Below are 72,089 nucleotides of genomic sequence, written 5' to 3' on the forward strand. Positions count from 1 at the left end.
TTCAGCTGACTTTAAAACAATCTTTTAATGAAATCATAGTATCGCTGATCATAATCCTTCAAAATATCCAGTTGAATTCTAATTTTCAATCATTCCTTCATCGGTGTACCTATGGCATCATTGGCAACCAGAACGCTCACCACCTTCCCCCTCATTCATATCCATCACATTCATTCTCATCACCATCCCATCACATTCATTCTCATCACCATCCCATCACATACATTCTATCCACATTACATCACATCATATCTCATTCATCCCATCCACATTACATCACATCCACATCATGTCTCATTCATACACATCTCATCTCATTCATCCACATCATGTCTCATTCATACACATCTCATCTCATTCATCCACATCCATCCAATGGTTCACATGTACGACTACCCACATCTATCCATACATTTATATCTATCACTTCACATCCACATATATTCATGTCACATCACATCACATCACGTTCTCCTCATCCATTCTTTCGCATACACATCCACATCCATTCTTTCACATACACATCCACATCCATTCTTTCCTAGACACGTCCACATCCATTTACATCACATTCTTTCACATACACATCCATGTACTTCCCATCTCACCCTTTCACATATCACATTCTCATCTCATCATTCACATCCACATCCATTTTCATTACATCACATCTTATCACATCCTATTTACATCTTATAACATCCTATTTACATCTTATCACATCCCATTCACATCTTATCACATCCATTCCACATCCTATTCCCATTTAGTAGTTTTTACTACTTTGATACCGATAATGGGACTTTTTCTAAATTTCTGCCAATTGCTTGGCCTAGATAAAGGTTCTTTTTCTCGACGACTATTTCCATATTCCTTCTCAATTCCTCAATTGAATTATATTCAATATTCCTCTTGAATAAAAGAATTTATGGGCTTTACAAAAATCAATTCCACCCATATTTCTATTTTTGATGAATAATCATAAATTGAATTATACTAAACATTCCTCTTCTTCCCATTTAATTTCTTGGATCTCAAATACCATGGGAATTCCTCTTTTTACATTTAATTAATTGCATTCCAATGTCATGGAAATTCCTCTTTTATCATCAAATATTTCTCATAAAATAAACTCAAATAAAATACCCATTAATTCAATATGCTAGGTATTTCTCTTTTCCCATTTGAATGATTGAATTCCAAATGTCATAGGAATTTCTCTTTTATCATTTAAATATTTCTCATACATAAAATAAATTTATCTAAAATTCATCTTTGAATTTAAATAAAATATCCATTAATTTCAATATGCTAGGAATTTCTCTTTTCCCATCTAAATGATTGAATTCCAAATGTCATAGGAATTCCTCTTTTATCATTTAAATATTACTCATACATAAAATAAATTTATCTAAAATTCATCTTTGAATTTAAATAAAATATCCATTAATTCCAATATGCTAGGAATTTCTCTTTTCCCATCTAAATGATTGAATTCCAAATGTCGTAGGAATTGCTCTTTTATCATTTAAATATTTCTCATACATAAAATAAATTTATCTAAAATTCATCTTTGAATTTAAATAAAATATCCATTAATTCCAATATGCTAGGAATTTCTCTTTTTCCATCTAAATGATTGAATTCCAAATGTCATAGGAATTGCTCTTTTATCATTGAAATATTTCTCATACATAAAATAAATTTATCTAAAATTTATCTTTGAATTTAAATAAAATATCCATTAATTCCAATATGCTGGGAATTTCTCTTTTTCCATCTAAATGATTGAATTCCAAATGTCATAGAAATTTCTCTTTTATCATTTAAATATAATTACCATAATTTTCTCTTTTCTTAATTATTTAATTACACATAAACTTAAAAATTAGTTTTTCATTGAATGTGACAAAAATCATTCTTTTAGCCTAGGATATTCAATCCTACAATATGGTAGGAAGTCCTCTTTTCACGTTATGCATAAGAATGAATTATGCATCAATTTCTTAAAAATTTTGCCATAGCTCGGCTGGTATTACTAGCAATTTTTAATTTTTATGATGAAAAGAATAAGACATAGTAAAGTAATTATGATAGTATAACTATCTTTTAGCCTTAAATTCAATTTATGGATTTATCTCTTAATATTACCATATTTTTCAAGCATATAAGTATAAAAACCATTTTCTTAAACCTCTAGCTTCACAAGCCTAGAGGTTGATTTGTAAATAGAGAATTCCTCCATGAGAAGCATTAATTGAATAGAGAATTGGTCATAGGAATGACCATTCTTTGGGGGAGAGAGAGATATAAACATAAAAGCATTCTTATCTAAGAATAAATATAAACTTTATGTGATTTATCACTAAAATTCATTAGAGAGCTTCATTTGCATTAAAGAACCATTCAATTGAATACTTCTCAAGCTTGAGAGGGGTTGAGAAGTGAAAAACATTTAGAAGAGCAAGAAAAAGACCATAAAATCACATTTTACCTCTTGTTTTGCTTGATTCTTTAGTCATTGGAGAGGCCCCCAACCAATCAATTGGTTAGTATGTTGAGGAAGGCTCCAAAGAAGGTTGGAGAGAGAGAGAGAGAGAGAGAGAGAGAGAGAGAGAGAGAGAGAGAGAGAGAAGCTCCAATCTCTCCAAATTGTAGAGGATTTTTAGAGGATAATAGAAAATATCATTATTTTAGTATAATATTGGCATGGTATAGTTCACATATATTTTTACAAAGGGATAAGGATCTATTTATAGGTGAGGGAGGCCTCTAACCAAGTCCAACTAGGTTCTAGAATTTTTCAGGTTCAGTTTGGCTGAATTTGGACAAGATTTGGACCTAGTTTGGCTCCCTTTTGATTTGGTTTGATCTAGGAGAGAGGAGTGATAAAAATATCACAATATTTTTGAGTTAAAAACTCCACCACATGTGTGAAATAGGCGCCTCCTTGAAGTGCCCCCTTCTCCTTACCAAGGTGTCAAAAATGTATCATTATACCCAAAATATCTCATTTTTTTAGTAATATTCATAGTTTTTTTACTAATAAACCTTGTACTCAATCAACACGTCATGTTATGTGGACATTTACTCATTTTTGGATATTTTTCTTTTATAAATTGGATTTATCTCCTCCCCACACTTGGATTGATCCTAATGGCCCACAGGAACCTTAATTAGACCATAATCTAGAAATTTCTGAAAATCTAGACCCTTAGGCTAAGGTCCTTTATACCTATTTTCAATTAATTCCAATTGCACATTGGAAAGTTCTTTTTGAATTCTTGTTTCAGGGAAAACCATTTTAGACACTAGGAGGGTTTTTATATCCAAAAATATCTCAATTTTGGATTACCTCCCTCTAGACATTTTCTCTCTCCAGGCAGCCAAAACAGGCCAAAACAGGATCTTTCTTTCATTTCAAAGAGGGGAATAATTATAAGATCATAAGGGGAGGTTCTTACACCTGTACACCTCAAAGTTGGAGGGAGGAATCTTACATCCTACCCCAGTTAAAAAACGCGAGATGTCCTCATCTCTCGCAGCCTGTGATGAAGGACAACTCTTTGCCTTAAGATCCAACTAATTCGGGGGTTCCTTATAGTCTGGTCAACCCAACAGAATCCTGGAATAAAGATCCCTTCATATACAACTCATTATCAGATTCGTTTAGAACATATCATTCATATCCTTAACATAATAATGAATCTACTTCGTGGGGAAACACTGTAACATGTGTAAACAAATCCTCATATCTTGTATAAAAGGAGTTAGTAAAATTGTTCTCACTGCTACAAACAGTGAAACAATCATGCTTTCAAATGGATTATATGTGTCAAGGATCAAGAAGAACTTGTTATCTGTCTCTGCCATTCTTAAGGTTGTCTTAATGGTTCAATTTGAGGATGATAGATGTATTGTTCGTGAATTTAGTGAGACAACAAGATAATTTTTGCTTCTGGTACTTTGTCTCATGGCCTTTACAGGCTAGATGCATATGAAAATCAAAGGCATGTTATATGTACAGTTTCTACCACCAAGGAAATGAATGATGGTAAGTTTTTGCTTGCACGCTTTGGTCACTTGAACTTTCACAGTTTGTTGCATTTGCATAAACATGACATGGTGTCTGAGCCGCCACATCTTGAAGCCCCTGTCAAACATGTTTATGAATGAGGACTCTATTCTTGGGAAAATCCAGCATGCATCATTTCCCAAAGATGGTTCAGTAAGAGCTGTCCAAAAATTGCAACTTATACACATCAATGTATGTGGTCCAATGAGGACACCATCTATTGGGGGCTACCTCTATCTGTCACATTCATTGATGACTATTCCAGACATACCTGGGTATATCCATTGAAATAGAAATCATAGGTTTTTATTTGCTTTAGGCACTTCAATGTTATGGTTCAAAATGCTTCTACATGTGACATTGGTAGCGAGGGGGAGAGTACACCAATGTATTATGCCCTATACACCTCAGCAAAACAGTGTAGCTAAATGTAAAAACAGGTTTCTCATGGAGATGGCATGTTGTATGGTCAAAAGTCAAGAGTTACCTTATGGTTTCTGGCTAGAAGCAGTTATGTGTACAACATATGTTTTGAATAGGTGTCCTACAAAGGCTTTGCATACAATTACGCCTTTTGAAACTTGGAATGGCAGAAAGCCCTCTGTGGCTCACTTATGTATTTTTTGTTCTCACTTATGTATTTTTTATTGTCTTTCTTATGCACTTGTGTGCCTGAGAGCAACTTTGCAACAAGCTTGATGAGAGGGCTGTTAAATGTATTTTTATAGGATACAGCGCGAAAAGTAAGGGTTATCGTCTCTATCATCCTTCAAGTGGATTCTTGTGAGTAGAGATGTTGTATTTGTGGAATATGCAATTCAGCCCTTGCTTTCATGTAAAAAATAGCAAAATGTATGTTCGCAAGACATATTCAACACTCTCCTTCCATTATTTAATGTAGGACACATTAATATAGGGCATTTGGGTAATCCAAGGAATGCTGAAAATCAGCATGTTTTTTAGTCCACACAGGTTACAAATCAGCACGTTTTTCAGTCCATATATCAACCTATTGATGAGGCAAATGTGGATGATGCAGTTGATGAGGAAACAAGGAAAATTGTGGAGTCAAAACGTATGCCGAAATGGCTGTGTGCAAACATTACGTGACAGTAAAGTGGCCACTCCTTTGCCTAGCAGAACACATGCAAGTTCTCATCGTGCATCTCATGTTGATGGCATTATTATCATGCAGAGGAAATACATAGATATATTGTTGAAGAGGTTCAATCTTGAAGACTATAGACCTGTGGTGGCTACACCTATGGAGCCAGGTTTATGACTAAGTCTTGAAGATGCAAATGACCCTTTTGATGCTGGCTTGTATCAACAAGAAGCTATTAGATGCCTTATCTTTTTGTGTAATACCAGGCTTCACATTCAGTATGTGGTCTCAATATTGAGCTGAAATATGCATAGCCAGGAACAAAGCATTGGCAATCTATCAAACGGGTGTTCTGTTACCTAAAGGGCACTAAGCACTTTGGGTTATTTTATCCCAAGGGGAGTAAATCACAGCTGCATGCATTTACAGACTCAGACTGATGGGTGTTATGACACAAGAGTGTCCACGAGTGGTTTTTACTTTTGCCTTTGGTGATTCATGTATATCATGGCATATTAAAATACGAATAAAAGTATTATCATGCTCAAATAAAAAGAAAAACTTCTCAAGGGTATCTCACATTTTCTTCACATGCATTTAGTAAGAGACTTTTCAAGCTAGTTTCCCTAGATCTCTTACTTTATTGTTGGCACCCTTTAAAGATATTTCTTGATAGAAAATCAAGGTGACATTTTTTTTAAGTGCTCTCTAAACATGTGGCTACCCGATCAATAAGAATAAATGCATGATCATGGGAGAGACCTCCAGATTGTAGATAGAGTACCTTGAAGCATCAAGGTAAACCCAAACAACAAAGAGAGGAAGCAACCACATAATTCCTAGATTTTTTTTAAGTTTCCCTATATCTCTTACTTTATTGGCACCCTTTAAAGATATTTCTTGATAGAAAATCAAGGTGAAATTTTTTTTAAGTACTCTCTAAACATTTGGTTAACCTATCAATATGAATAAATGCATGATCATGTGACAGACCTCCAAATTGTAGATAGAGTGGCTTGAAGCATCAAGGTAAACCCAAACAACAAAGAAAGGAAGCAACCACGTGCTCTCATGCAGACAAATGTTGGTGAGACCACAAACTCAAGCAAAGATGGTTAGAGATAAAAAGGAGATGATTCCTTCAACTAATGAGGTGAAGAGACCATGTATAAGTGCAATCTCAAATAAGCATATATTAGTCACATGTTTAGTTTGAGACAAATTTCTAAAATCAACCAATCAAAGGATATAAATTTTGACCAAAAGGTCTTTAATTCATGAAAACGAGGATGTAACATGAGTTTCTTGGTAGGACAAAATAAACCTTAACACTATTTTTGTAACAAGATATAAAACTACTATGGAACACTTCTATGTCATTTTAAGTCCTTACCTTTGAAGATTTTTCCCAAGTTATCTTTGTTGATAAGTTTAGAAATGCTATCTTTGCACATTATTTCTTGTGACTTGAACTTCATCACAAAAATACAATATGATTAGATTTGACTCTTAGAAAGAGAAATATGAAAACTCTACATCCTGCCTTTTTAGTAACAAAAAGAAGGCCCTAAAGAGACCAAAAACAAGCTTGACGTGAATTGAAGACCCACTTCATATTATTTTTTAGCCCTTGGATCAAAATCAACCCACTTCATATTATTTTTTAGCCCTTGGATCAAAATCAACCTTACATTAGCCGAGGACTCTCATTTACCCTAAAATTTGAAGGATTTGGTGATGTGGTGAGTTGCACAATCCCAACTTTCTCCTTGCATTGTTGTTTTGATGGTAAAATAGTGACCTCCATCTCAAGACTTTTTCTAATTACTAATATTTGTGTTCCAATTTCTATTTGCATAAACGGGTTCTTCTGTTTTTATTGAAGGTTGCAATTTTTTCAAAGTCTTAGCCTACCAAAATGTGAAGGTCCAAGTGGTGAATCTTGGATGGACCTACGCGAAACGAGAGCATGGAAGTTCGTGGGAAATGATATGCAATACATGTATGATTATGGACTTTATCCACTTAATGAAAACTTTAGCTTAGTTTCAAAGAGATGTAAAGGTTCACAAGATCTGTGGAATAGAGTTGCAACCACACCTAAACACACACAAAGCATCCATTGTTGCCTCTAATCCCATGTGAATCAAAGGTGATTGGATTGCAATGTAGTTTAGTTTTTGTAGTGTTCAAAATATTTCTATGTAGGACAACTTGTAGTGGACATGACCTTGGTATTTCTTAAAGTTTGGAGAGGACCTTATTTACATTGTACTAACTTTTGCACCATACCACATACATCATCCCTCTAGTTTTCATTTCATATCATCATTGTAATTGTGTTTTCACTTTTACTTTGAAATAAGCCATTTATATACATGGAGGACATTTCTCTAGTTGGACGACCATTTAATGCGTTATGAATCTTTCCATTGACAACATGTTGCGTCTTTTTATTTAAAATTTATCATGTGCACGAAATTGTAAATTTAGAAGGTTTTAATCTTTGACTAAGCCTTTTTAAAAAACTTTTTATTCCTTCAATAAATTTCATAAAGCTCCAAGTACACCTACTTTTGTTATCCATGACTTTGGGGGAAAAAAACTGTATAAAAGCAAAAACTTGTCACGCACAAGAAGTTGGTTTTCATAGCAAACATACGTGGCACAATACCTTCTCATTTGTTGTGATGTCTTATTGGGCCCTTTTTTCATGCCATTATCTTACACAAACCCTTTTAATCATGTATATTACACAAATTGCATTAAAGAAAAGCTCACACTGCCCTTAATACATTTTTATAAAGAAAACTTTGATATCACTTAAAAGACATTGTTCCAAGCATTTCATATTCATTCAATGCACTAGTGTTTTTTTTTTCACAATCCTAATTTTTGTTACCTTGGGCATAAGGCATACATACGAAAGAGAAGCTATCAAGCATTCTTGTCAGCTAAGGAGCATTCTTGTCAGCTAAGGAACATGAGTGAAGTAGAATATGTCAAGCTTAGGCTTTCCTTAACAAATTTCAATGTATATCAGTGCTCCACACGTGATATCCACTCTATTTCTGGTTCGGTACTTCACATGTGGGTAGCTTCAAGTTAAGGAGACGGTTTCAGGGAAAGATCCATGGGATATTCGAACAAGCAGATGGAAAGGTCCAGTGAAAAGTAGACACCAATACCCGGTGCTAAACTGTGATCCTTCTGTCACTTCCAACGTGCTTTTGCTCACAAATCAGTCAGCCAACCCTACCATACATAAACATGTTGGTGTGGTAAAGTGATGTAAATTTCTACTAGTATGTGCATACAAGTTCCCTTGACTACTTATGTTAGTAACCCCAAACCTAGCACATTGTGTTTAGCTTGGATGGTGACTTTGCCACCATGAGTTGATCCAGTAATAAATATGATCCAGTTCCACAGGAGATGAAAGAGGAGGCACACAACACGGTGACGCTTGCTATGTTGCACTTAGAACACTGATAGGTCTCCGAGGTTGCCACTAACAGCTGAACTGACTAATTGTATGCCTTGCAAAAAGAACTGTATTTGCATTGCTTATGCCAGGACCAACATGGTACATTCATAGAGCTCTCGAGCTGTAACTGTATAAACAATGGTTTGTCCTCTGTGGTTGAGAACACTACCACCCAGAAAAGTCCTTGAACTGGACTCCCGACACGGTCATTTTTCTCTTCTTCTTATCGCTCTCTTCCAGAGATACTTCCGAACCTGGCACTGGTTCATTTCCCGACACGGTCATTTTAGAGCTTCGGAGATATTTGCCCACTCCATTACCACTTGCGGTCAAGTTCAAGTCTGAGACAGGATTACTGTACCACGTGCCAACCTTCTCCTGCAGCATTGGAGCAAGCAACTGATAAACACAATCTTCTAAGAATCCCAGATAAGGAAGCTAAAGACATCACCCCTCGGAATTTCAAGGGCACTCACATTGCTCTCATCAATCTCCTCCACCTGTGATTTCTTCTCTTCCTCCTCATCAGGCTCCGTATACGGGTTTCCAAAGACTGATACCCGCAGAATTTTCATTTCTTGCTGCCAAAAACAAAACAGCTTTCGTTACTCAACTGATGTATTCAACGTTAAAAGCTTTCATGGCAAAAAGAGCGTATTTCTAGAAGAAGCTTTGGACACATACCAATGGCCGGTCATCATCATCTACGGGAACCTTATCCATGACTGAAAGGGCATCAAGGCCACCCACCACTCGACCGAATACTGTGTGTTTGTAGTTTAAATGGGGTGCCGATTTATAGAGTATGAAAAATTGAGAGCCATTGCTGTGCGGCCCACTATTGGCCATGCTAACTACACCACGTCCTGTATGTAAGAGCTTCGAATTAAACTCATCCTTGAAAGGCTTTCCCCATATAGACTCTCCACCTTTCCCAGTCCCAGTGGGATCACCACCTTGAATCATGAAGTTTCTGTTCGCATCAAATGAAAACATAAACAAGTGAGGTTGGTATCACACAACCTTTTTATTTGAGATGAATCTTCTTTGTTTGACTCTTATATCTAGGAAAACCAAACACAAGAAGATCTGAGGTAACGCTGTCCCTAATAGCATGGATTGGCTATAGATACAGTCATACTAATGGAACGATCAAGTGGTACGGGTCAGCCAGCCCTTAGGTGGGGACTGTCGTGAACATCCAATTAGTCTCGTGCATTAAGTTATGAAATCCTGGGGTTAAAAGTCTCAGTTGCAGCACTAGAAGTAGCTGGGGCAGTGTGGAAAAGTGGGAGCTGTTTATGTGCAAGTTCAAGTACCAACCCACGTGGCCAAAGCACATGATAATAAGATGGGGGTCACCACACAGTCCCCGCCTCTATGTAATGACAAATAAGGGTTGGATGGATCCTTACCACTTGATCATTTCATTGTACGATTAGGCTTTGGGCCAATATCCAAAAAACAAAAGGGCACGCAAATATTCGGAACCATCAAACATAGCAGCAACTGTCTGAAGGGAAAGGTTTTGCAAAAACCTGATATTTCGGTGAAAAATGACGCCGTCATAGTAGCCCCGTTCGCATAGAGTTAAGAAATTCTCGCAAGTTCGGGGTGTTATGTCACAATGCAGTTCCAAGTTCAGGTCGCCATGGGTGGTATGAAGGCGAACGTAACCCTTCTTTTTTGGATTTTTCTCTACTTGTACGTACTCATAGTCATTCGTGGTCACTGGATCATAGATTGTAGAAGTAAATGACCTGGATGCTTTCCCAGAAGTATACTGGCTTCTGACCTGGCAAAAACCAACCACAAACCCCATCCACCATCCAATCAAACAATCAAAGGCCATGCACTTGTGGCATGATGTCATTTGAGCAAAAGAGAAGCCCGAGATCAACAAAACAAACCATTTTAGCATTCACGGGTGTCAATTGTCCTGCAAAATGGGCAGCCACACGAGCTGCTGTCTTTTCCTGTGAAGCCACTTTCGCAGCAGCTGCACTCCTCCCATAAACAGAAGCCGAAGCTGCATCGACAATACTGGGTGCCAAAGAGACCTTGACATCCTTAGCCTTGGTTTCATTTTCATCTGATAACTTTTCTCTTGCCTTCTCAAGCACAGCCAAAGCCGCCGCCCTCTCACGTTGTGCTTTTCCGCCACCACCCCCAAGCTTGGCGGTCTCCTTCGCCTTTTCGGTACCAAGCTCCCGCAGCATAGCTCTAGTATCCCCAGATAGATTCATGTTGTAAGCTGGGTCCTCCTTCAGTCTCTTCATCTCTGTTTGCAATATGTTAAACAGCATGAGCTTTACTTTCTCCATTAAAATGCACCTAAAACAAACAGTTTTGAAGTGTTTGGTTGCATAATAGCAAGAGGGTATTAAAGCTCAAACCTTCGTCATCAACCTTCAAATCCTGTTTGACATGTTCAAACTCTGTTAAGATATTCGTGTTGACCGAGTTGGGATCCTACAATAAATAAGACCACATGTAAGGGCTATGTCAAAGAAGGAAACTCAAAGCATTAAAAAACCAAAAAAGACCCAAATTCACCTTCTGCTAAATCACAATGAAGAGTGAATTACTGATCCTCCAATACCAGACCTGAATGGTGATAATATCATCTCTGCTAAACGGCTCATCAGTCAGCAAGTCCTTCCAATTCTTGGGTTTGACATTGAGCTCCCTTATTGCCTGCAGCAAGTATAAGGACAATGCCAGCCGGACAAAACAGTCAACTCAAAAATGGCATAGAAATTTGATGAAAAAACAAGGCAGCAAAGAAATAAGGGCATTAGAATTATAAACCACAGTGATCACGCAACTAAAACCTCATACATGTCCTCTTGCACTACATACCTCGTAGCTCCCTACTTGAAGAGAACCATTTGATAAAAAAACAAACCTCATGGGAAAAGACATTGCCCGTTGTTTTTAAAGCCACGATATGAGTGTACTCTGTGAAAACTTTGTGCAAAACCGGACACTGAAATTCACCTACATTGAGTCAAAGCAAACACAAATCCGTCAATGGCTTCCATATAATGGTCAATAGCCTCCTCCTCCTCCTCCTATATACATTGGTTTGTGAATTATATAAGTTCCAAGGACAAATTATCACAATTTGTGACACCTCACACGTGTTTCTAACATAGCTACAGATGCAGAGATGCTGTAGTTTACAAGCATAGTAATTCTCTGCACGTACACACACACACACACACACACACAAAAAAAAACACCAACCCACTCATTGCACAATGCCAGAGTGCGCACCATTTCATTTCAGGCTTTTTATTATGTCACCTGATAAGATATGATAATATTTTTGGCTAGCGTACACAACTTTTTTTTTCTGGGAAAGAGATCCTTCTATTAGTTACCAAGAAAAAGCTTTAGTGGCTAAGTACAATCTCGGCTCCACATAGGAAAGCGAGAGTCAACGCTATCTCAAACAATGGGACGAGGGGGGAACAACACACAGGTGGTCTATAGTGCCAAGTGGGCTCACCACCACTGTCAATGAGAAAGGGACCATGACACCAAATCCTCGAGAAGGCCTTGTTGCGCGGCGCTTCCGCATGTGGTAAGTGTTAGTCGTACAATGAAGAAGCAAAACAGAAGAGAGGAGGAGAGCAAAGAGAGAGAGAGAGAGAGAGAGAGAGAGAGAGAGATGTTAGACAAGATCAAGTTGTATTATAGCAAAGGGTTTACACGGGATTATACTCGCCAACAGATACTATTGACAATATGCGCTAGGAAAATGGATGATTACAACAGTGGGGAGGGAGGCCTTTAAATAGTGTCTACATAAGACCTAGTTCCCACACAACACATGAGATGCACATATTTTAACACCGCCTCTACAGCTCATAGTAGCAAATGTCTGAAGAAGAGACACTAATGAAGACGCGATGATGGACACCCCAATACTCCAGATACCGGATACACCATGGAAGATGCACCTGCCAACCTGTCTCCTCAAAACATAATGCCACCCTGAACGGCAAAGAAATTTGCTTGGCTCCAAATTCTCACACCAGTGTGCTGTGAACTCCAAGTATAGAATGATAAGCTGACGGACATACCACGCCCATAATCTCCCAGCAATGGACTGTGAACACATCATGTCAAATCCCCACCGGATCTCCTCGTGATCGTTCCTGGTACGAGACCCGAATCCTGCAAACAAACAAATAAACAACAAGGGGATGCAGGCCTGACTCACCTCCCAACCATGACAGCCGTGGGCGAGCCCACAGTCTTGGCTGTCCCCACTGAGCCACGAGCTGAGCTAACTAGGTTGCCGTACCGACCAATCTCCTCTTCGCGACGTCCCATACCGCCACGAAGCTACCCTCGCGGGCCTCAAGATTGCTGCCGGCCTCGGCTGCGTAAAGCAGGTGCACGTCTGCACTGATCCAGGCTCCAAGACCATAGAGCTCTCACAAACTCGCGACCTTGGCCACCCTTTTATAGGCTCTTGGCCGGTCATCGGGTGTCCACACTTGGGCGCCCGCCCGTCCATACTTGGGTGCCCGCCCGTTAGTCTATCCCTAACTCAGCTCGTCAATCAGCCTGCCTAGCTCCAAGCTTCCCCAAACCTCAAAGCTAGTCTTTGCGCGCGTGTAGCACACGGTAGATACACACTGTGCACATGACATACTCCCCTTCCTCTAAGAGCTCACTCCTGAGCTCACTAAAAAGCCAGGGTAATCTCTCTGAAGAGTAGTCAATGTCTCCCATGTAGCGTCCTCCTCAACAAGATCCTTCAAATGTCATGTCCTCGACATCTATAATTTCTTGAGTAACTAACTGGTCCATTCCACCCAGTACTTTCTTAAGTCTACTGACATGAAATACAGGATGAACTTTCACATGAGAAGGCAAATCCAATTCATATGCAACTGAACTAATCCTTCGTGTAATACGAAATGGTCCACAGTATCTAGGGGATAATTTCGGAGATCGACCCGTCCGTAAAGTCTCGGAATCTTTCGGAACTCGCAAATACACCATCGTTCCTTCAAAGAACTCTCTGGGTGAACGATGTCTATTAGAATAAAATCTATCTCAGTCTTGAGCACTTCTAATAGATTCCTTCGCAACTTGTAACATTTCCTGCATATCTTGCAAAAAATTACGTGCTGCATCATGCTGAAGTCCTGAGAATCCTACTGTAACAGGTAATCTAGGTTTAAAACCATACATAAGCATGAAAGGACTAAAACCTGTACTCGTATGCTTAGTACTGTTATATGCAAATTCTAACATAGGAAGATAATCCTCCCATGAACTCTGTCTTTTGGATACATATGCTCGAAGCATATCCTCCAAAATCTGATTCACTCTTTCAGTCTGGCCATCAGATTGAGGATGATCAGAGGAACTCAAATTCAAAGTTGTTTCCAACTTCTCAAAAACAAGTTTCCAAAAATCACTCGTAAACTTAAGAGTCCCTATCACTGACTATGTCCTGCGGGGTAACCCGTACAGTCTAAACAATTGCTCGATAAACTGCCGTGCTAATTGCGTAGCTGTAATAGTCTTCCGGGTCGGTAAATCTAGCCATTTTTGTCAAGCGATCTACCACAACCCAAATAGAATCGTGGCCTTGATGTGTTCTTGGCAATCCGGTAATAAAATCCATGGAAATACTTTCCCATTTATTACCTGGTATTTGCAAAGGATGCAACAACCCAGCCTGTCTAAAGCGTTCAGCTTTATTTGCCTGACAAATTTGACACTTGAGAACATAATCTTCTACATACCCTTTCATCTTTGGCCAATAAAAAGTGTGTTTCACTAATGATAGTGTCCTGTGTACCCCAGGGTGTCCAGCAGAAGGGGCATCGTGACACTCCTTAAGAATCTTAGACCTAATGTCCGTGATCTATGGTACACAAATTTTGTCATTACGGAATAGTAAACCATTCCGAATCATCCACTGGCCTCCTGCAGCCTAAATGCTAGACTGCTCAGTCATTGAGTCTTGGTCAATCAATGAGCTCCCGTCCTGGATCTTCTGCCAAAATGGACCAAAATAACTATCAGTCCTGCAAAGCCCTCTCAATGACTGAAATAAGTCAGTAGAAATCTCGGTGAACGACAAAGAATTCACCTCTCTAATTCGACTAAGCGCATCTGCAACACTATTCATGGACCCTTTCCGATAACGGATCTCAAAATCAAAATCTTGCATTAACTCAGCCCAACGAGCTTTCCTTCCTCTCAAATCATCCGCATCACACACATACTTGATTGACTTATGATCAGTCAATACCACAAACTTGGAGCCATATAAATAATGTCTCCAAACCTTGAGAGCATGAATCACAGCATAAAGCTCTTTCTCAAGGATTGTCCAACGAGATTGAGTGTCGTCTAGCTTTTTACTTTCAAAAGCAACCGGTCTACCATCTTGAAATAGAGCAGCCCCGATAGCATAGTCACTGGCATCAGTTTCAAGAACATAAGGCCGACTAGGGTCAGGTAATGCTAAGATAGGTGCTTCCTTGACTTTATCTTTCAAAAGTCTGAAGGCCATATCCAAATCGTTATTCCAAGTGATAGGTTGATTTGACTTACGTCCATGACCTTTCAATAAGTCGGTCATCGGTAGTGTGAGCTGAGAGTACTCCCGCACAAATTTTCGAAGAAAAACTACAAAACCGAGAAAAGAACGAAGTTGTTTCACTGTTCGCGGTATAGGCCAGTCCAGAACCTTATGAACTCGGTCATAGTCAATGCTCAATCCATCTCTAGTGATCTTGTGTCCCAAGTAAATGATGTGTCATAAAGAACTCACATTTACTTAATTTAGCATATAGTCAATTCTGTCTTAAAATAGATAAGACAATCGTGAGGTGTCTAACATGATCCTCAAGAGTACGACTATATATCAAAATATCATCAAGGAACACCACCACAAATTTTCCCAAATGTTCACGAAAAAGATCGTTCATCATTTGCTGGAAAGTGACTGGAGCATTGGTTAACCCAAAAGGTAATACGAGAAACTCGTAATGGCCATACCTAGTTCGAAAGGCGGTTCTTTCGACATGCCTTTCATGAATACGTATCTAGTGATAGCCAGTACGTAAATCTATCTTCGTGAAATATTTCGCTCTTGCTAACCGGTCAATCAGGTCATCTGAGGATAACGGTTCTTAATGGTCAGCTTGTTCAATCTCTTGTAATCTATACACATTCTCTAGGTGTTTGTCCTTCTTTCTTCTAAGTAACACAGGTGCACCCCAAGGTGATTTACTTGGACGGATCTGGCCTATCCTTAAATAATCTTCGAGTTCTTTAGCCAACTCATCTTCCTCAGCTTGGCTCATCCTGTAAGGTGGAATACTGACAAGATGAGCACCAGGGATCAAGTCAATACGATGATCTACTGCCCGTTCAGGTGGTAAACCCGATGGCAGTTCCTGAGGAAATACGTCTTGAAACGAATCAAGTATCTTCTGTAATTCTTTGCTTTCAAACACACTTAATTCATTGACATCCATGGAAGGTATGAGAAATGAAGAAAGTGGAATCAATACACAATGGAAAGCGGTATACAAAGAAGAATCCATTATATTTCCAAAATCAATTGTATTTACAAGAGGTCCATGAGAGGGATGAATACAATCACCTAAAATACTATACTGGGTGTCCCTATGCTGAAAAGAAAAAATATGACTACACCAATCTATCTGGACTTGAAGAGTCTTAAACCACTCAATCCCTAATAACAAGTCTACATTTTCTAGGTGCATTACATAGCATTCCAGAGTATCTTTGTAGTCCTGAATCTGGATTGGAAGCATCTCCACCTTTCGATCCCATACTTTCCTTCCCACAGGTAAGCGTACCTCATAGGTATGATCGCTGGGTGTCGTATCAAGACTCAATTTCTGCACAAGTTTGTAGTTAACAAAGTTGCGTGAGCTGCCAGGATCTAGAAGAATGTGAATCTTATGGCCATTCACTTCTCCATAAACGCGGAGAAGATCATGCAAGCCAAATACTTTAGAATTGAACAGACAATCAAAACATGTACTAGGGCAAGAAAGTACAGTAATTGACGTACCTGTCAAAGACAACTGGTTAGCTGGCTTTGGCTTGGGTCCTGCGTTGGTCTTTGCACCCTTTTGCTTTGGACACTCGTTACGCATGTGTCCTTTTTCTTCGCAGATAAAATAACGTCCTTCCTTCTTGAGCTTTAAAGCCCTAAGGAGTCGTTTCTTCTTCGCTGGTGTCAAACTTGAATTCTTCGAAGGTTGGTCCGAAGACTTTCCTTCAATCGTGTTAGCCATAGGTGCGGAGAACTTTTGTTTTATGCTTGTTCCCCCGCTCGGTAACGGGTTTCGACTTGGAAGAGACCATTGTATCATCATAGATACGACCTGAATGAATGGCTTCATCCAATGTTTTGCATTTGTTATTTTTAACTTGAAATCGATATGAGTCTGGTAAACCAGCTACGAATAACCCCAAAAGAGTAGTGAAATCCATCTTTGTAGCTTTCATCTGCAAGTCCCTAAACTTCTGGAGGTAGATCTCATAAGTGAGGTGCTGCGAGGTCATGGTCAAAGCTGAAAACCGGGCAACAACATCATAATCATCCTCTTTCTTGAGGAATTCCTTCTTGAAGACGTCTTCGAATTGTGCTCAAGTTGTTGGCTTAGGGTTAAGCTCCTTCCACCAAAGCAAAGCTTTGCCGGAGAGAAAACCTGCTGCTAACTGGATCTTTTTTCCATCATCATATGGATGAAACTGAAAGTGAATTTGCCACTTATGTAGCCAAGTGTCCACGATCTCCTTGGTGCGCTGCTTTTGCTCGCCCCCGAACGGTTCCGAAGTAATGTTGGGGCCCAAAGCACAAGCCAAGGTATCCATACCCGATAGAGTAGAGAGGGTAGTGGTCAAAAGAGCGATGGGAGTTTTGCAAAGCTTGCATCTGGGCTGCGATTTGTGCCTGACGTTCCGACGAAGAAGCTTCGAGAGCTACTTTGAACTCTTGGAAATCTGATTTTGACACATAATCGTCAAAAGATCGACATCGGTATCTTCTGTGGCCGGCAAGCCTTCGCGTTCAACAAGGGGCTCCAACTCTGATTCTTGGGTCGACATTGTGAAGAGAGTAAGGGGAGAGAAAATTCGATCTTTGCACAATAAAAGTGCGAGTGAACTTGAGAGCTTGAGAGCTTGAAAACTTGAGAGATGTGTGGCAAGAAGCCCACTTAAGGGGTTTATATAGCTAGCCCCAAAAGCTTCTTGAGCTTTTGCTTTTGTGTTTTTATATATATATATATATATATATATATATTCTATTCTCTTTCTTCTTTTTTTTTTACACCTTTAACCTTGGAGGGGGGGGTTTTTAACGTTTAAAAAAAATAAACTAAAATATATATATATATATATATATCAAACGCATCGAATGCTTTTGCGTTTTTTTTTCCATCCCTCCCGGATTAGCGCCGCCGGCTGCCTAGGTTGCTGACGTCTTCACGCGCTGCTGCTGGTGCTTTCGCGTAAGGCTGCGCCTGCGCCAGCCTCGCGTAGGCCTGGCCACAAGGCGGCGTGGGCCTAGGCGCCTGCCTCGCTAGGCCTGGGCGCCTACCTGGCCTGGCTTCGCAGGCCTGGCCGCCTGTAATCGCCGGTAGCCCAACTCCAACACCCGCCAACGTGTCCACCCGCCAACGTGCTCACCTCTCACACGCGTGCTCTCTCTCTCACGTTAAACGAAAAGCAAACCTGCTTTTTTTTCTGTTTTCTCTCAACGTTTCATGCGACTGCACAAACGAATCTTTACCTACCTCTTGCAAAGCCAATCGACCCTACTTAGACTACCATCTTCATCGACATGGGTTTCCTTGATGGAAAAAAAACACATACTGAATTTGAAAACAACAGTATGCACAGAAAAACATTAAGCTTTTTGAACACATACCTTTCTTCGACCTCATCTTCTCTACCTACCGACTTGCTCGTTCACGAGGCATGCTCTGATACCACTCTCAAATCCCCACTGGATCTCCTCGTGATCGTTCCTGGTACGAGACTCGAATCCTGCAAACAAACAAATAAACAACAAGGGAGTGCAGGCCTGACTCACCTCCCAACCATGACAGCCGTGGGCGAGCCCACAGTCTTGGCTATCCCCACCGAGCCACGAGCTGAGCTAACTAGGTTGACGTACCGACCAATCTCCTCTTCGCGATGTCCCATACCGCCACGAAGCTACCCTCGCGGTCCTCGAGATTGCTGCCGGCCTCGGCTGCGTAAAGCAAGTGCACGTCTACACTAGATCTAGGCTCCAAGACCATAGAGCTCTCACAAACTCGCAAGACTCTATATATATCCCAATAACTAACCTTGGCCACCCTTTTATAGGCTCTTGGCCGGTCATCGGGCATCCACACTTGGGCGCCCGCCCGTCCATACTTGGGTGCCCGCCTGTTAGTCTATCCCTAACTCAGCTCGTCAATCAGCCTGCCTAGCTCCAAGCTCGAAGCTAGTCTTGCGTGCGTGTAGCACACGGTAGATACACTGTGCACATGACACATCACGTCCCAAAAACCTCGAACAATGAACTTGGAACACATGGAGTCCATAATCTCTACTACACCAAGCAATGAATTTGAAACACATTCAATCCATAGCTACCAAAGCTGACCTTGTCCTGCCGTATTTTTTCATGCTTGAAACTCCAACTTACGGTTCCCATGCAGCAAAATTTGGAATTGTTAACAGCCCCCCTCTCCCGCCCACGAGCCTCCTCTAGCTGGCCACACATGGGGAGAAACCTGTCCTTATGGCTAGAGAAGCACACCGTCCAAGTCCTCCTAAGCCGGGAGGGCCCTAGGAGCACTGGAAGTAGAAGAATCGGAGTCACTTTCTTGTTCTTGTCCTTGCCCTTCTTTGATGAAGACTTGTCCTCGACCTTGGCTTTGTCCTTCTTGGACAAACAATTCTTTGCCAAGTGACCTTTCTTCCCACACGAGTAGCACTGGCTCTGACCTTTCTTCTGCACCACAGCAAGTGCCTGCTCTTGACCATTAAGAGACACCCTAACCTTACCCTATGAGACCTTAGACAAGGACGAACCAGACCCGCAAAATCAGCTTCCAATAAGCATTGGTAGTTCCGTCCAGCGTGTCCTTGTTCGAACAGGGGGACCCATATCCGCAGCAATAGTCCACCTTCCGCAAGCAAGGCTTTGGACTCACCGAATCTCAGCACTCTAGAACCAATCTCCAACACTCTCCAACAACACGAACCATGAGGACCAATCGGCCCCCCTCAGAAAACTGAGGTAGATAGGGGCTGGACAGCAGCAAAATAAGCCCACAAAACTCACCTAACAGGAAGGGAGGGTGGCTGGGGAAGAAGTAAGACCATCGGAGCCGCTTGTCAAGATGCACCACACATAAAAGAACCGTCTCCAGCTGCTTTCCTTGCTGCAAAACAGCCCACACTCCTCGCGACACTGCTGCAGAAGCTTGAGGAAGCAAAAACGCAGCACCCAGCACAGCACCTTGCCACCCAGCAGGTGCAGAAGAAAACGCACCACCTGGGTGCTCCAAAAAACGCAGGAGGAAGGAGGGGAGAGATCTAGAGTTGCAAATGTGGAAGCCAAACAGAACAAAGAGAGAGAGATGTCAGACAAGATCAAGTTGTATTATAGCAAAGGGTTTACATGGGCTTATACTCGCCAGCAAATAGGCATTGACAATATGCGCTGGGAAAATGGATGATTACAACAGTGGGGAGGGAAAATGGATGATTACAACAGTGGGGAGGGAAGGCCTTTAAATAGGCACGTCATGAAGCCTCACGACCTACAAAGATGTGTCCCGACTTGCACCAACTTTAATAAAAGGTTTAAACCTACATAAGATCTAGTTCCCACACAACACATGAGATGCACATATTTTCACAGTAAGAGCCACCCTGAAGCTTCCCCCACTGTCCACAGAGGGATGAATGATATCAAGCCAGATGCTCCAGATGGACTCCACGAGAGGGGTGAGGGTGCCCCCCAAAAGCCCAGGAGAGGAACCTCAATGGGATATGGAGTAGGGACAGACTTAGCCTCAACATAAACTCTTCCATCCCCTTGGAGTGGCTAGCCGCAATTGAGATTCCCCCGGTCGGGGTTGAGCACAATCTTGGCAAACACTTAAGCTATTAACATAATTAAACAATTTTAAATGGCGCAACACAATAGAGTAAGAAGCTGAATTTTATTTTTTGCACACTGCACTAGGGCCGGAAAGGGCCGACCCCCCTTGTAATAGATTTTATTATCAAGGAAAACTGTTACAAGCCTCACGGGCATTCACATGCCAAACTGTTCAAGTGCATCCATGATCATGAAAACAGCATTGCAAACAAATTTGTCGTAGACGATGGAATCCATAGCTTCACTTGAGAGTAGCTTCGTTCCTTGATTCCTTGAAGCTTGTCAAACGCAGCTATGCTCCACTGGCATCCATACACATACACATGTGTGTGCCAGGACCGAGACATAGGAGACCATATTGACAAAGCATTCGAATCTCAAATTGAAAATTGCTTGCAAAATGCTCTTACCAAGTATTGGACGATCAATGTCGAGCTCCACCTCCGTGCGGACGAACTACAGCTTGAATGTGACCGTTTTCCACTTCCGGCTGAAATTAGGGTTTCTGATTTTTAGGGTTTTAAGCAGGTTATATGAGTCCAAAATTGGGCATTTTGGGCTCTTTAGATGCCTATGAGTAAGGGGCACAGCTTGGTATGGTTTCCTCCAAAATTAGGGTTTCTGAAATTAGGGTTTCTGCAGAATTAGGGTTTCTGAAAATTAGGGTTTCAGCAGAATTTGGGGGCGGTAGAATGGTTAGGAGACTCCATATTCATTTAGAAGAGAGAGATAGAGTGAAAAGGTGAGCAACTGGAGGCTTAACTGTGAAAGGAAGAATCTTCAAGCTTTCCATTGGAGCTGGGAGCAAGAGGGAATGAAAATCAGCACTCTCACCAAGCAAAAAGTTAGAGAGAATAACAAAAAAATAGGCTCTCTTGAAGGGGGGCGCCTATTTCTAGAGAGAGAGTGTAGAGAGAGGTAATTTTCAAAATGAGTAATAGCATGGTGGCAGGTCCTCATACTGCCACCCAGTCCATAACCATCCCTTTTCCACACAAATTTAGTGGGAAGGGTGCCTGGACACTCGCCTAGCCGACCGGAAGGGAATTCTAGTCTATTCTTACTTATAGTTTGTCCGCCCGAGCTTTAATGAAGTGTGGACGCCCAATCTCACTTATAACTTGGGCGGACACACTTATTAAAGTGTGGACCTGCAAAACAAAGAATACATTGCTTTAACTCATAAAAGAGTAAAGTGGTGTACTTACCACCTGTCTACAGCCCACAAACGAGGTCAGAATACAGTTTCACTCGCACGGTTCACAAGAGGGCGTCCCCTACATGTGAACTACACAAACAAATCTTGCATGCAATCAAATAGTTCATGCAAAGACAGGATTTTTAACTTGCAAACATGTTATGCAAGGATGCATTGAACAGTCTCCCTATTCATTTAGCTTGTAGTCCGTGGTACCACACTCTGGATTTGGGCGCAGATACACAATCCCAACCCATATATCCAGCCTACTGGCTCTCGGTGTAGACATAAGTCCCCAACCATAAGATGCCAGTCCATCCTACAGAACTCGTCCATAGGCCTGAAGCGCAGAGAATGCCCAAATAGTGACATCCTCCCCTGCTTCTAAACAGTTGACCGCAACTGAAATGCTTCCAAATATGCTTGGAGGAGCTGCGGATACTCCTGGAAGTATGTTTCATCCATCCATTTTGCATCCATAGGAGAATAGTTCTTGAATTTCACAAGGTAGCGCCTCTGGAGTTTGCCACCTGCAAGCTTTCGCTCCTTATGAAACACAATTTGCTCTGGCTGCAATACCTCTTCCAGCTCTTCCACCTCTGGTGGATCTTCCATAACCGGTTCCAAAGGTTCCGGTCCCACATATTTGCGGAAGAGGCTCACATGGAATGCATTATGAATCTTCCAATGATCCGGTAAAGCAAGTCGAAAAAACCACATCATTGATCTTCTTGATCACCTTGAAGGGTCCATAATACCTGGTAGAGAGTTCTGGGCATGCTCTCTCCTTGCCAGACCTCTTCCTGAGTCTAGCTTTCTCAAATTTTAGCAATACCAAGTCATTCTCTTTAATGTCCAATTGCCTTCTATGCTTGTCGGCAGCTTTCTTATGCTTTGCTTGAGAGCGTGCAATGGCTGTCCGAACTTGTGAAAAGGCAATATCAAGGTCCCTGACAAAGTCATCAGCAGCAAATATCTCATCTTTTGTGCGTAAGATAGGTGGCAATACCACTTTGCCATAAATGATCTCAAATGGGGCCTTGCCTGTAGAAGCATGTACCGTATTATTGTATGCAAATTCTACAAGCGGTAGATACTTTTCCCAAGAAGATTTCTGATCTGTCACATAGCATTTAAGCAAATCCAACACAGCTGAATTTGCAGCTTCACTTTGTCCATCCGTTTGAGGATGATAAGCTGAAGAAAAATTCAGCTTTGTGCCCATGTTATCAAAAAGAGCTCTCCAAAAGAGGCTTGTTGTTCGGGGATCCCTGTCTCCCACAATTGATTTGGGCATACCATGGTGTTTAAATACCTGTGACACAAAAATTTTGACCATATGTTCTGGTTTTATGGTCTTTTTGACAGGTAGAAAATGTGCTTGTTTACTAAACCTGTCCACAATTGTCCATATTGCATCATTGCCATTTGGGGTGCGGGGCAAATCCATAATAAAATCCATTGCAATGCTTTCCCATGGCTGGTCCGGAATAGGCAAAGGCTGAAGCAAACCAGGAGTCTTTTGCCTATCAAATTTTACCTTTTGGCAGGTGACACATGCACGTACATAGGCTTCTATATCTTTCCTCATACCTGGCCAAAAGAAGTATCTGTCAATCATTTGAGTAGTAGGGAGTATCCCTCTATGCCCTGCATAAGGTGGTGCATGACATTCATCCAAAACTTTTTGTCTCATGTTTGAAACCACACATAAGCAGTTATCCTTCATGATATAACCATCTTTGACCACATAAGAAGCATGTGTATGACCAGTCATTAAATCAGCCCATAAATCTGAAAAATCAGCATCCAAATGGTACATTTCTCGCATAGTAGACAAGTCTTGATGAGAAGCAACCGAAATTGCAGCCACATATGGTTTTCTGGACAATGCATCTGCTACCACATTTTTCTTGCCAGGAGTATGCAAAATCTGAAAATGAAACATTGAGAGAAAATTGGCCATTCTCATTTGTTTCTCAGAGAGTTTAGTTTGCGTAAGAAAGTACCGCAAACTTTGGTGATCAGTTTTGACAACAAATTCAGCTCCCAATAAGTAATGTTTCCATACTGTGAGAGCATGAATGACGGCCAATAATTCCTTCTGATAAACATCAAGAGTAAGTTCAGCATTTTGCAATCTCCTGCTTTCAAATGCAATGGCATGTCCTTCTTGATTTAAGACGGCTCCAATGCAATTGCCACAAGCATCACATTCTACCACAAATGGCTTTTGCAAGTCTGGAATGATTAAGACTGGCCCTGTGATAATGGCATTTTTGAGCTTATTGAAAGCATTAATCTCAACCTCTGTCCATTTAAACATAGGACGTTTCTTGGTGAGTTCATGCAATGGCGAAGCAATCATTGCAAAGTGAAAGATAAATCTCCTGTAATATGAACATAGACCAAGAAAGCTTCGGACTTCATGAATAGATTTAAGTTCTGGCCAATCTTTGATGGTTTGGATCTTTGCAGGATCCATTCGTACACCATCCTTTGATACTATGTGTCCCAAGTAGTGAATCTCTGAAAGGAAAAAATCACTCTTTTTGGCGTTGATCATAAGCTTATGCTGCCTTAGTTCTTCAAAGACCACTCTTAAGTGCTTTTTGTGATCCTCCTCATTCTTGGAGAATACAAGAATGTCATCAAAGAACACACCTGTAAAAGTTCTATGATTTCTGAAAATTCGGTCCATCATGCGATTGAAAGTAGCCGGGGCATTTGTAAGACCGAATGGCATAACCAAATACTCATAGAGACCAAAAGAAGTGCGAAATGCTGTCTTATGTACATCCTGAGGCATCACTCGCACTTGATGATAGCCGCTTTTAAGATCAATGCGACTAAAACAAGATGATCCATCCAGCTTGTCCAAGATATCATCAATCCTTGGTATGGGAAACCGATTCTTGATGGTAATCTTATTTAATGCCCTGTAATCCACACACATACGGAATGAACCGTCTTTCTTTTGTACAAGAAGAACGGGTGAACAAAATGGCGAAGAACTAGGCCGCACCAAGCCTTTCTCAAGTAGTTCACCCACTTGTTTCATAATCTCTTCTTGTTGGCAAGCACTAACACGATATGCTGGCCTATTTGGAGGTGAATTCCCTGGAACTAATTCAATGCGGTGATCTTCTGGCCGTGAAGGAGGCATTACATTAGGTAAAGAGTCAGCAAAACAATCCCCGAATTCGCTTAAAAATTTCAGCCTCTCTTTAGTAAGAGTGTCCACATGTACATTACTGTGTTCCACATTATCACGTACAAAAACCAAGTACGAAGAAACACTCTTTTTCATTGCTTTATTGATTTGTATATGAGATACAACGGGGATAGTATCACCCGACACACCTGCATCTAAATGATGCTCTCTACCTTTATACATAAAAGTGATTTTGTTGGTCTTGTAATTCTTGGTAGGCTCAAGGCGTGCATGCCAAGGTTTTCCCAGTAATACATCACATCCACTAAGAGGGGCAACGAGAAAGTTCTCGTGGTCGAGGTATCCTTGGATATGCATTCGCAGCTTTCCAATAAGGGGTGTAACCTTCACATCTTTTTCCAGAAAAGCTGAACATGCATGAATTTCGGGTCCCATGTCACCTACTTCAATCCCCAAGGCAGCAGCCATATCAGTGGAGATGAAGTTGTCAGTGGAGCAGTCATCAAACATGAATAAAGCTGGCTGGTCTTTTAGTTGTCCCCATGCTTTGCATACCATTCTATGCATGTTTGCATGTCCCGTGTTGCCCTGTACATCATATACCATGTTGACATGCACTTTAGGCTCTTCTGGCTTCTTATTCTTGTTAGGGCATTGTGGAGAGATGTGATCTTTACTACCACATCTAAAGCATTTGCCTTCACGAATGTATTGTACCCTTTGTTGAGGAGTCAAGCCATAAACACCCTTTTTCTGCCACGGTTTCTTTTCTTTTGCATTTTCAGCTCTTTGAGGGGGCTTTACATCCTTCAAATCTGAATTTTCAGCTTTGTGCATGGCTTTGAAATCTCTTCTAAAGGGCTGTCCACCCTTTTAATGTTTGGTCAATTCTAGATTGCACCCATTTGACATTAAGCTCTTCGGAAGCCAAGACCGAGTTTATGAGTTGACGAAGAGTTTGGTTTGGATAGATTTGTAGTCCTCTTTGGAAGATGGGTTGCAATCCTGACTCAAATTTCCTCTTCTTTTCTTCTTCAGTAACGGTCATGAAGGGTAACACTTCCATTAATACCTCCCAAAATTTGGAGACGTAAGAGGTAATGGATTGCCCTTCTTTTTGCTCCAACCTGTCCCACTTCCTGCATATATCCTGAGTAAAATTTGGAGGCAAAAATTGATCATAAAACTTTTGTTTGAATTCAGCCCATGTAGAAATGGTGTTGCCGGAAAGCTTCTCGGCCAACCACCAATGAGCAGCAGTGCCTTTCATGTACATGCCCACATGTCTGAGTTTTGATGATTCTGAAAATTCTCCCTCATGAAAAGCAATTTCAAATTGGGAGATAAAAGATAGAGCTTTGGTAGAATCATATTCTCCATGAAAATACTCAAACTTAACTGTTTTGTCACCTGCAGTAAACTCTTTAGTCTTCTTCTTCTTATGTTGATGCGTTTCCTCTTCATCTCTCTCGATTGGTTGCTTATTTGCTTCATTAGTAGGAACATATCGCTCAATTCCATCATGAGGAGGGGCTGATTTATGAGTCGGTTCCTTGAGAAGACTTTCATGAGCTTTAATAGATGACCTGTGGGGAGGAGAAACATGTGCGGTAGAGGCATGATGAGAGGTAGCAGACGCCTCTTCTCTTTCCTGTCGCACAATAGATTTAAGCTTTGATGTTTCAGCTGCATGTTGATTCATAAGAGGAGGCTTTTTAAACCTAAGCCCTCCTTCCTTTCGAGTAACTACATCACCTTGTCCCATGAGGTAAGAGACAGCCATATCTCTTGGTTGAACCCCCAATTCCATGGCAACATTTTCCAATGCATCATTCACAAAAGGAGAATGCTTTGACACACGAGATACATGCCTTGACTGTGAGTCTTCATGCATATCCTTGAGTTGTTTTTGCATCATACATAATTGCCTTTTGAGGTCTGCAATTTCAGCCTGCATAGCATCATGTGCATCACTCTGTATAGCCTTCTCCTTACCTCGGGATGGCTGTCCCATATATACATGAGTTGCATTTCCTTCCCTTCTAACATAAGATGGCTGTCCGGCATGTGCAATACCATCATGTGACCCAAGAAAAACATTTTCAGCAGTGTATTGTTCATGCATTTGAGTATCATCATGCACATTGTCTCCTCTTGGCTTCACATATGTACTCTTCCTTGGATTTACATCCCGTGAAGTACCTGTTTGGCTCGCCATAATGCTTAAGAATGCTAACAGCTAGTGTAAGCTAGATTAGGACCGTCTTCCACACAGAAAGGAGGAAGATCCTAGGCTCTGATACCAATGAGATTCCCCCGGTCGGGGTTGAGCACAATCTTGGCAAACACTTAAGCTATTAACATAATTAAACAATTTTAAATGACGCAACACAATAGAGTAAGAAGCTGAATTTTATTTTTTGCACACTGCACTAGGGCCGGAAAGGGCCGACCCCCCTTGTAATAGATTTTATTATCAAGGAAAACTGTTACAAGCCTCACGGGCATTCACATGCCAAACTGTTCAAGTGCATCCATGATCATGAAAACAGCATTGCAAACAAATTTGTCGTAGACGATGGAATCCATAGCTTCACTTGAGAGTAGCTTCGTTCCTTGATTCCTTGAAGCTTGTCAAACGCAGCTATGCTCCACTGGCATCCATACACATACACATGTGTGTGCCAGGACCGAGACATAGGAGACCATATTGACAAAGCATTCGAATCTCAAATTGAAAATTGCTTGCAAAATGCTCTTACCAAGTATTGGACGATCAATGTCGAGCTCCACCTCCGTGCGGACGAACTACAGCTTGAATGTGACCGTTTTCCACTTCCGGCTGAAATTAGGGTTTCTGATTTTTAGGGTTTTAAGCAGGTTATATGAGTCCAAAATTGGGCATTTTGGGCTCTTTAGATGCCTATGAGTAAGGGGCACAGCTTGGTATGGTTTCCTCCAAAATTAGGGTTTCTGAAATTAGGGTTTCTGCAGAATTAGGGTTTCTGAAAATTAGGGTTTCAGCAGAATTTGGGGGCGGTAGAATGGTTAGGAGACTCCATATTCATTTAGAAGAGAGAGATAGAGTGAAAAGGTGAGCAACTGGAGGCTTAACTGTGAAAGGAAGAATCTTCAAGCTTTCCATTGGAGCTGGGAGCAAGAGGGAATGAAAATCAGCACTCTCACCAAGCAAAAAGTTAGAGAGAATAACAAAAAAATAGGCTCTCTTGAAGGGGGGCGCCTATTTCTAGAGAGAGAGTGTAGAGAGAGGTAATTTTCAAAATGAGTAATAGCATGGTGGCAGGTCCTCATACTGCCACCCAGTCCATAACCATCCCTTTTCCACACAAATTTAGTGGGAAGGGTGCCTGGACACTCGCCTAGCCGACCGGAAGGGAATTCTAGTCTATTCTTACTTATAGTTTGTCCGCCCGAGCTTTAATGAAGTGTGGACGCCCAATCTCACTTATAACTTGGGCGGACACACTTATTAAAGTGTGGACCTGCAAAACAAAGAATACATTGCTTTAACTCATAAAAGAGTAAAGTGGTGTACTTACCACCTGTCTACAGCCCACAAACGAGGTCAGAATACAGTTTCACTCGCACGGTTCACAAGAGGGCGTCCCCTACATGTGAACTACACAAACAAATCTTGCATGCAATCAAATAGTTCATGCAAAGACAGGATTTTTAACTTGCAAACATGTTATGCAAGGATGCATTGAACAGTCTCCCTATTCATTTAGCTTGTAGTCCGTGGTACCACACTCTAGATTTGGGCGCAGATACACAATCCCAACCCATATATCCAGCCTACTGGCTCTCGGTGTAGACATAAGTCCCCAACCATAAGATGCCAGTCCATCCTACAGAACTCGTCCATAGGCCTGAAGCGCAGAGAATGCCCAAATAGTGACATCAATCCCGAACCCCCCCCCCCCTCCACTCCCCGGCTCCACCTTACTCACCTTCTCTATCGGACCTCATGGCAATGTTTTAATCCCCACCCATGCACCAAAAATCCGCTTAACGGAGGGACTAGCAAATTGCACTCCAAAAAGTGGCTCAGCCTACTGCGGCATTTGGCGCATATATGTTCAGAAAGCCCACTCTATCCTCTCCAATCTTGATGGTCACCCACTGAGCTCTCCCAATGACAATGGTGCCCGAGTCGACCATTGCAAGTAATAGCTACTCGTTGATGGAAATGCATACCCCACCCCGAGTCCGGGGGGGGGCCAAAAGCATGGGACCAAAAGGTGTGACTCTTGCCTTGAAGGATCTTCTCCGCAGCAGCGGGTACGCCCCTCCGAAAGAAGATGATCCTAGAGGAGGAGAATGTCGATGGGCCCACCAACTACGCCTCTGTGAAGCTAAGGGCCCGCGCCTCTGAAAGCTCTGTGATCCTCCCAAACCCTAAATGTTCCACCGTTGGGAGGCTGCTGAGATAAGTGCCCGTAACGGTTCTATGACAAAACCATATCCTCATGTGGCCTGCCAGACAAGCACGCCTGGTGACGCCACTCTGCTATGGAAGTCCGACGGTGATTCTACCTTGAATCAGCAGTTTGAGACTCTCTTGCACCAAGATCCTCCAAGGCCAAGCCCTAGTGCTCTAATGCCTGGGGGGGGGGGGGGGGGCGCGGTATCACCCCTCCCCCCTGATGAGGATCTGAGCTGGGCACCCCGCAGCTGGAAATTGTTAGAAATAATGTCCTGACATTATTATGGGCAGTGGCCAATGTATTAGGACCGGCCGGGCACTTTTTACTCACTTTAAGTGAGGTTTTTTCCCCGCGCCCAATAAGGCGCCCAACTTACCGTTATGTGAAACGGGCACCAGTTAGGGTTATTATATGCCCTAAGTTTTGTAACAAACTTATCTTCATATTTTGAGCTCCATCGTTTTGCTCCTTGCCTCCACACGTTTTGCTTCTGTTTCTTCGCGTGCTCCACACCGTCTCTCACTCACAATTGGTATCAGAGCTGGTTATTGTTCCTGCTCCCGCCTTCCCTACTGCTGGTGAAGCACTTTCGTCGCGAAGAAACACCTCTATTGTGCTGGTCGCCTGCTTCTGGTGCTGAAAAACAGGTCGCCTTCCTTCTACAGACCTGGGCGACTGCTTTCTGTGTGTCTCGGGCACTGTTCTGGTGCAAAAAGCAGTGCTGGTCGTTTTTCTACAGGCCGTACAGCATCTGTGCAGCACGTGTGGCTGCTGGTTGCTGTTTTTCTGTTCGTACAGGTCTGTACGACCAGTTTTGCTGCTGTTTTCTGATCGTACAGCAGCCGTACAGCTGTCGTACAGCTCTATCTGCTGTTTTCTGTCCGTACAGTTCCGTACAGCACCTGCTGGTTGCTGTTTGCTGTCCGTACAACCTTCCGTACAGCATTGTACCGTCTTCTGCATCAGTTCGTACTCAGCAATCTGCAGCAGCAACTCGGGTGAGTCTACGTGCTGTATTTTGGAGCTTAACTGTGAATTTTGTCAGCAAATCAAGTCCGAAATTTGGGGCTTTTGCTGTTTTTATGTTGCTGCACAATCTGTGACAGCTCCCACAGGTTTTTTGTGGGAATCAGAGAAATTTGAGCCACCAGAAATTTGGGGCTTTTGTTGCTGTGCTGTCTATCTGTGTGAAACAGACAGTCTCCAGCAATATTTGTGGGTTCTTGTGCAGTCAGTCTCTTTTGCAGGTTACAGTTTGCTCTCATGGCACAGAACACTGCTGATGTGTTTAGGTTTTTAGCCCAGGAAGATAAGTTGGATGGAACCAACTATTCCCTGTGGAGCTTTATGCTTAGGAATCTGCTAGTTGCAAAGAATTTGTGGAATTATGTAAGTGGAGCTGAGGCAAGGCCTATGCATGTGGCCCCAGCTACCCCTCCACAACATGGCAGGCAGCAGGTTGTACTACCAGCTCCTCAGGCACCTACACAGGAACAAACTAGGTGGGATTCCAGGGATGCTCAGGCACTCTCTTTGATTGCACTTTCAGTTAAGAGGTCCATTATTCCGCATATCCGTTCATGCAGGACATCTCAGGCTGCATGGGATACTTTGGAGCACATGTATCAGGCTCGCAATGAGGCTAGAGTTGCCTTTTTGAAGCGGGAACTATCACACTTGTGCATGGATGAGGGTGATTCTATGCAGGATCATCTTACGAAGATTCAGGATTTGAGAGAACAGCTCTTGAATATTGATGAAATCATTTCTGATGCTGAGATGGTCACCACTACACTTAACTCCTTACCGAGCTCTTATTTGGGTTTTCATACATCTCTTCACTTGTCCATGAGGGGTAATCCAGTCCCTCTATCCTTTCAGGATTTGGTTGGACTTTTGCTGCAGGAAGAGCAGACTCGGAAAAATGTCATGCAAAGAGGTGGTGAGCAAGCATTATTTGCCAAGAACAAGGGCAAAGGAAAATCTGGTGCATATAAGCCTAAGTCAGAATCAGGACAGCCATCTAATCTAGAGAAGGATGATGCACAGAAACCTAAAAAGAAGGGTAAGTGCCATTACTGCAAGAAGCCAGGTCACTATATTCATGAATGTCATAAGAGGATAGCCAAGGAAAAGAAGAAAGAGTCTGGTAATTCAGTTGAAGACTCTTCAGATGTGGATAACAAGAAAGATGATGCCACAGTCAATCTTGTGGAAGAGGATTGGTGCTTCTTTACTTGCAGCTATGATCCCTCAAATGAGGTTCATTCACTCAGTGTGAGTGAAAGTGGTGATGTATGGTTCTTTGACAGTGGTGCCTCAAGGCACATCACGTCCAGAAAGGATTTGTTTGGCAAGATGGTACCTTCTTCATGTGGCAGAAAGGTTACGTGTGCAAATAATGCTTCTTATCCAGTTCAGGGCACAGGGGATGTTATGCTTACAGCCATTAATGGCTCAGAATTTTTCCTTCAGGATGTATTGTATGTGCCTGGGATAAAGAAGAATCTTCTCTCAGTGTCTTCTTTTGCAAAGAGAGGGCTGGTTGTTTCCTTTGAGGATACTAAATGTATGGTCCGTGACAGGGAAAGTGACTTTGCTTTGGTTGCTACAGGGACCTTATGTCGCGGTTTGTACCGTCTTGATCCTTATGAGAGGCACAGTGCATGTGTTGTTTCTACCTCTACATCTGCTATGCAGGATGCAGAGTTGTGGCATGCCAGGTTTGGGCATGTAAATTATGGCAGTCTCATGGCACTTCAGAAGCTGAAAATGGTAGATGCCCTACCTAATTTAGAGACTCCTCCCAGACATGTGTGTGAGGGATGTATTTTGGGAAAGATGCATCGTCAGGCTTTCAAAAAGGATAGAGTTGTTAGAGCTGCCCGCAAATTGCAGCTCATTCACAGTGATGTATGTGGTCCAATGAGGACACAATCCTTGGGAGGTCATTGGTATTTTGTTACTTTTATTGATGACTTTTCCAGATATGCCTGGGTGTATGCTTTGAAGAACAAATCTGATGTCTTTATGCATTTCCGACATTATGTCAACATGGTTGAAAATGCAACAGGACAAAAAGTGCAGACTCTCAGAACTGACAGAGGGGGGGAATACTTATCTAAAGTATTTGATGCTTTTTGTTTAGAGAAGGGCATAGTACACCAGTGTACTACACCATATACACCTCAGCAGAATGGTGTGGCCGAACGAAAGAATAGGTCACTCATGGAGATGGCCAGGTGTATGCTGAAAGCAAAGGGATTGCCACATAAATTTTGGGTGGAAGCTCTTATGTGTGCCACTCATGTGTTGAACAGGTGCCCTACAAAGGCACTCAGATCTGTTACACCCTATGAAGCTTGGTTTGATCGGAAACCTAGTGTTGATTATTTTCGTGTGTTTGGTTGCTTGGCTTATGCACATGTACCACAGGAGCTTCGTGGGAAGCTTGATGATAAAGCCATAAAGTGCATATTTGTTGGCTACAGCAGTCAAAGTAAAGGGTACCGTCTCTATAATCCTGTCACACGCAGGATTTTTGTGAGCAGAGATGTTGTTTTTGCAGAGAATTCAGCACAACCCATTGCTGAATTTAAATTTCAGCAACCTCAGGAGTCTTTTGATGTATTTGAAGGGTTGATACCCATTGGCATAGGAACCACAGCTGATATACCGGCTGAATTTCAGAATTTGCAGCCACCACCTCGTGTGTTTGATGCTTTAAATCAGCCCCAGGCTGAGCCTGACATACAGCAAGCAGAAGAGGATATTGTTGTACAAGAGAGGACAGCTTTGCAAGAAGCTAGAACCATTCCTCGTTGGGCTATACAGACTCTTCAAGAGAGTAGACTTGCTGCTCCATTACCAGGTAGGACACGTAGGAGTACACGTGAGGCTGAAAGCTCTCACTTTTCAGAGTCAGCTTGGGTGAGTTCTATTATGGATGAAGAGGAACCTGAGAGTTTTGAAGATGCAAGTGAAAATCAGCATTGGATGCAGGCCATGCAAGCTGAATTGGATTCTATTGTTAAGAATCATACATGGGATTTGGTGGATTTGCCTCCTGGCAAGAAGGCAATTGGTACAAAGTGGGTTTATAAGGTTAAACGCAAACCAGATGGTACCATTGACAGGTACAAAGCAAGGCTGGTTGCTAAGGGCTATGCTCAGAAAAAGGGCATAGATTATGAAGAAACTTTTGCCCCCACTTCTCGGATGACCACCATCCGTGTTGTTGTTGCTATGGCTGCACATTATGGCTGGTTTGTACATCAGTTGGACATAAAAACAGCCTTTTTGAATGGTGATCTTGAGGAAGAGGTTTATGTGATACAACCTCTTGGTTTTGCTATGTCTGGTCAAGAACACAAGGTGTGCAAGTTGAGGAAAGCTTTGTATGGCTTAAAACAAGCACCGCGTGCCTGGTATGCAAAGATTGATGCATTTTTGACTAGCCAGGGGTTCACCAACAGTCCAACTGAAAGCACCCTCTACATCAAGAGAGATGGGGGGGATATTTTGATAATCATTCTTTATGTAGATGATATGTTGCTCACAGGTACTGATGCGGATAAAATTTCAGATTTTAAGTCCGAACTCAAATCTGCTTTTGAGATGTCAGATATGGGTATGTTGCACTATTACTTGGGCATACAGTTCATACAAAGTGAGAAGGGTATCTTTCTGTTACAGTCGAAGTATGTACAGAGACTGTTAGAAAGATTCAAATTTCAAGATTGTAAGCCTATTTCCACTCCTATGGAACCAGGCCTGAAACTTACAGTACATGATGGCAGTGAATCTTTTGATGCTATTCTCTATTGTCAGGCTGTTGGGTGCCTGATTTACTTGTGCAACACCAGACCGGATATTCAGTATGCAGTATCCCAGGTGAGCAGATATATGCACAGCCCACGGATGCTTCATTGGCAAGCTGTAAAGCATGTGTTTCGTTACTTGCAAGGCACCAAGTCTTATGGCTTGATGTTTCCCAGGGGGGGTGACTTGCATTTACATGCATACAGTGATTCAGATTGGGCTGGTGACTTCGACACAAGGCAGTCTACCAGTGGTAATTGTTTCTTTTTGGGACACTCATGCATTTCATGGTTGAGCAAGAAACAATCTACAGTAGCTACCTCGTCTTGTGAGGCTGAGTACAGGGCAGCTTTCACAACGACAGTGGAATGTGTTTGGCTACGCAGACTCTTGGCAAATCTTCATCCTTTATTGGAGGAGCCTACTCCGATTCTCACTGACAGTCAGAGTGCTCTTGCAGTAGCACGGAATCCTGTGTTTCATGCACGAACGAAACACATAGAGATACATTATCATTATGTCAGAGAAAGACTTCATGCAAGGGAGATCAGCATGATCTATTGTCCAACACATGACAATGTCGCAGACATTTTCACCAAAGCTTTACCTCGAGAAAAGTTTGAAGCTTTCCGCAAAGCTTTAGGCTTACTTCCTTTTGGTGATTGACATCATGCCTTGTACCCACATTGGCACTGCAGGGGGGTGTTAGAAATAATGTCCTGACATTATTATGGGCAGTGGCCAATGTATTAGGACCGGCCGGGCACTTTTTACTCACTTTAAGTGAGGTTTTTTCCCCGCGCCCAATAAGGCGCCCAACTTACCGTTATGTGAAACGGGCACCAGTTAGGGTTATTATATGCCCTAAGTTTTGTAACAAACTTATCTTCATATTTTGAGCTCCATCGTTTTGCTCCTTGCCTCCACACGTTTTGCTTCTGTTTCTTCGCGTGCTCCACACCGTCTCTCACTCACAGAAATACCCTCTTGGATTGATAGTGAGGAGAAGCTCTAGCAAGGTGTCCCATCTGTCGACAAATGAAGCATTGGCCTGGGAGACCAGAGTACCCAACTCTGCAAAATAGGAGCTCCCCGGAGGCAAGGAAGTGATATGACATGAGGAACTGACTCCAGAGAGGCTAGAGTACTCAACTCTCTGCAGAATAGGAGCTCCCCGGAGGCAAGGAAGTGATATGATATGAGGCACTCACTCCGGAGAGGCTATGCAGATACGAAGAGATGGAATCTTGGCCGTCCGAGCTAAACCGAAGCAGCAATTGGGGTTTTTTTTTTTTTGGGGGGGGGGGGGGCATTACTCTCCTGATAACACCACCCATCACCGAGAGGAGTAGAAGGTATTCCACGAGACCAAGAAAGAAAACCGTCACTCGAAAGCTTGAGACGCCAACTAGAGCATTGGACGCTAGGTCAAAGCCGTGCTGCCACCTCGCAGAAAGGCTTGGGCCGTACGCAATGCGACGGGGCTAAGCTACATGACTCTGTCCAACGCTGCATGCGAATCAAACTCCACCTGGTAGTATCCACCAAAGGATGAATATCAGTGATGTTTCCACGCTTGGCTACAAAAGTTCCCTGAGCTATCCAAGTGCCAGGCAGCTACCCACAATCTTGTAGACCAAATGGAGGCCTCCAAGGATGCGACTGTCGAAGCAAGGAGCCGGAGGTCTGCTTCTAAGAAGGAAAGGCAAGGGACGGTGGCCTCGGTCCGGGATGACGGAGCGCCTGCCATGGAGTCCTCCTGGAGGTGCAAAGACCAAAAGATGCCGACACTTACCGAAGAGAAAGAACAACCAGAGAGTGAAGAGGAAAGGGCAAGGGAGACTGGAAAAGGAGAGAAGGGGCGGGGGGGGGGGGGGTGATCAAAGGGGAAAAGGCAAGGAAGAAGGGCTGGCAGAGGGGGGGAAAAGCAGGAGACGGGGCAGGAGCTCAACAGGATGGGGGAAGCGGGCAGGAGCCGGGCGAAGGTAGGGGCAGGCTGCACTGAGGCACAGGCCACGAAGGGATGAGGCGGGGGCTCAATGGGCGGCAGAGAAGGTGGGAGCTGGGGGCGACATCAGGCGGAAGGGGGGAGCAGGGCGAAGGCGAGAGGGAACAGGCAAAGGCTGGCAATGTCGAGGGCAGCACGAGGCTGGCAGAGGGCAGGGCAGTGTGAGGCGAAGGGCCATGTGAGGTTGGTGATGGTGAGGATAGGCGCGCAGACAGGGGGCATCAAGCCCACTTCATACCTGTTCTTGACTCACCCAACCAATAGTGAGGTTATGCTAGCATATACAACTTATGCTTCTAGATGATGAAAATGCTTCAGCTGATGATATGCTAAGCAAGAAAAATACCTTCTGAATTCTTATGAAACTGTAGCTTGATCAAGTCCTTTACAGCAAGTGGTGTCCCTGTTACTGGATTCTTTCCAAATTTTTGGATGTAAGGTACAATATTCCTGCCAACTAGAAAATCAGTCTTGAATACAGAAATAAAAGCAAACGAAAGCATGAACATATTCTCATAAACAAACTAGCAACCTAAACAAAAGTCATGGGGACAGTTCATGGCAGCCCTAGAATGGCTGAAGCATGTGGTGTGATGATATGTCCCTTCTTATGACACCAATAGCACTCAACTTCCTTTTTCCCAGGACCACGTGATTTGCTGCGAGACTTGGATCTCTCGCTAGATTTCCCTTTAGCATTAGATCCGCCTCTAACAACTAAAGCAATGCTACCCTTTGTTGGCTCTGAATTCTTTCTGTTCTTAATTATTCAGTTAAAAAGCTACCCTCCACATTGGCACTTATGAGACCAGCAGTAGGTGCAGAATTACTAAGAGCTGTACGAAACGTTTCCCAGCTCTCAGGCAATGTAACCAGCAGAAACATGGCCTTGACAAAGTCCTCAAACTTGATACCTTGTGCTAACAATTGGCTGAAAATCGTGTTGAACTCATTGAGATGATTAGACATAGGCACGCCCTCTTTCATCTTCAAATCAACTAGCTTCTTCAACCAATAGGCCTGAGAAGCTGCACTTTGCTTCTCATAAAGGCTACATAACTTCTGCCATACACCATAGCTTGTAGTCTCCTCAGCAACATTGAAGTAAACACTTTCTGCAAGAGTTAGCATAATGGTCGAACATGCTAACTCATCAAGTTCCACCCACGCATCTTGTGACATATCCTCTGGTTTGACACCTTTCAACTTGATGGGCTTTGTCTACTTCTTTTGCACCAAAACATGCCAGATCTATTGCTTCCAAAATGGGAAGTTAGAACCATCCATCTTCTTGATGTTGTACAGGGCTGTCTCGGAACTAGACGCCATGATCCTTCACAACTTATAGAAGATAAAAACTGGCTGTTGTTGATCTCTGACCACCTAGTAGAAATCTGACAAACAAACTGGTCCTCTAAACAGACCCCAAAAACAGCAGCACCAAGTGTCAAGACTGCTTAGTGAGTGGATGTAGAGTTCCTGTATGACGTCACAGATGCAGATGCCACACATTTACCTTGCTTTTACAAGATAGATGACATGTGCCTGAGTGCTCTGTCCAATGTGACACCTGGGGGGTGGTCGCGGTGGCTCTAGCTCTGCAAGGTGCGTTGCTTCAGCTTGGTCCGTACATCTAAATCTGAGGGGCCTTGTGATCATTGTCCGGTGCCTCCATCTTGGGTAGTGTGAAAGATAGCAAGTCATGATGAGTGGCTGAGAGGGATCTGGGACCTGGATTTGATCAAGCATTTTTTCATGTGTTGGTTCTTGCCATGGCAGCTTGAATCAGATTTGGAATTCGTGTTTTCTCAAGTAGCAATTCGGTGACAAGTTCAACAGAGTCCCAAACTTCTCTGTTAGGGCTGCTCAAGCATTCAAGGCATGGCAAGAACCAACACAAGAAAATAAACAAATGTGGAGATGCTCAAGTAAAAACTCAATAGGAGTGAGTGTCACAAACATTTTCAAGGTAAGGAAGTTTTGAGAGAGTTTGGACCAATGATTTGTTGATTTTCGTGGTAGAGCTGTAGCTAGGATTTGCAGGTACAATGCTCAGCTATGGAGGTCGAAAGATCTTTATGTCAGGTCGCCAAAACAGAGTTTTACAGCAAATTTCAGATTTGCGCAGGTTTTTATAAGCGTGCGGGGGATGCATTTACATTGAGGGAAATGCAAATTGACATAATTTATGCACAATTGACCAAATTTGCTCATGTATGACCATTTGTGGCTCAATTCCATGCAAACTTGATGCTACAAATTGGGGCTTTTCATGCTACATGCTTCTACAGGCTGTGAATTAGCCTTATGTATGTCTTTTGAGGGTAAAAACAACAAAATTTGTTGTTTTTAGGCACAAATCAACTTGCTGTAATTTTCTGCGCAGAAAATTCAGAATTGATTTTTTGTGCCCAAACGGACCCGTTTTGCCTTAAATTGCTCCTGTGACCATTTAGAGCTGCAGTGCACACTTCTGTGAGGCTATACTCCGATTTTGGTGCATTTTTGCCCAAAATTTCAGATTGTTAGCCCTTTTGTGCAACTATGGCGTCATCCTCCGACGTGAAGAATCTCTTTGAGATCCGGCGGTTTGAGGGTACAGGTTTTGACCTATGGAAGGAAAGGATTCAAGGAATCCTCTTCCTCAAGGATTGTGACAGGGCATTAGAGGCAGAGAAGCCAGGGGACATGTCTGAGGATGCATGGGCTACTTTGAACAAGAAGGCTATTACGTACATAAAGATGGCCGTTTCTGACGAGATCTTGGTTGATCTCAAAGGTCTTGTCACTGCTTTTGAGCTATGGGCAAAGTTAAAGGCAACGTATGAAAATACAACGCCGGTCAACCAAGTGCATTTGATGCGAAAACTTGTTGGCATGCAGCTGGATGAGTCCAAGAGTGCCGCAGAGCACTTGTCGTTGTTTACAGGTACTTTATCACAGTTACAGGATTCTGGCATGCCTCCCTTTGAGGATAAGCTGAAAGCTATCTTCTTGCTTATGACGTTACCTGATTCTTGGGAAACATTGGTGGTTTCGTTGTCTAACAACCCCAATCTGACCTTTGATGGTGTTAGGGGTTCAATCTTGAATGAGGAAATCAGGAGGAAAGCAAGTGGAGAGGGAGGCAGTGCAGCCAACATGGTTAGAGGCAGGACAGAGAAGAAGACTGCCTATGCACAGAGAGGTAAGAGTAAGAGTAAGGAAAGGGGAAATGCCAGCAAGGGCAAAAGTGATGTGACTTGCTATCAGTGTGGCAGGAAAGGTCACAAGAAACCTGATTGCAAGTTCTACAAAGCAGAATTGGAAAGAAGAAAGAATGGCGGAGACAAAAAGAAAGAGAAGAAGGAAGTCAAGGTAGATGCACAGGACAGCTCTAAGGACAAAGAGAAGGCCAATGTGGCCTCAAGTGTTGTTATTGAGGAACTGTCAGATGTTGAGGACATTCTATGTGCTACTTTGTCAGCTGATGATGTCCATGAGTTTGATGCCTCTCTCTATGTTCATACACAGGATATGCAGATCACTAAAAGTGATCTCATTGATGCTTTGTTGACTGTGAACGATGCATTGTCTTAGACTTGGATTGTTGATTCCGGTGCCTCGTTTCATGTGACTCCTATTAAGGAGTGTTTTTCCACGTTTACTGCAGGCAGCCATGGCCATGTATACCTTGGAAACAATCATGCATGTTCCATTGAGGGTATTGGCACGGTGCATCTTTCTACGGATGGCACGAATGAGCTTGTGCTGCATGATGTTAGATATGTGCCGGGAATCAAGAAGAGTCTGCTTTCTGTTGGGCAGATGGATATGCATGGTTACAGCATCTTGTTTGAGAGAGGATCATGGAAAATGACTAAAGGCTCAAGGCTGATTGTGAAAGGCACAAAGAAAGGGACACTTTACTGCTTGCATGGCAAGGCCTTGTTGGGCAAGTTTATTGCCTCGGCTGAAATTAATTCCCATATGGAATTGTGGCATAAGAGGCTTGGCCATATGAGCCAAAAGGGCCTCACGAAGCTTTGTAACTTGAATAAGCTTGATGCTAAAGGCACAAAGCTTGAATTTTGTAATGAATGTCAATATGGCAAGCAAGTGAAGCGTTCTTATTACTCCGGTGTCTCTCGTAAGCCATGTGTGCTTGATCTTGTCCATTCTGATGTGTGTAGCATGCCCGCCAAGTCAATGGGGGGTGCAAATTATTTTGTCTCTTTTGTGGATGACCATTCTAGAAAAATTTGGGTTTCTTTGATTAAATCTAAGGATGAAGCCTTTGCTGCGTTTAAGCGCTTTCATGCATTTGTGACCACCCAAACAGGTAGAAAGCTGAAATGCTTGCGTACAGACAATGGGGGGGAGTTCACAAGTGCTGAATTTACGAGATTTTGTGAAAATTTAGGCATTAAGAGGGAGCTTACTGTTCCATACAGCCCCTCTTCTAATGGTGTGGCTGAAAGATACAATAGGACACTTTGTGAGAGGGTGAGATGCATGCTGTCCACAGCTAATCTCCCACATGGTTTTTGGGGAGAGGCTTTGAAAACTGCAGTACACATATGCAATCGATCCCCTCACATGTCTATCAAAGGTGACATCCCTGAAGAGGTTTGGTCTGGCAAACCTGCTTCATATGATCACTTACGCGTCTTTGGCTGTGAAGCTTTTGTACATATTAGACCTGAGTTGAGAAGTAAACTCGATGCCAAGTCCATTAAAGGCCTCTTCATGGGATATGGTGAAGAAGGCGAAATGGGTTACAGGATTTGGTTACCTTCACTCAGAAAGGTTGTACGCAGCCGGGATGTTGTGTTTAATGAGGCAAAGCTGCTTAAACACAATTGTGCCTCTCATGGTGACCATAAAAAGGTCAAATTTCAGCATGTACAGCCACCTATTAGGCCTCTTTTAGACCCTCAGGATGCACCACATATGACTGAAAATGTTGATGAGCCAGTGGTGTTTGAGCCAGATGATGTTGGACAGCAAAATGAACAGCAGCCTATCAATGCTGAAAATGGTGCTGAAATTGATGGACAGCAGCCCATACTTGATGATGGTGTTATCCCACCTGATGTAAACCCATTTCCGGATAATGTGGATCATTGGGTGAGGCGTTCTACTCGTCCAAGACGGAATGTGAGTAGATACGATCCCTCTTTGCATTACATTATGTTGACAGATGAGGGGGAGCCTCTTACTTACAAGGAGGCAAAGACATGTGAGCACAGCAGCAAGTGGGAGCTTGCTATGCAGGAAGAGGTTAAAAGCTTTGCATGCTAATGATACTTGGGACTTGGTTGAATTGCCCAAAGGTAGGAAGGCCATTCCTAACAAATGGGTGTATAAAATCAAGACAGTTGATGCAAAACCCAAGTATAAAGCAAGGCTGGTTGCAAAGGGATATGCGCAAACAAAAGGCATAGACTTTTAGGAAGTGTTCTCTCCTGTTGTGAAGATGACCACTTTGCGTGTCTTGTTTGCCATAGTGGCTGTCCTTGATTTGGAATTAGACCAAATGGATGTACATACAGCTTTTTTGCATGGTGATGTTGAGGAAGAGCTTTATATGAAACAGCCTGAGGGTTTTGTGATTCCCGGAAAGGAACACATGGTATGTAAGCTCAATAGAAGCTTATACGGGCTGAAGCAAGCTTCTAGACAGTGGTACAAAAAGTTTGATGCGTTTATGCTCAAACATGGTTACAAAAGAAGCCATGCAGATCACTGTTTGTATACAAAACTTGATGAGGATGGCAGCCCTATCATTCTTGTGCTCTATGTCGATGATATGCTGATTGCTGGTAAGAAAAGAGGCACTGTTGATGCTCTTAAGCAACAGCTGAAATCTGCGTTTTCTATGAAAGACCTTGGGGCAGCAGAGGATGTTCTTGGAGTGAGAATTAGAAGGCAAAGAGACCAGCGCATATTGTATTTGTCGCAAGAAAAATACATTGAAAAGGTGCTGGACAGGTTTAACATGGCTGATGCAAAGCCACTTAGTGTGCCATTACAGCCACATGTGAAATTCTCCAAGGAAGATTGTCCCAAGTCTGACACGGCAACCAATGAGATGCAAAGTGTTCCTTATGCATCAGCTTGTGGTTCACTTATGTATGCTATGGTTGCTACTAGGCCTGACATAGCCCATGCAGTGGGAGTTGTGAGCCGTTTTATGGCTAATCCAGGCAAATTGCATTGGGATGCAATAAAGTCCATTATGAGGTACTTGAAAGGGACTAAAAACAAATGTCTCTGTTATGGTAAGGGTCCTTTGGAGTTGAAGGGATTTTGTGACTCTGACATGGCAGGTGATGTGGATACACGCAAATCCACAAGTGGTTATGTGTTTACTCTTGCAGGAGGTGCCGTCTCATGGTGCTCTAGACTACAAAAAATAGTTGCACTGTCTACTACAGAGGCTGAATATATTTCAGCCACTGAGGCTTCCAAGGAAGCCATATGGTTGGCACGTTTATGCAGGGAGTTTGGTTTGCCTGACAAGGCACCTATGCTTGGTTGTGATAGCCAGAGTGCCATATGTCTGGCAAAGAATGCCATTTTTCATGCGCGCACAAAGCATATTGATGTGCGTTATCACTTCATTCGAGAGGTGCTTGAGGATGGACTTCTCACTATGGTTAAAGTCCATACGTCACAAAACCCTGCAGATGCTCTCACTAAGTGCTTACCCAAAGCACAACATCAGCTATGCATACAGATGGTGGGAGTTACATAGCTGAAAGGCGCCATTTATGCCTTTAAGTGGGAGGTTGTTGGGTTAAAGGCTAAATGCCTCCCTTGTATTTGTATATAGCCTTTTATAAGGCTCAATGTATACTTTTAAAGTCTTGGCCAAGTTCACATTGAACTTGGCCTAGGACTATTTTTAAAGGCCCAAAGGCCACAACAATAAAAAAAGGGTAAGTGGGCTTCTAAAGCACTACCCCAACTCCAAGAATCGTACGTTTTCTCTCTCTCTCTCTGATTTTCGAATCTCCACGCTCACCCTCATAGAGGCTCACGCTCCATTTCTCTTGCTCAAGGCTTCAAGCCATTGCATCCGGCCTTCATCTCGTGCACTCTTTCATCCCTACAAATTATGGGATCCCATGGATAAGGACAAACAAGGATCAGGTCACACATACACACATCTCAACAAAAAACAACACATATCTTGGACTTTAAAAAGCCTAATCATCATAACAAAAGTTTGCTTCTATTGTGGGAAGCTCTATCTCTTCAATAATATTTGCATCTACTTTTTTGTGAAAGCAGTTCTTTTCACTGTGGTTGTTTTTTTCACAATGTCTACACGGCTTCTTTAAATAACAGTCCTGCTCAATATGATTGTATGATTGTTCCTACCACAAATGAAACACTTTACACCTTTGAAGCTCTTCTTTGTGAAGAAGGAGCTGTCCCCCCTACTTCTCTATTTTTTAGCTTTCTTTCTTCTTCCTTGAAGGAGGCTATGACCCCTTCCAAGGTGAGATTGGGATATGCCCCACAGTGTGGCAAAAGAAACATCGGTTCTCCCCCTTGTACCACGTTTGCTCATCTGGTTGGAGATATCCACCAGTATTGCCCTCCTAATCCTTTTCCTCAAGTGTCTTCTTAGACTTGAATTCCCTCTCCTAAGGTGCTCTAGAAATCTTTCTTTGTATCCTTGCTATTCTAAGCTCCTTTTCCCAACTGGGATGATGACTGTTGAGTGGTGGATGACTATTGCTAGGGTTTGGAGCTAGCTTGGATTTGCTTGGGCTTACATCTATTCAGCATCATTTCTTGATTCTAAGCGAGAGTAAGAGCCATGTTGTAACTATTTGGCCCTCCTAGCTCTATTTCATATGATGAAACCCATGCCCAAACACCAAACAGGTGGAAGAAGACATGGGGACAGGGTCCATAAGGTTTGATGCACCATTCTTGGTCAAAAAGCAAGAAAAAGCAAGAAGTCAAACAAGGTTGACCGCGAGCCAAGGGCACCATTGGAAAAAGAAGACTAAGCCGGACCAAAAAGCTAAAACGCGCTTTCTCAAAATGCAGCTCTAAGGCCAAAAAGCAAGGCCTTAAAGCCAAAAAAGCAAAGCATCAAAAGTTAAGTAATATTTTATTAATAAAAGTAAAAAGAGAAAAAGCAACGGCAAAAAGAGAAAAGCAAAGCATAAAAGGCAAAGCAAAAGCATGAAGGCTTTTTGGCAAAACGCAGGGTCGCTTACAAGTATAAAAAGGATTGGACTTCTCTTGTAGTACCATGAACAAGATCATTTGAAAGAGATCATGGAGTGTGTGTGGGCATCATTATGATCATGGCGAGCTTCTTCTTCACCATCAACACCTTCTCCAACTTGCTTTTCAAATATACAGTCAACCCTAGACATGTATGGGCATATGCATACCGACATGTACAAACAAAAATTTTAAAAACCCTAAAATTGCTCCAAAAATCCTAAAAACTGCTTTTTGGATGTTTTTATCACCCAAAAACCATTAAAACACGTTTTATATCAGTTTTCTTGCCAGAAAGAGCTTTTCCATGGTTTTCTTCATCGACATGGTTGTAGGAGTTGTGGAGATTACTCATGGGAACTTGGACTACTTGAACTTGGATTTGAACTTGGTATGAACTTGGACATGGAGAACTTGGACATAGAGCTTGGGCATGGAACTTGGACATAAACATGGAGCCTAGACATATAGCTTGGATATGGATCTAGACTTGGACTTGATCTGGACTTGGTTTTGGATTTGATTTGGACTTGGATTCATTGGATTGGATTTGGACTTGGTGAGAGATACTTGTGGGTCATCTCCGTGGTGTGCTCGGCATCAGAGATCTTGTGCCTTGACATCGACTTGGATATCCTACATCGGCATATCTATTTGTTTTGTATTTATTGATTGTATTGATCCTGGCCAGCGTGCCCGTGGATTTTTCTTAAATAAATTCCTGAAAGGGGGCAGGGCCTGTTTCTCACTCAATGTGGTGTACTGTGCAAGATCCCTATTCCCTTCTCTCTCCCCCCTCTTATTTTCTTTATCTCTTGGACACGTGGTTGAGTCTGTCACGGCACCCCCCATTGGGCTTACACATGTCATATGACTGTGGCTCAAAATTACGCACGGTGAACCTGATGTTCGTATCCAACCCTCTAATGAACTGTTTTAATTTATCCTCCTCGGATACCCCCAACTACTCCTACTGCCTTGACGTGATGACTCTATTAGAGTATGTCAAAACTGAAGACCCATTTTGGGAGAGTCTATAGAACTCATCCTCAAGATTGGTCATGTATTGGGAAGGAAGAAATCGTTTTTTTTAGGTCGGACACGAAGGTGTCCCATACATACTAAGGAGCCCCTATGGTCGGGTGTAGACTGGGCCAACGTTGCCATCAGATAACTTCTTCGCTAGAGAGGTGAGGTGCTACCAAGTGAACTCAATCTTGAGAATCTGAAAGCTTAGCCAAAGAAAAATATGCCACAAATTGATGAATAAATTGCATAACTACAACATGATTACACTTACCATTATACTTTGCTGCTGGTAGGAAGTCAGACAAGGTGGTGTTAGCTAATTGCTACATCGAAGGGGAAGCCATCTCATGGTGAACTCACTAGGCCCAAGTCAATTCCAACTACAAATGGACCTCAAGAAGCAATTTCTACCGCCTCATTATCTTGAGCGACTAGAGAATGAGTTTCGAGGTTTGTGCCAGAATGCGCTACCTGTTCTTCAATTTGCAAACAAAGTCACTCACCTAGCTTTACAGTTGCAGAAGTCGGATGCAGACAAAAGAGGACAGATCCTCTACGGTTTGGACATGCAGATCCAGTGGAATTTGCGCATGTTCAAACCAGAAACTTATGATCAAGCACTTTCCCTTGCGCAAAGTGCCGAGATGAAGTTTAACAACGGAAAACTGAAGACCACCTCGCCCGGAGGAGCCAAGGCAGCCACTACCTCTGGTAAGAGTCAGAACCAAACCCAATCAAGGTCTACACCGAGAGCCTCTGGCTCCAAGAACTCGAACAACGGACCTCGCCTTACTCCAGACCAAAAGGCTCTGGCCAACAAGACAGGTGGTAAGATCACTCCCGAGGAACAAGAACAGTAGGAGGGGTGGTGTTTCTTTTGTCATACAAAATGACACGCTTCTAGGGCTTGCCCTAAAAAGACCCCTACTCAGACCACCACCCCGGCCTCGACAACTTCCGTGGGTGAGCCAGCCTCCCACACTAACCCCCCCAAGTTGTTGCTCATCCTCCAGCTCCCACACCTTCGGTTGGCGCCATTGTCAATTGGGAGCTCGAAGATCGGCAGATGACCAGGAGTATGAGCGAAATGAATTGCTCAAGATCTTTGGCTACATAAGGGGCCAAAGAGTCGTTTTCTTGTTTGACAACAGTGGCAATACAAAGGACGTGGTCACGGAACAGACCGCTCAACGAACCCGGTTTTCGTTGACCTCAATAGACAAGAAAGTGGAGGTATTTAGCACGGGCATGACAACGAGTATCAAGTTTAAAGCTTGCCGAGCTAAATTAGTCATACAAGACACAGAATTTGTGCAGATTTCATGGTTGTCCCTCTTGTAGGAGCAAACATAATCTATTACATCCACTGAGGTTGACACAACAAAGCCTTCTTTAAACCTTTATTTTGGTGAGAACTTTAGCATCAATACATTGAGTAGAGAGAGATAATAAAATGTAGAGATATAGTATTGGGTTCCAAATACCCATTGCAGGGCAGGCCCCTACAAGCAGGAGTATGTCTTGTTGTTGGCCGACTGTTGATCTGTGTTGCCTATGCTGGCTGACTACTACTCTATGTTGCTTATGCTCGCCACAAAGGCTGCTGACTTGGAATAGGGGCTGCCCCAAGGGCTGGCCCATAAACCCATGCAATGCCTATTCCATGGGCTGGCCCATGCACCTAAGCTTACATGCTGTTGTATGCTTTATGTATGCACCTAATGAACTCACTTAACATGCCCTAATCCTCAGATGACCTAAATGCTTGCATGTTGTTGTATGCTTTATGCATGCACCTAATGAACTGATTTAACATGCCCTAAACCTCAAATGACCTAAATGCTTGTTCTTCAAGTGGGTTAAGGGACTGACCCTAACATCTAAGGTTGGAAGACTGACCTACGTAGCTCATGTCGTCCCAGACTGACTGGGGCTCACAATGGGGTCACAGTGGACGACAAATATTCCTGAAAAAAGTACTAAACTTTTGTATAAGTATAGCATTGTTGATGAGCCAATGTGTCACATTGCACCCAGTGCATGGTGCATGTGACAAAGTTTGATTGTTTTTACATCTTTGCAAGGAAAGCTCCACTAATTAGAAGAAGAGCCTCTTGGTAACTAGGGCAAGTTACGGTGGAAGGGAGGGATTTTAGGCCAAAAGACGCAAAAAAAAGCGGCAAAAACCATTGTGCACGGAAAAACACCCCATAGTCTTTAACAAAAACAATGATGCATCCTTAGAACCCCTACAAACAAAGAAAGGAAGACAGGTTCACTTACAAGATATCGAAGACATGGCCTTCAGCTGTACAAACAGGATCTTCGAAAGGTGTGAAAGTGAGCCTGCATAGCCAAAACAAAGCTCAGATTACATTTTAGATAAATCATTATGAATTGCAAATACATGTCAGAATGGCTGAAACCCTAAGCAAATACAAAGGAATACACGTGTTGCTACACTACATATCAGTGTGTGTCATTGAAAGGGAAAACTATACCTTGTTGATGACGTTTAAATTCTAATGTAGTGCTTTTATGGCAACTGACAAGTAATGGATGATGTTTAAATCTTGATTAAGTTACTCAAAGCTGTAACCACATCCTGCTAATAACCTAAGGCTGGCTTCATAAGGGTCGACGCCCTACTCCAGCTTTTGGTGTAATTGGACGGGTGGCCAAGTACAGCCGTAATGACCCTACCTTCACACAAGCCAGTCACCCAGCATTTGTAACGTGGGAACCGGAGTAACTAGCAGGAAGTGAAGGCCTCTCATTAACTGGCGGCAGCAGACTGCAAGGCATCCAGCTGGACAAGAAAAACATATTGTAACCTTGATCTATCCACATTGAATCCGCCATCAGAACCCCCCTGCCCTGTGTGAAGGAGAGAACACCCGCCCTTGCAAAATGATTGGCTGCAAGCTTCTTGTCCGTCCAGCCCTTGTGAAGCCAGTCTAATTCAATGTTTGCATACCCATAACTTGTTGTTGATGGTGATATTCTCAAGTCTCAAACCCTTATCCTGATAGGTTCAGTTTCGACAAATTATCTGGATGGCATGTTAAAACCCCAACGAAATATCTTCAAGTTTTAATAATACCCTTAACCTTGGTTCTGGTGTTCAGACACTAATTCTGTGAACAATGTTCAAACCCTAATTCGCATGGGGGGGGGTTGTAACTGTTCACTTACGCGCAGCAGTAGAATGGAAGGCGCTTGAAGGGCGTTCGGAGGTCCTTGCTCTTGGCCCCACCCCACTCGGTGGCCCACTCCGTACTGGTGATGAACATGCGATCCTTGCTATGCTGCTTCTTCCCCATCGCCTCCTCGCAGACCCCAGCAAACAAGAGCTTGAAAGGCTGCTGATGATCAGCCTTAAAAGATTCTCTAGCTGCAGAGTCCCGACTGCTGAAATTTGAAGGTCACTGCTCCGCCGTCTGGTGTCTCGCTACATAAAGAGCCTATGCCATTCCTGATGCCATAGAATTTAATTAAAACCAGAATAGTGGTAATGGCCCATGGGCATGGCTTTGTATATAGTCTTGTTGTTATATATTGTTAATTCATGCATGATTAATTAATGGTATCACACAATTTTTTGTGACGTGGCATTTAGTTAATACAGACCTTAGGCTTGAGTTCCCCCACGGCCTTTTATAGAGAATTGTGAGACCTTAAATAGAAATGGTATGGTGAATGCATGGAAATAGAAAGCATATGGGTGAATGCATGCAAATAGAAACGACATGGAGGGGTGAATACATGCAAATAGAAAGCATATGGGGGATCATGATTTCATTTCCACCACCGCCCACCAAGCTCCCTCTTCCCTCTCTTTAACTATTGCCACCACCGCCCAGCCCAGCCCAACCCAACCCAGCCCATCCTCCCTCTCTCTCCTCTCCACCCTCTTCCCTCTCTCTCTCTCTCTCCTTGTCCCACCACCGCCCAACCCACGGCGTTTTATAGAGAATTGTGAGACCTTAAATAGAAATGGTATGGTGAATGCATGGAAAAAGAAAGCATATGGGTGAATGCATGCAAATAGAAACGACATGGAGGGGTGAATACATGCAAATAGAAAGCATATGGGGGATGCCTTGAAATAGAAAGCATATGGGTGAATGCATGCAAATAGAAATGACATGGAGGGGTGAATACATGCAAATAGAAAGCATATGGGGGATCATGATTTCATTGCCACCACCGCCCACCAAGCTCCCTCTTCCCTCTCTTTAACTATTGCCACCACCGCCCAGCCCAACCCAGCCCATCCTCCCTCTCTCTCCTCTCCACCCTCTTCCCTCTCTCTCTCTCCTTGTCCCACCACCGCCCAGCCCATACTACCCTCTCTGTCCTTCTCCCCCCCTCTCTCTTCCCTCCCTTTCACTCTCCCACCCTCTCTCTCTCTCTCCTTCTCTCACACTCCCTCTCTCTCCTCTCCCTCTCTCCCTTTCTCTCTCCCACCCTCCCTCTCTCTCCTGCATGGCTTTTCCCTAAATTTAGAAAAGTAGATGCATGTCTATCCACTTTTTTTTTTTAAGTAGATGAATGGAATGAACATATTCAAGGCATTGACATATAACCATATTAATTGTCCTGCTAAAACATAATAAAAAAACGAAAAGTAAATAGTCCTTGGATATCAGACATTTTATTATTGCAACATGAAGGATCTTTTCAAAACTATAGTACAATGTCATGAACAATAATAGGTCCTTCTCACATTGTTCTCCTACAGTTGAACATTCTCATTAGGTCCTCCTTTTTTAGACTGGGTTGATGCATAACTATATTATGGTTCGCATCTAACCCGAAGATACGCAAATATATACAAAGTAATATGGTGCTTGCATAACTATATTATGGTTCACATCTAACCCGAAGATACGCAAATATACAAAGTAATATGGTGCTTGCATACATAATATGGTCGTCCAGCACCTACCCTGATTTGAAAATTAGGACATGTGCATGATGGATTCTTTCCCCAGTATTTTTTATTATGCACTAGTGATTCCTTAGTCTCAATTACAAACACTTCCATCTGCCCAACTTTACAAATATGGTCGTCCAGCACCTACAAAGATTTGAAAATTAGGACATGTGCATAATGGATTCTTTCCCATAATCACCCAGTATTTTTTATTATGCACTAGTGATTCCTTAGTCTCAATTACAAACACTTCCATCTGCCCAACTTTAATGACCAAATGCTCAAAGAGTGTAGCTGTACTTGAAATTACCGAATCTATTCTCTTGGCTACTATATCTGATATGCCACTTATATACCTTGTTAACCATTGGCCTACATCATTTGGTTCTTGACATTGTCCCTTTTGCAACAAAAACCCACTAGCCTCCAATTCTCAAATCTCATCCACAGTCAGGTTTGTACCTCGTCCCACTGGCCAAACAATCGGGGGTCTAGCATGTAAGATTCCTCCCTAGCCCCTCGAGATGTCCAGAACCTTCCCCAATCAATCCCCTTTTCAGAATAATAAAAGATCTTGTTTTTAACTATTTTATCCTAGAGAGAGAAAATATTATAGAGAGAGATAACTCAATTTTTAGATATTCTTGGATGGAAAAATATATCTGATGAAATTAGGGTTGCAGAAAAAGCATGCAAATCTGCGCAAACGGAAGAATGATGGGCGTATATACAAGCCGGGGGAAAAAACCTCCTAAAGAGGGAAAAAGTGCCCCGACGGTCCTAAGTGTGTTCACACACATCACTGCCTTTGTATATGGCAACAAATCCCCCCTGGGAGTGATGGTGTGAACGAGAGCTGGCACTCATGTATAGGGGAGTGCCATGCCCGAAGTAGATCAATCCACAAAGGGGAGCAAAGCCCAAAGCTTTGCGGAAAGCTTCGAACTTCTCACGAGGAAGCGCCTTTGTGAAAAGATCGGCGAGGTTGTCCTGTGTTGGCACATAGGCCAAGCTGATCTCTCCTGCTGAGAGTCTCTCCCTGACATAGTGATAATGCACCTCAATGTGCTTTGTGCGAGCATGAAAAACTGGGTTTCTCGCAACTGCAAATGCGCTCTGACTGTCAGTGTAGATAGAGGTGGCAGACTCCTGTCCAACACCCAAATCAGCCATAAGCCGTCTGAGCCACACACACTCAACCGTAGCTGTGAAAGCTGCCCTGTACTCAGCTTCACAACTAGAACTGGCCACAGTAGGTTGCTTCTTGCTCAACCAAGATATGCATGAGCTACCGAGCATGAAACAAAAACCACTTGTGGACACTCTTGTGTCATAGCAACCAGCCCAATCTGAGTCCAAAAAGGCATGTAAATCTGGCGGCAACGATCCCCCCTTGGGATAAAATAACCCAAGATGTATGGTGCCACTCAAGTAGCGAAAGATGCGTTTAACTGCCTTCCAATGCTGAGACCCTGGGCTATGCATAAACCTGCTCACCTGTGTGACTGTAAACTGAATGTCCGGCCTCGTAATGCATACATAAATGAGGCAACCAACAGCTGTCTGATAGAGTGTGACATCAAAGTGATCTCCAGCATCATGAAGACTCAACTTCAAACCTGTCTCCATTGGAGTAGCAATAGGCTTGCAGTCTTCAAGGCCAAATCTCCTCAACAATGTCTCAATATACTTTGTCTGACACAAAGCAATACCTCCATCACACTGCTTAAATTGTATCCCCAAATAATGATGCAAATGCCCCAAATCTGACATCTCAAAAGAAGCATTCAAATTAGCCTTAAAATCAGCAATATGACTCTCATTTGGTCCTGTGAGCAGCATGTCATCGACATAGAGAGCAATGATTAGATGTACATCATCCACACGTTTAACATACAAAGTGCTTTCTGTTGGACTATTTTGAGAACCATGTGCAGTCAAATATGCATGTATCTTTTCATACCAAGCTCGTGGAGCTTGCTTTAAACCATATAAAGCCTTTTTCAACCTGCACACTTTGTTTTCCTGCCCTCTTTGAACAAAACCACGAGGCTGCGATACATACACCTCCTCATGCAAATCTCCATTCAAGAATGCAGTCTTTATGTCCAACTGATGTACATTCCAACTATTATGAGCTGCCAATGCACAAATGCTACGAATGGTAGTCATACGACAAGTGGGAGCAAAGGTCTCATCAAAATCAATGCCCTTTTCTTGAGCATAACCCTTTGCAACAAGTCTAGCCTTATAGCGATCAACACTGCCATCTGGCTTTCGTTTCAACTTAAAAACCCACTTACATCCAATGGCCTTTTTACCAATAGGCAAATCACACAAAGACCATGTACCATTCTGAAAACCTGAATGAGTACGACTAGATATAGGTGCATCAATTTTACTATCACGCAAGGTTTGCACCAACCATTTAGGCATATCTCTAGCCTGCTCATTTTTAGCCCTATCCTCATAGATTACATCCTGTAAATCTGCATCAGAAATAGGCTGATCTATGATGTCGTTTGAAATCTGCATAGGCTGAATATTTGCCTCATTAGGACTTACATTTGAATTCCCACCTGTAAACAGAGGTAACAATGTATCAAATACATCCCGTGAGCTCACACCTGTCTCTTTGGTACATGATAACAAGGGCTGCACAGCATCTTCCACAAAAACAACATCTCGACTAATCAAGATACGCTTTGACTGCGGATGATACAATCTGTAACCCTTGCTCTCAGCACTGTAACCAACAAAAATGCATTTGACAGCCTTATCATCCAATTTTCTGCGTTGTTGCACAGGCACTAAAGCATAGGCCAAGCAACCAAAGACACGCAAGTGACCAATAGAAGGTTTCCTGCCATGCCAAACTTCATATGGAGTAATAGACTGCAAGGCCTTAGTGGGACACCTGTTGAGTACATATGCAGCACACATGACAGCCTCAAGCCAAAACGCATGTGGCAAAGCTTGGCTCTTGACCATACATCGTGCCATCTCCATAAGTGACCTATTTTTCCTCTCAACAACACCATTTTGCCGAGGGGTACACGGCACTGTACATTGGTGTTTTATCCCACGACTAGCCAGAAATGCATCAAACTCTTTAGACATGTACTCCCCCCCTCGATCAGAATGGAGGGTGCCCACATTACAATTGGATACATTTTCAACCATAAGCAAAAACTGTTTGAAGCACAAAAACACTTCGGACTTTGCCTTCAGTGGATATACCCATGCATGCCTTGAGTAATCATCAATGAAAGTCACGAAGTACAAGTGTTTACCAAATGACGGAGTTTGCATAGGCCCACATACATCACTATGTACAAGTTGCAATTTGCGAGTGGCCCGCACAGAACCATCCTTTGAAAACGCAGAACGCTGCATTTTGCCCAAAATATAGCCTTCACAAACATGTTTCAATGGTGCCTCAAGAGGGGGCAATGAAGCAACCATATCAAATTTCTGCAAACGTAGCAAACTAGCAAAGTTCAGATGACCAAAACAAGCATGCCATAGTTTTGCATCTGAAACTGCCTTTTCATCAGAAACTACATTTGCTGAATCTTCCACACACTTGTCATAAGAATTGAGCCTATACAGCCCACGAAACAAGGTGCCAGATGCAATAATCGTATCACCAGAAGTCAAATCATGAACAGTACATGTGTCATCCACAAATTTGACTACAAGTCCAACTCTAGCAAGCGCAGAGAGACAGACAATAGATTCTTCTTTATCCTTGGCACATACAAAGCATCTGAAAGTATGAAAGCGCTGCCATTTGCAGTAGTAAGCATAATTTTACCAACGCCCTTCACTGGGTAAGAAGCATTATTGGCACATGTGACAGTATTCCCATTAGAGACAGCCTCAAGACAAGTGAACATACCACGATGCGAGGTAATGTGCTTTGTAGCACCACTGTCAAAATACCATACATTAGAATCAATAGAAACTGCCAAACATGTATCATGTACAGATGGGTCATACTGGCAATACACGCTAAACGCCCATTCTGTATCCTGCACAACATTTGCAGAATCTGCATTTGTAGAAGCATCCGCTATTGTGGCTGTATTTGACTCTTTCTTCTTTGCCTCTTTAGCCTTTAGCTTAGGGCAATTCTTAATGACATGATCATTTGCCTTACAATAGTTGCACCTGATCTTTTTCTTGCCTTTATCAAGAGCCTTCTCAGACTTATTGTTGCTACCTGTGGAAGGAGAAGAAGTTGCAGACCTATTAATAGGAGAAGAAACAGTGGAAGGGGTTACCTTACCACTTCTTTTCTGCTGGGCAGCAATAAATGCCTGATCAACTGCACATTGCCTAGCCCTGTTTTGCCTGGACTGCGCTTCTTGCAAGAGCTTGTTGACTAAAGTATCATACTTGATAGCATCAGGTCAGTAAGAAGTCTCCACATGGAAGCAAAAGTTTGATATGTCTCAGGTAAAGCATCAAGAACAGTAGAATGATCAGGAATAATCTCACTTGTAGAAATCAACTGTTCTTTGAGATCTTTAATCTCAGCAAGAAAAACATTCATGTCATCATCTTCCTGCGTAATCTTCAATTCTAACTCTTTATGCAGGTAAGAGATTTTTGCCTCGTTACGACCTGCATACAAACCAGCTAGAATATCCCAAGCCTATTTTGCTGTTTTAGCTGAACGAATATGTGGGGTGATGTTACATTTGACAGAAAGTGCAATCAAGGCATGAGCCTGCGCATCTTTACCATCCCAACGAGCTTGTTTAGCAGTGGGTAAAATAGTAGTAACAATAGAGCTGCTAGAACCTGCAACATCCTCAACAGATCCTACATCCACAGAACCTGGACGTACATCCATACCCTGCACAATGTTCCACACTCCTTTTGCAACCAAAACATGCTGCATCATGTATGCCCAAAGTGGGTAGTTGTTGTCTTCATCCAATTTATCATCAGCAGATAACATGCGAAATACATCATTGTTGTTATCAGCCATGGCCTGACTGAAACTGATGTAAAAGCTACCTGTAATGAAGCAAAGACTGAACAGAAAACAACTCGTACTATGTAGCACGATCCACAATAGAGTACGTATGCCTGTTTTGCAGAAAACTCCACTGTCGAAATTTCTGCACAAAATGACGAAAACACCTGTGCAGAACTTGAAATGCAAAAACGGAGCCCGAAACGACCTCAGATGTAATTTCTGAGAACGCAAAGCCCTACGATCTCATTTACAAAGTATAGGGACCTGCAAGCGCTCGTGAAAGCTCACCTCAATCGGAGAACGTGAGTCGGAGGGTGCTGGCGGCCCTGGGAGCCGATGCCTGCTCTGATACCAATTGTTGGAATTAGGGTTGCAGGAAAGCACACAAAGCTTGGAGAAGAAGAAGCAAGAATGCACACAACACACAATGTATTAGATTGTGTCAATGTACAAAAGATAAGTTAGCCCTAGAATGATGGGCGTATATACAAGCCGGGGAAAAAAACCTCCTAAAGAGGGAAAAAGTGCCCCGGCGGTCCTAAGTGTGTTCACACACATCACTGCCTATATATATGGCAACAATATCTTGTTATTAAAATAAATTTTCCCAAAACAGAAGTTCAAAAAGAATTTCAGAAGGTGCATTAGAAATAAATTATAATCTGTTCAAAAGGCCTTATCCTAAGGGTCCAGATTTTCTAAAAATTTTAGATTAAGGTTGCTATGGACCAATAAGTTTAATCCAAATGTAGGGAGGAGATAAATTGAAAAATAAAAGAAACCCCACTCCCCCCCCAAAAAAAATGAGTTAATGTTCACATAAGATGAAGAGTGGACTAAGGACCAAGGAAAATAGTTTAAAAACTGATTTTTGACACCTCAAGATAGGGATTCCTCCTCATGAAGTAGGCACCTTTTTCTCATCATTGCTTTTTAATTTTAAATCAATAAAATTATATATTTTATCTCTCCTCTCTCCTAATTCAAAACTAGGTCCAAAAAGTGAACTAAACTGACCAAAAAATGATCAAAAATTGACCAAACTGATCTGAAAAATTATAGAATCAGTTTGCTTGGTTGCTCATTTTTTCTTATAAATAGAAGCCTCCCCCTTTGTAGGAGCTTAATAGTGTTTTATGCACTGTTACTCTACTCCTCCCCAGAGCCAAAAACATTGAATTCATTAATAATTCACTTGTTTTTGTCTATTTTCTCTACAAAGAATTGGTGGTCACTCTTGATCCAAGCAAGAGTAGAACCCTCAATCCCTCAAGCCAAAGGAAAGCTCACAAAACTCCATGTAAGTTAGAAATTCTACTCTTTTTAATTCTATTCTATGGTTTTTTGATTTCTTGCTTCTTTTAAATTGAAATTGTATGTTATGCCTTGATGGAAAGGCTTCCCCCTTCTCTTCATTGTGAATTCAGCCCTTTTTTATCCAAGTTGTGTAATCAAATAAATAGAATTAAACTTTTCATATTGTTTACTCTTAAAAAAATGAGAATTGATTAGATTAAAGTGTTAAATTCATCTTGGGGTAAATTCTAAGTAGATTTAGAATGTAAAAATTGAAAAATGGTCAGCCATACAAAGGAAGTTATGGCAAAATTTTCTTAAATTTTGTGGAAATAAGTTTTATCTTTATGTTATTCAAAAAGAGTAATCCCCTCTGTTTGTGTATTCTAAAAGTGTTATTTTCATTCTATGTATAGAAAGATGCATATTGGAAATATTTTTATTGTTAAAGTGTTACTTTCATCAATATTGATTTTTATGCATAAAGTGATGCATAAAAGAATTTATTTTTATGCATAAAGTGATGTATAAAAGAATTTATTTTTATTATGAAAGTGTTACTTTCACCAATATTGATTTTTATGCATAAAGTGATGCATAAAAGAATTTATTTTTATTATAAAAGTGTTACTTTCATCAATATTGGTTTTTATGCATAAAGTGATGCATAAAAGAATTTATTTTTATCATAAAAGTGTTACTTTCACCAATATTGATTTTTATGCATAAAGTGATGCATAAAAGAATTCATTTTTATCATAAAAGTGTTACTTTCACCAATATTGATTTTTATGCATAAAGTGATGCATAAAAGAATTTATTTTTATTATAAAAGTGTTACTTTCATCGATATTGATTTCTATGCATAAAGTGATGCATAAAAGAATTTATTTTTATTATAAAAGTGTTACTTTCACCAATATTGATTTCTATGCATAAAGTGATGCATAAAAGAATTTATTTTTATTATAAAAGTGTTACTTTCACCAATATTGATTTCTATGCATAAAAGAATTTGTTTTTATTATAAAAGTGTGATTTTTATTAGATTTAAATTCTATGCATAGAAAGATGCATATTGGATATTTTTTATTATAAAAGTGTGATTTTCATTAGATTTAAATTCTATGCATAGAAAGATGCATATGGGATATTTTTTTTATTATAAAAGTGTGATTTTCATTAGATTTAAATTCTATGCATAAATAGATGCATAAAAGGATTTTCTTTTATATAAAAGTGTTACTTCCATTGAAGTTGGATTTTATGCATAAAAAGAGGCACAAAGAATTTTTATATCAAAACTAGAGTTCTCTTTGATTCTGTTGGAATTAGGGTTGCAGGAAAGCACACAAAGCTTGGAGAAGAAGAAGCAAGAATGCACACAACACAAAGTGTATTAGATTGTGTCAATGTACAAAAGATAAGTTAGCCCTAGAATGATGGGCGTATATACATACAAGCCGGGGGAAAAAACCTCCTAAAGAGGGAAAAAGTGCCCCGACGGTCCTAAGTGTGTTCACACACATCACTGCCTTTGTATATGGCAACAAATCCCCCCTGGGAGTGATGGTGTGAACGAGAGCTGGCACTCATGTATAGGGGAGTGCCATGCCCGAAGTAGATCAATCCACAAAGGGGAGCAAAGCCCAAAGCTTTGCGGAAAGCTTCGAACTTCTCACGAGGAAGCGCCTTTGTGAAAAGATCGGCGAGGTTGTCATGTGTTGGCACATAGGCCAAGCTGATCTCTCCTGCTGAGAGTCTCTCCCTGACATAGTGATAATGCACCTCAATGTGCTTTGTGCGAGCATGAAAAACTGGGTTTCTCGCAACTGCAAATGCGCTCTGACTGTCAGTGTAGATAGAGGTGGCAGACTCCTGTCCAACACCCAAATCAGCCATAAGCCGTCTGAGCCACACACACTCAACCGTAGCTGTGAAAGCTGCCCTGTACTCAGCTTCACAACTAGAACTGGCCACAGTAGGTTGCTTCTTGCTCAACCAAGATATGCATGAGCTACCGAGCATGAAACAAAAACCACTTGTGGACACTCTTGTGTCATAGCAACCAGCCCAATCTGAGTCCAAAAAGGCATGTAAATCTGGCGGCAACGATCCCCCCTTGGGATAAAATAACCCAAGATGTATGGTGCCACTCAAGTAGCGAAAGATGCGTTTAACTGCCTTCCAATGCTGAGACCCTGGGCTATGCATAAACCTGCTTACCTGTGTGACTGTAAACTGAATGTCCGGCCTCGTAATGCATACATAAATGAGGCAACCAACAGCTGTCTGATAGAGTGTGACATCAAAGTGATCTCCAGCATCATGAAGACTCAACTTCAAACCTGTCTCCATTGGAGTAGCAATAGGCTTGTAGTCTTCAAGGCCAAATCTCCTCAACAATGTCTCAATATACTTTGTCTGACACAAAGCAATACCTCCATCACACTGCTTAAATTGTATCCCCAAATAATGATGCAAATGCCCCAAATCTGACATCTCAAAAGAGGCATTCAAATCAGTCTTAAAATCAGCAATATGACTCTCATTTGGTCCTGTGAGCAGCATGTCATCGACATAGAGAGCAATGATTAGATGTACATCATCCACACGTTTAACATACAAAGTGCTTTCTGTTGGACTATTTTGAGAACCATGTGCAGTCAAATATGCATGTATCGTTTTATACCAAGCTCGTGGAGCTTGCTTTAAACCATATAAAGCCTTTTTCAACCTGCACACTTTGTTTTCCTGCCCTCTTTGAACAAAACCATGAGGCTGCGATACATACACCTCCTCATGCAAATCTCCATTCAAGAACGCAGTCTTTATATCCAACTGATGTACATTCCAACCATTATGAGCTGCCAATGTACAAATGCTACGAATGGTAGTCATACGACAAGTGGGAGTAAAGGTCTTATCAAAATCAATGCCCTTTTCTTGAGCATAACCCTTTGCAACAAGCCTAGCCTTATAGCGATCAACACTGCCATCTGGCTTTCGTTTCAACTTAAAAACCCACTTACATCCAATGGCCTTTTTACCAATAATCAAATCACACAAAGACCATGTACCATTCTTCATTATAGCATCATATTCACTTTGCATTGCAGCCAACCAATTTTCTGATTTTTGTGCCTCATCAAATGAAAGAGGTTCTTCCTCTTCACACATACTAGACACAGCCAAAGCATAACAATCTGATGCATAAGAGGCATGCTGAAAACCTGAACGAGTACGACTAGATATAGGTGCATCAATTTTACTATCATGCAAGGTTTGCACCAGCCATTTAGGCATACCTCTAGCTTGCTCATTTTCAGCCCTATCCTCATGAATTATATCCTGTAAATCTGCATCAGAAATAGGCTAATCTATGATGTCGTTTGAAATCTGCATAGGCTGAATATTTGTCTCATTAGGACTTACATTTAAATATTTGTCTCATTAGGACTTACATTTGAATTCCCACCTGTAAATAGAGGCAACAACGTATCAAATACATCCCGTGAGCTCACACCTGTCTCTTTGGTACATGATAACAAAGGCTGCACAGCATCTTCCACAAAAACAACATCTCGACTAATCAAGATACGCTTTGATTGCGGATGATACAATCTGTAACCCTTGCTCTCAGCACTATAACCAACAAAAATGCATTTGATAGCCTTATCATCTAATTTTTTACGTTGTTGCACAGGCACTAAAGCATAGGCCAAGCAACCAAAGACACGCAAGTGACCAATAGAAGGTTTCCTGCCATGCCAAGCTTCATATGGAGTAATAGACTGCAAGGCCTTAGTGGGACACCTGTTGAGTACATATGCAGCACACATGACAGCTTCAAGCCAAAACGCATGTGGCAAAGCTTGGCTCTTGACCATACATCGTGCCATCTCCATAAGTGACCTGTTTTTTCTCTCAGCAACACCATTTTGCTGAGGGGTATACGGCACTGTACATTGGTGTTTTGTCCCATGACTAGCCAGAAATGCATCAAACTCTTTAGACATGTACTCCCCCCCTCGATCAGAACGGAGGGTGCCCACATTACAATTAGATACATTTTCAACCATAAGCAAAAACTTTTTAAAGCACAAAAACACTTCGGACTTTGCATTTAGTGGATATACCCATGCATGCCTTGAGTAATCATCAATGAAAGTCACGAAGTACAAGTGTTTACCAAATGACGGAGTTTGCATAGGCCCACATACATCACTATGTACAAGTTGTAATTTGCGAGTGGCCCGCACAGAACCATCCTTTGGAAACGCAGAACGCTGCATTTTGCCCAAAATACAGCCTTCACAAACATGTTTTAATGGTGCCTCAAGAGGGGGCAATGAAGCAACCATATCAAATTTCTGCAAATGTAGCAAACTAGCAAAGTTCAGATAACCAAAACGAGCATGCCATAGTTTTGCATCTGAAACTGCCTTTTCATCAGAAACTGCATTTGCTGAATCTTCCACACACTTGTCATAAGAATTGAGCCTATACAGCCCACAAAACAAGGTGCCAGATACAATAATCGTATCACCAGAAGTCAAATCATGAACAGTATATCTGTCATCCACAAATTTGACTACAAGTCCAAGTCTAGCAAAGCACAGAGATAGACAATAGATTCTTCTTTATCCCTGGCACATACAAAGCATCTGAAAGTGTGAAAGCGCTGCCATTTGCAGCCTTAAGCATAATTTTACCAACGCTCTTCACTGGGTAAGAAGCATTATTGGCACATGTGACAGTATTCCCATTAGGGAAAGCCTCAAGAGAAGTGAACATATCACGATGCGAGGTAATGTGCTTTGTAGCACCACTGTCGAAATACCAAACATGAGAGTCAACAGAAACTTCCAAACATGCATCATGTACAGATGGGTCATACTGGCAATACACGCCATTCTGTATCCTGCACAACATTTGCAGAATCTGCATTTGTAGAAGCATCCGCCGCTATTGTGGCTGTGAACATATCACGATGCGAGGTAATGTGCTTTGTAGCACCACTGTCGAAATACCAAACATGAGAGTCAACAGAAACTGCCAAACATGCATCATGTACAGATGGGTCATACTGGCAATACACGCTAAACGCCCATTCTGTATCCTGCACAACATTTGCAGAATCTGCATTTGTAGAAGCATCCGCTATTGTGGCTGCATTTGACTCTTTCTTCTTTGCCTCTTTAGCCTTTAGCTTAGGGCAATTCTTAATGACATGATCATTTGCCTTACAATAGTTGCACCTGGTCTTTTTCTTACCTTTATCAAGAGCCTTCTCAGACTTATTGTTGCTACCTGTGGAAGGTGAAGAAGTCGCAGACCTACTAATAGGAGAAGAAACAGTGGAAGGGGCTGCCTTACCACTTCTTCTCTGCTACTGGGCAGCCATAAATGCTTGATCAACTGCACGCTGCCTGCCCTGTTTTGCCTGGACTGTGCTTCTTGTTGCAAGAGCTTGTTGACTAAAGTATCATACTTGACAGCATCAGGTTTGTCCTTAGTAAGAAGTCTCCACGTGGAAGCAAAAGTCTGATATGTCTCAGGTAAAGCATTAAGAACAGTCTGCACAAGAGAATGATCAGGAATAATCTCACCTGCAGAAATCAACTGTTCTTTGAGATCTTTAATCTCAGCAAGAAAAATATTCATGTCATCATCTTCCTGCATAATCTTCAATTCTAGCTCTTTACGCAGGTAAGCGATTTTTGCCTCGTTACGACCTGCATACAAACCAGCTAGAATATCCCAAGCCTGTTTTGCTGTTTTAGCTGAACGAATGTGTGGGGTGATGTTACGTTTGACAGAAAGTGCAATCAAGGCATGAGCCTGCGCATCTTTACCATCCCAACGAGCTTGTTCAGCAGTGGGTAAAACAGTAGCAACAGTAGAGCTGCTAGAACCTGAGAGCTGCTAGAACCTGAGAGCTGCTAGAACCTGCAACATCCTCAACAGATCCTACATCCACAGAACCTGGACGTACATCCATACCCTGCACAATGTTCCACACTCTTTTGCAACCAAAACATGCTGCATCATGTATGCCCAAAGTGGGTAGTTGCTGTCTCCATCCAATTTGTCATCAGCAGATAACATGCGAAATACATCATTGCTGTTATCAGCCATGGCCACTGACTGAAACTGATGCAGAAGCTACCTGTAATGAAGCAAAGACTGAACAGAAAACAAGTCGTGCTATGTAGCACGGTCCACAATAGAGTACGTATGCCTATTTTGCAGAAAACTGCACTGTCGAAATTTCTGCAGAAAATGACGAAAACCCCTGTGCAGAACTTGAAATGCAAAAACGGAGCCCGAAACGACCTCAGATGCGATTTCTGAGAACGCAGAGCCCTATGGGCAAATTTGCACAGTATAGGGACCTGCAAGTGCTCGTGAAAGCTCACCTCAATTGGAGAATGTGAGTCGAAGGGTGCTGGTGGCGTAGCCCTGAGAGCCGATGCCTACTCTGATACCAATTGTTGGAATTAGAGTTGCAGGAAAGCACACAAAGCTTGGAGAAGAAGAAGCAAGAATGCACACACAACACAAAGTGTATTAGATTGTGTCAATGTACAAAAGATAAGTTAGCCCTAGAATGATGGGTGTATATACAAAATTGATAAATGAATAAGTAAATACACTGTGAGAGAAAATTCTATCGTTTCATATTCACTTGGATGGTAATGAGAAAATTCAGAAAACCTATTGAAGTCAGAAATTTAGATAAATTGATTAATTATTCCTCATAGGATTTCGTGTGATTAGTTAAGTGAATATTCAATGAATGAAATTCAAAAAAATAGAAATTGAAATATCACCCCTTCTGAGAAAGATGGTTCAGGAAGAACCTTACCAGACTCGAAGGCCAGAATCAGACTTTGACCAAGACCAAACTCTTCGTCAGTTTCAAGGAAAGACGATGTGACCAGTTCAAGAAAAATACACTCAAATCACCCACTAAATCTGAAACTAAGTTGAGACCCTTTGATTTTGATATGAGGATCAAGGTTACAGAATTTGAGAAATTCTGTTTGGAATTCAGAACTGTGATCTAGAAGTCTTGGATACCGATTTGAGATGAACTCATTATATTCAAAAGAAAATCAAAATTTGAAAACTTGCATAGAAACCATATTTTCTTAAAGGATTGTCTTACGCCAGAATGCTGGAGGGAGCATTTGGTATATGTGTTTTTCTAAGGGAAGTTCGGTTGCAACAACTGGCGGGGAGTGTTCAAAGGACGGTCGCAGCAAAAACTTGCCAGGTCTTGACCAGCCTTGGTATGGTGAAAAATGGTGTGCTTCCGGTACGATGGGTGAGGACCGACGAAGCGGTCCTTGAGTGAAGTGCCAGGACACCTAAGGAGGATCCTGGAGGGTTCTGACCAGGTGATGCATGGGCTCGCGCGGTGCTTAGGACACCCATGCGTATGTCGTGGAAGATATTGTATGATGGACCAATGTTTATTGTAATCTGTTACTGGATCTCGTTGTGCTGATCAGCTGGTCTCAACGGAGAGTCCATAGTGACTGTTTTTTGTGAGAAACAAGGATTGGATGAAAATTTTGAGCTATGACATCTGTAACCAATAATTGTTTGTTAATGGATTGTTTTATAAGTTAAAGCTTAAAGAGGAGTGTGTGCGTATCTGTATTCTAAAGCAAAAGTTAAGAAAGGCATTCAATTATGGATGGGTGAGTACTTGTCTGGTTCTACCAATTCCAGTGGTTGGGCGGTAACCCATGGGCCGGATGGGGTTAGGCTGGAATCAGTAGAGTTTTAATAATAAAATTGACTAATAGGAATACGCTTAGAATTCAAGTAGTTAAATAAAAGCTTGAAGACTTCTCTAATGAATAGATCAATGGTTGTGCCTGATTCAATTAGGAAAAAGGCGTTGATTCTTTCAAGTTAAGTCTGTAATAGTTTCCCTTCTATCTGGTTTAATCAGATGAAGGTTAGTTCAGTATCTTGACCTCGTTAGAAAAATTCGTTAAGAAAATAAAAATGGTGGAATCGTCCCCGTTTTTCGGGCATGGGAAATTTTCCCGGTTTCGATTTTTGGAATGACCACCAGCTTAGTCTCGTGCCCGGACATTCGAGGGCGAGGCCCCGAGTGGGAAACCTTGCCCCGCGCAAGAGGGAGCTACTTCCGCTGCCAGCAATCAGAAATTTGGTGTGCGGAGGGGACAGTGGAATCTCACAGTTGGTATCAAAGCGCTACTGTAAACTTATGAAATAGCAGCAGAAACTGCCCAAAATTCTAAAGTAAATATGTGAAAAAATTGTTTTCACTTGCTAAGATTATGTTTGAAATGAATTCATAAATTGAAAACTCATAAATTGAACTGGAATTTTTTTTTACCCCAAATCTGTCCAGCATTCCTGGACTTTCCCAGAGTCAGGATATGATCGCCTTTGCCTTCGAACATCTCGTCAACTCCGCTACAACCCATGTAAGCAGAGTGAGGCTTGCCCGTCACTTTGAGGATCTATACTTCCCTGATCCTGTAGAGCGACGCCGGTATATATGATTCTCTGGAGGACGATGTATTAATATCAATACCAATCAGCGTTAGAGACTCAGGCAAAATATTTCCTTAGCCATGATCTTGATAAGGCTAGGGGTTGTTCATTATGTACAAACTCTTTAATCATTCACCCAGGAATTTTAGAATTTCTTGTCGAGTTTTTAGGCTTCTTAGCCGCTTTATCCCTAGAAGTAGAATTACAGCACCTCTTTCAGTGATGAATCGTGTTTGTCTCCTTCGTAGTTTTGCTTCTTTATGCATACGCGATCGAGGCAGTGACTTTGGAGCTGTGATGCTCTATGTATATATCTCAAACTTTTGATAATAAATGATGTTTTGCAAAAAAATTCCAATTTGTTTTCATGATTGTGAATATGGTTGGTAAAATTATCAGAGTAAATCTTGTTTCATGAAGTATGATGAAATAATTATCTGTTTAAAGAATAAATCACAAAAATTAAATAATCATAAATCTATTGTCAAAGTTAAGTTGACAAAAATCTCGTTTTGTCAGAATCATGAGGCGTGCGGCCCGTGCAAAGCAACCGGATCCTCTAGCCAATGAGGAAGAGTTAGTTCCGGATGTTCGTAAAGCCTTGCACAGATCCCAACCTGGTCCCTTCAAGGGTGGGGAGCAGTTAGGTGAAGTAGTGGAAAAGTGGATTGAGGCAATGGAAGAATACTTTGATGTAACTAGCTATAACGATAGAAGCAAGATGGCTCTCGCCAGATTAAAGATTGTGGAAACGGCTAGGGTCGCATGGAGGAACCATTGCAAGACAAACCGTCTCGACAGAAATACCCAGACTTAGTCAGATCTTAAAGCCTACCTCAGAAAAAGGTTCTGTCCTCTGGGCTTCCTAGAAACCAAAATGAATGAATTCTTGTTGGAATTGAAGCAGGATAGCCGGACAATTGAAGAGTACCATCAGGCCTTTGCCCTTCTTCTCAAATATTCCCCACAATTGGATGAAGAGCAGTTGATGTGGCCAGATTCATTCGAGGAATGAACGAGCCATTGGACACCTTAGTGAAGAATGCCAAACCTGTCTCAATGGACGAAGCTGTAAGAATGGCAAAGGACTTTGCCAAAGCCTTTGTTGTTGTTAAGGTCCCGCCAAAGCCTGCACCCTCTAAGTTTAAAAGATTCCAAACCCTAGGAAGTACTTCAAGCTTTCCACCCCCAAAGAGGCATCAAGGCCCAAATCAAAATCAGGATACTGGGAGATTCAGAAGTGAAGGAAGACCCTTCCCACAGAAAACTTTCTTAGGAGCCCCACCTCTTTCAAGAATTCAGAGGGATGAGCTCAGAAGTGAGAACCGGTGTTTTGGACGTCAAGGTTTTGGTCACCAGCTGAAAGACTGCCCAACTCTTGCCATGTCAAGGGGACACAGAAGTCAAGGATCGAGAGTGCAAAGACCAACCCCTTCGTATCAGTCAAATCCGGGTCCATCTCGCCAAAATCAAGGCAATCCCAGGAGAACTCCAGCTCAGCCATCTGCCTCTATTCAGAGTAGTCTCAAAACTCCTTCCCAGAACTGGGGTAACCAAAGAGAAAGAGTTCCGTCCCAGTCTGCAGCAGCTAGAGTAGTCACAATAGCAAAAGTAGTGGAAGAGGAAAGAGGACATATTTATGCAGTAATTGAAAACCAAGGGGGCCAAATCGTCAATTCTCTATCATCCATACTCCAGCCGAGTATCAGGGTAAGCCTTTTAAGCTTTTGATTGATTCAGGCAACAGTATTCATTCATTCATTTCCCCTGGATGCTTGCGTAAGCTAGTCTTAGATCAGAAATTAGGGAAACCTATGCAAGTTGAATTGGCCAGTGAGACAGATTGTATTCAATTCAATCTAGATGGGAATTTAACTGACTGTCAGTTCAAAGTCCTACCTTTGGGAGTTTTTGACAGGATCCTTGGAATGGATTGGCTCTACAAAAATCAAGCTGACATTCACTGTCACAATGGAACCATTTCCTTCCGTGACCTTCACAGGAACAAAGTTCAAGGAAATGGAATTTTCGGATCCCCAACTTTGTAATTAGTAAAAGCTTATAAGTTACTAAAAGGACTTAGAAAGAAGCAGCTCATTTATGTTGTCAAAATGAATCCGGTAGACACAAAGTTAAAAGGTGCTTGCATACATAATATGGTCATCCAGCACCTACCCTGATTTGAAAATCAGGACATGTGCATGATGGATTCTTTCCCATAATCACCCGGTATTTTTTATTATACACTAGTGATTCCTCAGTCTCAATTACAAGCACTTCCATCTGCCCAACTTTAATGACCAAATGCTCAAAGAGTGTAGCTGTACTTGAAATTGCCGAATCTATTCTCTTGGCTGCTATATCTGATATGCCACTTATATACCTTGTTGACCATTGGCCTACATCATTTGGTTATTGACATTGTCCCTTTTGCAACACAAACCCACTAGCCTTCAATTCTCAAATCTCATCCACAGTCAAGTTTGTACCTCGTCCCACTAGTCGGGGGTCTAGCAAGTGATTGACAGATGGTGTTACATACTCTCCAAGTATGATCCACGCTACTGTTACAAAACCACATGAACTGACGCCTTTGCCCCCCATACCATTCTCTCATACCATAGAAAGAAGGAGCTGGAACACCTTACTCGTAGTTCTTGATGCTCTTTTTGCACTTGCCATCTTGGCCACCTAACCATCCTTGGCAAGTTACCTTGCTGCATAGAGATGTTCGACGGATAGCCCACATTGAATTGTGTATGTCACTCTCCATAATTTCTTGCAGCTATGCTTCAATTGTCTCTTCCTTTGCATTTTTTTGACCACCTGTAGAAAGGAATAGTGGGCGGAAAGCTTAATCTCCTACCTTGCTTCTTGCGTGGTTGGTTTTATGTAACATACTCTGGATGATGTGATGAGTTATCTTTCTCAATATTTATAATTGTGGGTTTTCGACGTCGACTAACAGTAATGTTATCACCAAAAAAATTTGGTTGCACGTGCATTGGTATGCCACTCATCACTGCTTCCCCCACCAATTTGTTAGAGCATGATCCATGCTGTTTGTTACAAAACCACATGAACTGACACCTTTGCCCCCTAGACCATTTACTCATACCATAGAAAGAAGGAGTTGGAACACCTTCCCGCAGTTCTTGATGCTCCTTTTGCACTTGCCATCTTGGCCACCTAACCATCCTTGGCAAGTTACCTTGCTGTGTAGAGATGTTCAACGTATAGCCCACATTGAATCCTGCATGTCACTCTCCACAATTTCCTTCAACTCTACTTCAATTTTCTCTCCCTCTGTATTTTTTTGACCACCTGTAGTTAAACGAATAGTGGGTGGAAAAATTAATCTCCTACCATGTTTCTTGCATATAGCTGGTTTTCTGTGACATACTCTAGACGATGTGATGAGTTATCTTCCTCAAGATTTATAATTGTGGGTTTTCAACGCCGGCTAACAGTAATGTTATCACCAAAAAAGTTTGGTTGCACGTGCATTAGTGTGCCACTCACTGCTTCCCCCACCAATTTACTAGTGCTTTTGATGGAGTTGGAGCTTTTGATGTTTTGGCCTTCTCCATCAACTTTGTTATTGTAGGGCCTGCTCTGTGATATTTGCCTTACATAAATGCATGCTTCTTTGTGGATTGCAAGAGGGCAGTAGTGAGGTCTGAAACAACTGCATCATATAAAGAGATGGTTCCCCCTAAAACCCTCTCTTGCTAACCAACTTACATGCTTCGTTTCTACTAGATTGGTTGGCATGTGTGGCACATACGCATCGTTGACATCCTACAACATGAAATTAAGTTAATTGCGTCCTCCCAACTGCATTCTATAATCAGATGGTTAAGTTGACAACTTAGATTCAAAATACAAGCTATTCTTTTTGAGAACCAAGAAAACAACACTTACCCCTACAAGATGTTTCCTCCAATGGGGATATCTAGTATGCCACCAACTAAGCCAACAATCCATGGTTGGTAAGTTTGCATCGACGAATTTACCATTTATCCACCACGATCTAATGTGTTCATATTTTAAATGCCTCTTCCTCACTCAATGCACAACACCACACTAACGGCATAGTCGCTTGTGCTCTTCCTGAAAATTCCTAACTATATATTGTATTGTATGGATGTTCAATCTTTGTTCTCATCGAAAAAGACACGAACACTCACGACCTTCCAATATATTCTCTGGTCCATTATTATAGACAATCCTAACTGTCCTCCAATTGGCTCTAGTCTCCAGCCCATGAAGGCAAAAAAAAAATGACTTAGAGAAGCCTTTTTGGACCACAACATTGTTAATCATCTCCCAGAAAACTTAACAAGACCAAACTCTACCTTGGATCATATACATGTGCAGCCATTGTTATCCATCCTTGCACACGCCTAACGTGATGTGTGCAAGATTTGCATGGATCCATTGGGCTTGCTTCGAAAATTTATTGACGGATGGCGTGTGGTAATTATTTATTCGACAGTGGCAATGATATTTTATGTGCACATTAGTGTGCAACATTTTGATATACATTAGTTCTATTTCATGAGTGAACCTTAGAGTGTTCACATTTTTGTATTTAGGCTTATGTAAGCCCAATGTGGAGATCCATATTTTTGCCTACATGTATTTTTGGCTCTTGCTTTTTGTACAAGGAAATATATTTAAATATACCATAAAGAGTACATGAGCCACTCTCATGGTAGGGGAGATTTAACCCACTCTTGTGTCGTGTGCATAAGCTTTTCATCTATTTTGAGCTTGAGTATTTCTTTCAAGTTGATTTTTATAGATGGCCAACCATGAGCTTCCAATATTGGTATTAGAGCTAGAGGCAAGGATAAGACTACGTGAGCCACTCTCATGGTAGGGGAGATTTAACCCACTCTTGTGTCGTGTGCATAAGCTTTTCATCTATTTTGAGCTTGAGTATTTCTTTCAAGTTGATTTTTATAGATGGCCAACCATGAGCTTCCAATATTGGTATTAGAGCTAGAGGCAAGGATAAGAGAGAATTCTAATGTCGTACTTTCTTGTCAGAAAAAAAAACTTGTATATTGGACACTTAGATGGCCCAATATATTGGGCACTCAGATGGCCCAGGATTGATGTCCTTTGCATAAAGGTGAGTAACGCCGGAACGAAACCCTAGAGTGACACCAGTTGTCAGAGTGCCACCTGTCTACCATCTATAATGCACACCACTATAGTGGACAGCACATCGGCCACCAACAAGTGAACATACTGGTCACCGTGTGACGGCTCACCGCCTAACAAGTACCGACCACCGGCGAACACACCGGCCATTGATCGCCAGCATCATACGAGCGAGCATAAGGGGCACCGACGGACGACAAGCGCATCGGCAACAATAAGCACCAATAGATGACAAGTGCATCGGTGACCTCACCTTCCCACAATCTTTAGCGCAGGTGTCTCCTAAGAGACAATGACAAAGTGAGGCCTTTTCTCCCCTTTAAACCCAGTTGGCATATTTTTTTCAACACCATGTGGGATTACCAAGTGCCTACGTGGCACTTGGTACAAAGTGAGGCCTTTTCTCCCCTTTATACCCGGTTGGCATATTTTTTTCAACACCATGTGGGATTACCAAGTGCCTACGTGTCTCCTAAGAGACAATGACAAAGTGAGGCCTTTTCTCCCCTTTATACCCGGTTGGCATATTTTTTTCAACACCATGTGGGATTACCAAGTGCCTACGTGTCTCCTAAGAGACAATGACAAAGTGAGGCCTTTTCTCCCCTTTATACCCGGTTGGCATATTTTTTTCAACACCATGTGGGATTACCAAGTGCCTACGTGGCAGCTCGTGGTGAAACCGTGAGAAGAGAAGAAGAAAAAGGAGAGAAAAAGAGAAGAGAAGAAGAAGGAGAGAGAATAAGAGGAGAGAGAGAAGAAGAAGAAGAAGAACTAAGAAAAAAAACCCAGAAAATAATTATATATATATATATATATATATATATCTTTTGAAGGGGTATTTTTTTTCCAATCCTTGTTTTGCTCCACATCCCCAATTTCTACCAAGCATCTACAACCATGGATTCTGATGATGGTACTCAACCACCAACCATTTCAAATGTGTCACTTTTTCTTGCTCCTACTTTGAAGGAATGCATTCTTCTACTCGAGATGCAATGCTAACGCAAACGCAAACGCAAACGCTAACGCTAACGCTAACGCTAACGCTAACGCTAACGCTAACGCTAACGCTAACGCTAACGCTAATGCTAACGCTAACGCTAACATGAAGAATCTCCTGATGTCATGCCTCCCAAAGATGATCGCTTGAGCAAGATTCTCAAATCCGTTTTTGACTCACAAACGGACTCACAAGGACTCACAAGGACTCCAAGATCAGCCGTCGTGCATTCACGTTCTCCAAATTTGACGGTAAAAAAGATGGTCATTTAGTTCTTTCTTGGTTGACTCAATTTGATGATTATTTTGATGGTGAACGATTCTTCGAGGAAGATAAAATAAAGTGTGCTGCTAATCATTTGAGTGATCAAGCTTCATTAT

General features: G+C 42.1%; 1 protein-coding gene across 1 annotated transcript; it reads right to left on the reverse strand.

Moving 5' to 3' along the window:
* Positions 1 to 7,979: 7,979 nt before the first annotated feature.
* On the reverse strand, positions 7,980 to 49,278 carry PUB49 (plant U-box 49). The gene is made up of 11 exons (XM_086798278.1): positions 48,961 to 49,278; positions 48,049 to 48,111; positions 36,851 to 36,954; positions 11,576 to 11,667; positions 11,275 to 11,364; positions 11,064 to 11,139; positions 10,578 to 10,948; positions 10,206 to 10,462; positions 9,352 to 9,640; positions 9,144 to 9,248; positions 7,980 to 9,045 (listed from the first exon to the last, which is right to left on the reverse strand). The coding sequence occupies exons 1-11, from the start codon at positions 49,086 to 49,088 to the stop codon at positions 8,833 to 8,835; spliced, it is 1,788 nt and encodes a 595-aa protein (XP_086654404.1). The 5' UTR covers positions 49,089 to 49,278; the 3' UTR covers positions 7,980 to 8,832.
* Between the last annotated feature and the right edge of the window lie 22,811 nt (positions 49,279 to 72,089).

This window comes from Cibotium barometz, chromosome 5 (genome assembly GCF_041138505.1).
Source record: "Cibotium barometz isolate CiBa-2024 chromosome 5, ASM4113850v1, whole genome shotgun sequence".
In the NCBI taxonomy this organism is placed as follows: Eukaryota; Viridiplantae; Streptophyta; class Polypodiopsida; order Cyatheales; family Cibotiaceae; genus Cibotium; species Cibotium barometz.

What these genes read in the sequence shown, in the direction of transcription:
- PUB49 (XM_086798278.1), bottom strand. Translation starts at nt 49,088, where the DNA reads ATGGGGAAGAAGCAGCATAGCAAGGATCGCATGTTCATCACCAGTACG. An exon ending in GGCCATGTCTTCGATATCTT is followed by an intron (nt 36,955 to 48,048) that starts GTAAGTGAACCT and finishes TCTAGTTGGCAG; the next exon opens with GAATATTGTACCTTACATCC. An exon ending in GCAATGTCTTTTCCCATGAG is followed by an intron (nt 11,365 to 11,575) that starts GTTTGTTTTTTT and finishes TACTTGCTGCAG; the next exon opens with GCAATAAGGGAGCTCAATGT.